The following is a 72,089-nucleotide window of genomic DNA, read 5'->3' on the forward strand; positions in this document are numbered from 1 at the left end:
CCAATTCCAAAACCATAAACCATAATCCAATCACATCACACATGCGATCACTCCATCCAACTTAGGTGAGGCATGACCAATCTTGCATAATCACTTTAGAACATAACATGGCTGCAAAAATTTTGGCAGCATAACCAAATCCAAAAAAAAACCAAGAGCCACACAGCTTACACCATAGAATATCAACCATAATCCGTAAGGGAATCTCATCCCTTGAACATGAATCATAATCACATTGAACCAACTCCCACACTTGGAGTTTGACACATCCCTTGCAATCAATTTGAGTCTATACAAATGTGACCCTTAAGAAGTAATTATTTCATGCATAAAAAGAGTCCGACAAGCAAATAATCATGATATAAAATCCAATTTTTACCACATCCAATCATGCAAAGTTGATGCATCACATCTATACTTCACCTCCCTAGCACATAGAGCTAGTTTTGACCTAGGAAGGTGGAAAGCAATCACAGCCATGCATATGAGGCATCCACATCAATCCATCAGTTCCCATACATCATATGATAACATTCCATCACCATAAACATGATGCAAAACAGCTCCAACCTCTAGGTCAACCATAAACCATAACTTCACATATATGAAAAAACAAGAATTGGCATTTTTGGGAGTATGTAAAACATGCAATTGAAAGTTCAAAATAATGCATCAAGTTCAGCTCCATAATATAGACTATTACTCTATCACATCACTTCCCCCATATGGTACTCACACAACAAACGGTAACCCCAAAAGAAACCCCTTTATTCATATCTGCCTATGCGGTTTGGAATGTTTAACCATATATACCCTTGTAACTATGGTCCTTAAGATTTATTCTCGTCATGGTTCCATGTTTCTAAGGTAAATATGGTCATAACCCCAATCTTGAACCATTTTCAATTGCCTCATAAATGGTCTTCCTAGAATGATTTCATAGTTGTTCTTTTTTCCAAAGTCAAAAATAACAAAGCTATGCTCATACTCAATGCCGCAAGAAGTAACAACTACTTTTTCTAGCGGTCGTATGGGCTTTTCCATGTCTCCATCTGCAAGCACACACACATATAGACATTCAACATTATTGATTGACACTAAATATAATCGACTCTTTCTCTTCCTCTCTCTCTCACACACACACATGTATAAGCTTTTGGAATCGACTCTCTCTCTCTCTCTCTCTCTCTCTCTCTCTCTCTCTCTCTCTCTCTCTCTCTCTCTCACACACACACACACACACACATGCACGCATAAACATACACACGATCGACTCTTTCAGGCACACCATTCAAACCAATATGCACACTAAGGTGAATGCAACCTTTTTTGTCTGCATTGTTGTAGTGTACTAGGTACCATGGCTGCAAGTAGCGAGCCAAAATTGTTTGATGACATCGTGCTTAAGGATGGGCAAAAATCATGTATGTGTATTGTTGATGATGCATGTTTTACGTCAGCACGTACGTTACTTGCGACGAGGGGACACGATGGATCACCAACTCGAAGTCCATAGGAGAATGTGATATTCTGAAGTGTAAGGGAGGTCATCCCCTTGGTTGTGGTATTGCAAAGTCCCGAAGACCTGCATACGAGAAGCAATGTCGTGCACGATATGAAGATGATGAATATAAGTTTAAACGTAATGTGAAGGCATAGGAAGCACGCGAGGTAAAGAAAGCAAAAAAAAAGCTTGGGATGCGCACGAGGAAGAGGCAAAAATAGACATATGTTCAGAAGAGAATTTTCTCAACCTCAAGGTATCACATGCCATGGAATCTTACCTTCATGATAGTGATAAACAATTGGCCAATATTTGTAGAACATTTGTAGATGGATTTGATAAGCATGTCCATGGTTAATTTGCATCCGTTTTATTATGTTAAAAATTCAAACTTTCTTTTCTACTTAGACGTTAGTCGTACTCAATAGAGATGTCCATGTGGGAAGGACTCCCAAAAATGTGAGGAGACGCACGATTCTAGTAACGAGGGCTCCGCAAGATTAACGTCATCAGTACGGGCATAGGGTTGTATCAGATTGTCAAGTCTACTGTCATTTGGAAAATGTACAAAGCCTCTTGAACGTTCATGTGTTGTAGAAGAGACCTAAAACCACTAATGAACAAAGTCCTTTGTTGGCGCCAACAAAAATTTATAGCAAAAAGGCTTTTCTTGAAGGGTCTCCCATATCCTCTTCTATGAGTCCGCTTCCCAAGGTGATTGCAAAATATGCATTGGGAAATTTGTCTCTACATGCATTGTGCATTTTTATGGCTATTTGCCTAATATTTCCTTGAGAATTGTTTGTGCATTTCTTTTTGTTAGTTTCATTTTTGTGTGTAACGTCCCTCTCCACACTTGGTTAGTGATTCACCACTGCCAAGCTCTTCTCTTCCCCTCACGTTGTTGGTGACAAATCAATCTATTCACATGGATGTCAAGACATCCAAAAGTATAGGAGGAGAGCTCCAATTGAAGAAAAGGTTAGTGGTTTGTGTTCAATCACACATCAATGTCCACAATGTAGGATGTCAAACTGCCAAACATTTAATGTGGTTTTAAAGGCTTGTATTCTCATTTTAGATTTGAATCTGGAGGAAGTATTCAGTTTATTTTAGGGAAACAAAAATTGATCGTGGATGTAGACCTTCTACTAGTGGACGCCATAAGCAAGGAAAAGGCTTCCACTCGGACAATGACATTATTTTGCATGTATGCATTTGTTTCTCTTTCCTCGACATTGTCTACATACTTTCTCAGTAAAACAACTTGCAATTTTATCTTGACAGGTGGTTGTAAAACACTCTCTCATAAGACGTGCTTGTGATAGCATGTGCTTGATTGATAGTTTGTGTTTTGACTTTTTGAAATCGGAGGCGTCCCAAAGTGCTAAGAAGCTGCAAACCTATTTCAGTGGTGTGGATGCTAGCAAACATCTTTTGTGTTCTTCCCAATTGTGGACAGGTACTTGTGTCACCCAGGAATTCGTAATGCAACTTGTGCATGTTCATCAACAATGTTATTGCTGTACGGATCATTGGTGTCTTTTTGTATTGTACAATAACACAATCAAGAAGATAAAAAAGCTTCCTTGAGAGAACCATGGACTGATGTACCTTAATTCCTTGACATCAGGTGACTCGGAAGAATATTTACCTTTCTTGTATCGATAATCCCTGATTTTGTATGGAAAGAACATCAAGTAAGTATGTATTTATGGAATGATAGTCTTTAAAGTGTGTGTTTTTGCAGAACATTGGAATTGATGGCTTCAAATTGCATGTCTTTGTCCTTAAAGGAGTTCATGATTACACCTAGAGTTGAATTGGAGCATGGCAAGCGTCCTCGGGTATGACTAGTAATAAGCCTCCTAGTCGTGTCTCTTTGCCTTACTCGTAGGTTCTTTTGGAATCCAGGTCCCTCTACAACCTAATGTAGTTGAATGTGGCTTTTATGTCATGACATACATAAAGTGTCTTACTGAAGATGCTTATGGGAAACGGTCCAAGTCATTTGTGAGTTCAATATTTGCAGATTTCATTGTGATTTTAGTGTTTCTCCATGTGTACTAATTTTGTTAATCATTTTTTTTTATGTCCAATTCTTATCTACGGTACTTTTTGTGCAGTTGACAAAGACATGGTTCAAGCAAGACCGAGTGCAAGCATTAAAGGAAGGCTTGAAGGCTTGGACTAAGAAGTGCATCAGTGGGACTATGGCATAACTAGTTCAATTGAGAAATATAGCTCTACTAATTTGTAACCTGACATTTGCCATCATACAAAAATATAATATTGTTGATGATGCAAGCCGCCTCAATGAAACACTGTAGACCACTTAATAGAGTGTTTTTTTACTCAAAGATTATGGTTTAATGCATCTCCTTATGACTTCATTGTTCACTAATGAAAACTTGTTGTTGATGTCAACATAGACATGATATGTGTGTAAACTATGTTGGAAGCTCTGTGAAACTTTTGAGAGAGCAAAATGTGTAGAACCCTTGGTCTCATAAACCTGAGAGATTTCTAAACTATGTGTGAACTTGGGGTGAACTATTTGTGAACTTAGGTGTGATACTTGTGTGAACTATGTTGGTAGCTCTGAGAAACTTTCTAGAGACAAAAATTTGTGAAACCCTTGGTCTCATAAACCTTAGAAGCTTTGTGAACTTAGTGTGATCTTGGAGTGAACTTCGTGTGATCCTTACAACATAACATGGCTGCAAAAATTTTGGCAGCATAACCAAATCCAAAAAAAAACCATGAGCCACACCAGCTTACAACATAGAATATCAACCATAATCCGTAAGGGAATCTCATCCCTTGAACATGAATCATAATCACATTGAACCAACTCCCACACTTCGAGTTTGACACATCCCCTACAATCAGTTGAAGTCTATACACATGTGACCCTTAAGAAGTAATTTTTTCATGCATAAAAAGAGTCCGACCAGCAACTAATCATGATATAAAATCCAATTTTTACCACATCCAATCATGCAAAGTTGATGCATCACATCTGCACTTGACCCCCCTAGCACATAGAGCTAGTTTTGACCTAAGAAGGTGGAAAGCAATCACAGCCATGCATATGAGGCATCCACATCAATCCATGAGTTCCCATACATCATATGATAACATTCCATCACCATATACATGAAGCAAAACAGCTCCGACCTCTAGGTCAACCATAAACCATAACTTCACATATATGAAAAAACAAGAATTGGCATTTTTGGGAGTATGTAAAACATGCAACTGAAAGTTCAAACTAATGTATCAAGTTCAGATCCATAATATAGACTATCACTCTATCACATCACTTCCCCCATATGGTACTCACACAACAAACGGCAACCCCAAAAGAAACCCCTTTATTCATATCTGCCTATGCGGTTCGGGATGTTTAACCATATATACCCTTGTAACTATGGTCCTTAAGATTTATTCTCGTCATGGTTCCATGTTTCTAAGGTAAATATGGTCATAACCCCAATCTTGAACCATTTTCAATTGCCTCATAAATGGTCTTCCTAGAATGATTTCATAGTTGTTCTTTTTTCCAAAGTCAAAAATAACAAAGCTATGCTCATACTCAATGCCGCAAGAAGTAACAACTACTTTTTCTAGCGGTCGTATGGGCTTTTCCATGTCTCCATCTACAAGCACACACACACATATAGACATTCAACATTATTGATTGACACTAAATATAATCAACTCTTTCTCTTCCTCTCTCTCTCTCTCACACACACACACATGTATAAGCTTTTGGAATCGGCTCTCTCTCTCTCTCTCTCTCTCTCTCTCACACACACACACACACACACACACATACACACACACACACACACACAATTGCACGCATAAACATACACACGATCGACTCTTTTAAGCACACCATTCAAACCAATATGCACACTAAGGTGAATGCAACCTTTTCTGTCTGCATTCTTGTAGTGTACTAGGTACCATGGTTGCAAGTAGCGAGCCAAAGTTGTTTGATGACAGCGTGCTTGAGGATGGGCAAAAATCGTGTATGTGTATTGTTGATGATGCATGTTGTACGTCAGCACGTACGCTACTTGCGACGAGGGGACATGATGGATCACCTAATCGAAGTCCATAGGAGAATGTAATATTATAAAGCGCAAGGGAGGCCATCCCCTTGGTTGTGTCGTTGCAAAGTCCCGAAGACCTGCATACAAGAAGCAATGCCGTGCACGATTTGAAGATAATGAATATAAGTTCAAACATAATGTGAAGGCATAGGAAGCACGCGAGGTAAAGAAAGCAAAAAAAAGCTTGGGATGCGCTCGAGGAAGAGGCAAAAATAGATGTAGGTTCAAAAGAGAATTTTCTCAACCTCAAGGTATCACATGCCATGGAATCTTACCTTCGTGATAGTTATGCACAAATGGCCAATATTTGTAGAACAATTGTAGATGGATTTGATAAGCACATAAGTCCATGGTTATTTTGCATCTGTTTTATTATGTTAAAAATTCAAACTTTCTTTTCTACTTAGACGTTAGTCGTACTCAATAGAGACGTCCATGTGGGAAGGACTCCCAAAAATGTGAGGAGACACACGATTCTAGTAACGAGGGCTCCGCAAGATCAATGTCATCGGTACGGGCATAGGGTTGTATCAAATTGTCAAGTCTATTGTCATTTGGAAAATGTACAAAGCCTCTTGAACGTTCATGTTGTAGAAGAGACTTCAAACCACTGATGAACAAGGTCCTTTGTTGGCGCCAACAAAAATTTATAGCAAAAAGGCTTTTCTTGAAGGGTCTCCCATATCCTCTTCTATGAGTCCGCTTCCCAAGGTAATTGCAAGATGCATCGTGCATTTTTATGGCAATTCACTACAAGAGGCTATTCATATTAGCGACGCTCACACAGCGACGCTCAAAAAAAAAATCCCGGCGTCGCCATGAGCGTCGCTATGAGCGTCGCAAATTTCTTTGTAAATTTGCGACGCTCATAGCGACACTCATAGCGACGCCGGCTGGGCTAAAAAAATAACAGAGCGCGCCCAAAAACTCAGATCTTAGATCTGAGTTTTTTGGCACCCTCAAGCAAGGAGCAGGTAACGCTCTCCCTCTCTCTCTCTCTCTCTCTCTCTCTCTCTCTCTCTCTCTCTCTCTCTCTCTCTTTCTTCTCCACACACACACACACACACGAGGAGAGGAAGGAGAGCCAGGTATGCTCCTTCCCTCTCCTCATTCTCATGTTCCCTTCCCCTCTTTCTCTCTCCCTCTCTCTCTCTCTCACACACACACATACACACACACACACACATAGTGTTTTTGAGAGAGAGAGAGAGAGAGAGAGAGAGAGAGAGAGAGAGAGTACAAACATAAACAAAAACGCACACACACATACATAAACAAAGAATGCACACACACATTGAGAGAGGAAAAGAGAGAGAGAGCATGCATAAACAAAAAACGCACGCATTGAGAGAGGAAAAGAGAGAGAGAGAACATGCATAAACAAAAAACGCACACATTGAGAGAGGAAAAGAGAGAGAAAACATGCATACGATCCAAAAAAACGGACACACATTGAGAGAGAAAGAGAGAGAAACTAATTTAACGTCGTAGGAAACTAATTAAAATTAAAAGACCTAAAGATCTAGCCGACGAGGAGTTGAACTCAAGACCTATTATTCAAGAGGAAAATGGCATAATCAATCTATCATACTTGGCATGGGTGATAGAAAGGTTATACCATTTATCTCTTTTTATTGGCACACACATCCACACACATGCACACACACAAGAAGAAGAGAGTTATAACGTCGTAGGAAACTATCCTAAAAGACGTTAAAGATTAGGTTAGATGTAGACTTACGTTAAATTAGATTTAGGTTTATTTAAGTTAAATTAGATTAGATTTAAGTTTATTTTTAATTAGATTTACGTTTATTTACACTAGATTTAGATTTACGTTATATTAGATTACATTTAGGTCTCCATAGACTGCGATGCCTGCATGAAGCGGTTGAAGAAAGCCCTCAATGGAATATAGGGTATTGCTGCCTTCACTCATGGTGGGCTCCGTCGATCCAAAAGTACTGGTGAAATGTCTTCAGAAGATAGGGAAGAAGGTGGATCTTCAGGGCGGCAAGAGTCACTACATCCCCGACACAATGACCATCTAGACAACCTCTAGTCATTCAACAGCAACTTCAAAGTTAGTAACAAGATCAAGAACGGTCTAAAGGGCCAATTGCTGTCGTCAGATGTGGATGGAGATGAGGCAGCGTCACCGCCGGAAGTTAACTCTCACATCTTTAGTGATGAGAATGCCAACTCTTGCCGAGTTATGTGAAAAATTATGTGTTAAATCAGTTTTAAGGTTCTTATAATCCCTGTTAGTTTAGTTCTTTGTTTTTAATATAACATAATTTACATTAGATTTAGATTTATGTTATATTAGATTAGACTTAGGTTTATTTAGGTTTACCCACACACACACACACACACACAAGAAGAAGAGAGTTTTAACGTCGTAGGAAACTATCCCAAAAGACGTTAAAGATTAGGTTAGATGTAGACTTACGTTAAATTAGATTTAGGTTTATTTTTAGTTAGATTTACGTTTATTTAGATTTACGCTTATTTACGTTAGATCGAGTCCATGCAAGAATTACTTACGGTTTAGGGTTTAGAGTTAGACGAACAGTGAAAAGATCTACTATGAAAAGATGTTAAGATGCTGTGAAGTGCTACAGCTAGAGAAGAGGCAAAGGGGTTTTGTCCACTACATGCAGTATCATGTAGACGTGGGTCTGTAGATTTCTTGTACCCACAAATATAGGTATTGACCAATAAAGACGAGATTATAACCCGGTGGTTCTGATCTCCGTGCACCTCTAGACTGAGGTGTGCGGGGATTGGACATGACTAGAGAATGTGAGGTAAAGAGAGAGAGAGAGAGAGAGAGAGAGAGAGAGAGAGAGAGAGAGAGAGAGAGAGATAAGACAAAGAATGCCAATAGAATATTAACTTTGTTGTCCAGGTTATAAGATTTTTATCCTCATTATGAGTAGTGACGAGGATGTGGGACCGTCCAACCGAAACACCTATCTCTCAACGAGGGTCTTATGTCCTTGTAATCAATGCAAGCATGCTGTGCGACGGACAAGACGTGTTTCTTTGCAACACGTTCGCGAATTTGGCGAGTTCGATCCATCTATTATAGATCGAGTTGTTGCCAATTATAACTCGTCGGACTCTGACGCTGGCCAACAAGCAGCAATCTTGCAACCCAATAGACGTGTTCGCAGGCGCTTTGGTCAAGCAGCATATGTGAGGCCACAAGATGTAGCCTCTGATAGCTCGGGGGATGATCATGCAGAGCACATTCCCAACGAGGCAATGTTTGAGCCCGAGATTGATGAAATGATCGAGACGATCATGGATTCAGAAAGGCTTATCTATGATGATATGAAAAGTGAAGCCGATACGCCATTGTATAATGGAGCACGTATGTCTAGATTGAAAGCACTCCTGGTTCTTCTCAACATGCAGGCAAAGTTTGGATGGAGTGACACTAGCGTCACAGTGCTTTTCAGGTGATCTATTACAATTAGTTTACTTTAATAAAACTCTAAATGTATAATGATCTGATAGATTTTTACACGACTGTATCGTATTTTTATGTTGTGTAGATTGCTTAAAGAGCACATACTACCAGCTGACAATGTGATGCCAGATTCCCGAGATGAAGCAAGAAAGATTTTGCGAAACTTGGGGATGTATTACAATTCTATCCACGCTTGTCCTAATGACTGCATTCTTTTTAGAGGGGAATACATAGACATGGAGAAGTGTCCGAAATGTGATTCCGAAAGATATCGAGTAGATCTCCACGGGACAAAAATTCCACAAAAGGTTTTGCGACATTTTGTTGTGCTTCCTCGCATCAAGCATTTCTTCGAATGTAATTCCATGGCCGCCCTAGCATCATGGCATGAGGAGAATAAATCTTCGGATGGTGTGCTACGAATTCCTGCAGATTGCGCAGCCTGGAAACATATAGATGGAACATGGTCGGATTTTGCCAGGGAAGCTCGAAATTTGCGCTTAGGCTTGGCTATGGATGGCGTAAATCCATTTGGTCAAAGATCAACATCTTACAATGTATGGCCCATTGTCATCGTCAACTACAACATTCCCCCGTGGTTGACTATGAAGAAGGGGCACCTATGGCTAAGCTTGATTGTGCCAGGGCGATATAAAGTGGGGAATATGGATGTGTATCTTCGTCCACTATTGGAAGAGCTACAACAATTGTGGATTGGCATAGAGGTGGTGGATATGAGCCGACACACAGGACGACGGAATGCTTTGATCAGAGGCATTCTAATGTGGACCATGCATGACTATCCCGGGCTAACAGACGGCTCAGGTGATCTATTGACACTCCTCACTCAGACACTGTAAATCTTGTTTTTTCCCATAGTTGATCTATTATCATGTGTATACATGCAGGGCTTCAAACAAGCGGATACAGAGCATGTGTCACATGTGGACCTAGACTGAATGCACGTAGGGCGCCCTCACTGAAGAAGCAAATCTACGAAGGTCATCAAGCGTATCTTCCAGAGAATCATGTGTTACGCGACGGCTTTTTGGGAAGAGAGCCACCAAGGATGTCTGCACAAGCATGGTTAGAGCAGAAGGAGATGTGCGATGACAGATTGCCTCCAGGGATGAAGAGACTATCTCTATGGTACGAGTTACCATACTGGCCCCGACTCATGATCAATCACTTGCTTGATCCAATGCACATATTCAAGAATGTGGGTAATCTACTATGGGACCCTCTGACCGGCAAGAAAGATACTTTGGGAGCCAGAGTTGACCTTAGAAATGTGGATTGTATGGAGCAATATTGGCCGCAAACAGCGTCTGATGGATCGATAAAACTCCCTAAAGCACCATGGATTTTCACAGGAGCCCAAGAACGCAAAGTAAAAGAGACCATTCGATCTTTACGGACCCCCACTGGCGTAATGCACTCGCTCCGAACGTGTTTTACTAAAGAAGGAAAGCTTACCGGTTTGAAGTCACACGATTGGCATAAAATGTGTCAGGTACGTTCATAGTGGACTTTAATATCATTGCATAAAATGTGGACTTTAATATCATTGCTGCACATACTTTACAGTTTATTTTACCGGTTGCCATTGAGGGATGTTTGTCTCTCGACATCCGTAACACAATCTACAAACTTGCAAAGCTGGTGCAATGGATCTCACAAAAGGAGATCAACGTAGACTCCATACCATTCGCCAAACTAAATGCTGCGGAGCTTGTGTGCATGTTTGAGAAACATTTTCCTACTACCATGCTAACCATTCAGGCGCATCTTCTTGTTCACATAGTTGATGAGGTGGAAATAGCTGGCACCGTTCATTCCAGATGGATGTTCTTCTTAGAACGTTTCATGAAAACGCTTAAGGGATATGTGCGTCAAAAGGCACGTCCGAAGGGTAGCATGGCAAAAGGTTGGTTGGTATCAGAGTCCCTAGTGTACATTGGAGAGTGGCTAGACGGATTTGATAAAGCCCAGGACACGCTATGGCGTACCATAGATGATGAGCGCATGTACGACTAGCAAGTGACTTTATTTATAAACGTTTGAACGGCCACTCATAATCTTTGTTCGTTGTAGTATAAGTCATACACAGCAGCATGGTGTAAAGGTCGACATTTTAGGGTGGAACGAATCGACAAAAAGCGTTTTACTCAAGATTGTGGAATCATGGAAAAATTTGAACAGTCTAGTCGACGACGTTCCTCTGATGCAGATCCTGTGGTGGCGGAACTCACTTACTTCGGCACGCTGCAAGAGATTTTGAGGATCGATTACAAAGGATTTTTTGTCGACTTGTTCGACGTGCAATGGTTCAAGATAATCATGGAGGGTCGCAACGCTACTGTGCGTAGAGGAGAGTCTGGTTTTCTTGTGGTCGATTCTACTAAGAAATGGACTGACCTAAGAGACACTTTCGTACTACCCGAGCATTGTGAACAAGTAAGTATGTAAATAGTTAACATCCCCCTTTTACAAGTTATGTGCTTGAAAGCTCTCATGTAAGTTATGTGGCTGTGGCACGTAATATTTCATCCTACAAAGTCTACATCAAACTGGTGGTACGTCATAGCCCTCGTAGTGCAAGGACGTATGAAGGCTACCATGTGCCAATCACAACGGTATCAATGGAGGAGATCAGAGAAGATGCTCAATCAGAAGCCGCTGCGGTGGTGCCAGATGAGCATCAAGATGCTACTACTCTATATGGGGTGCATGCAGAGGAGCTACAAAATGAAACAGAGGATATGTGTTTAAACGGAGAGCTCTATATAGATATAGGAAGTTATGCTGAGTTATGCGAGGATGAGAGAGAGATCTCTTAAAGCCACAAATATTGTATTTGAACAATTTTGCTCTTTGTTGTAAAAGCTCTGGCTCTCTAAGTACCTTCCATGGTGTATAACGCTCTTTTCTACTCCCGCTCACATCTTTTGATTGAAAATTCTGAGTTTTCGACTTGCCTCTTCTATCACTCAATTCATTGCGTCATTGTATTTATATGCGTCATTACGTCATTGTATTTAATGGTCTTTGCGTCATTGTCTACTCTATTCATTCAATATTAAGTTTAAATATTCGTGTGTTTAATGCAGGTATGGATGATGAGGAGTTTCTTTCTTCTTTGTCACCGCAGCAGAGACAGTGGTACGTGGAGCGTCATCGCTCTGGCGCATCATCGCGCGTTCCTACTCCATCCGCATCTCCCTCTCTTTCGGAGCATTCGGCGCGCTCCGAAGCTTCGGCGTCGACGAGACGAGCTTCACACTCGTCTAGACACCGGCGCTCTAGTGGTGGCGGTGGCGGTTGTTGTGGGGATTCCGCCACCGATGCCTCCACACCGCCTCGTGTTCGACGAGGCTCTTTACCCTCCCCTTCTTTGCCCGCCCCCACACCAGCCACAGCATCGCCATCTACGCCAGGTTTTGCACGGTTGACTGTTCCTAGCAGCTACACACCTCTACCTACTCCGCCAGGAGCCATCCCACTCGACACTCCTCGCTTCGGGGCCCAGACGCCGGTGGAGACACCTGACGTCCGTACCCCCATCGACACGCCGCTAGAGACCCCTGCCGGGACACCCAGGTTCACGCGTCACCGGCCAGAGGGCTTGTCTTACTCCGTCGACTTCAGCGGCAGCATCATCATGGATGATGACGGCAAGAAGGTGATCTCGCGCATGCGTGGTCTTTGCTCTCATGCTGTTTAGACACTACATACTAAACAAATGGAGTGAAGTACCAAGTGATTTAAAAAACAGAGTCATCAACATACTTCATGATGAGTTTCCCGTTCCAACACGGGATCAGCGCTTCAATGAAGACCTGATGAAGATTCGAATGCGCGAATACTGCAAACACAAGCGTTCCGAAGTGCAAAACGCAATCAAGAATGGGTGGAACAGGCCAGATTGGCTGGCCAAAGAAGATTGGAAGAATGCGAAGAAAGCAGCGTGCGAGAATCCCGACAAGTGGAAGCAACAAAAGGATGCAGCCAGAGCGCGAGTAGAGGCAGGGAGCTCGCACCACTTGGGGAACGGTGGAAGGGCATCATTTGAGGCCGATTTTGTAAGTGTTTTCGCATTGCTCTTTATGTTCGATAGTTTAGGGTTTATGAGTTTTTTAATTCTAACATAATGAAATCTTTGTATGTTTTGACAGTGGTCGATGACAGGACGTGATCCCACACCGTACGAGCGCGAGTACGCAGGCAGGAAGGGCTTAAACGCCCTGATGGACATTCTCAGTTCTCGCGGCGGCATGGTTAGTATTAGGGTTTACTCTTTTCTATTTTTTGTATTGTTTTATAAATGTCGTTATATGTTTATACTTACTGAAAGCTGTCTTATTGTCTTTTTTTGCAGAATCCGACAGATACGCCGCTTGGACGCGATGAGACGTCTGACTAGACGACGTCAGTTTAGCCGTAGCTAGATAGCATTAGTTTAGGGTTTCTCATAGCTTATGTATCATGAGACGGATTTTATACGTCTTTTTGAACCATGTATATTATTACATTTGTCACCGCAGTTCCTTTTGCCAATCAATTCTTTATGCCTATGATGTTGTACAATTGTCATTATTACATTTTCCAATCAATTCATTTTGCCTATGATGTGTACAATTGTCAATTTTGCAAACAATGCGTCTTTTGGGTGACTATTTTGGGTCTATTATCTACCCTTGCACTTTTTTTAAAAAGTGAATCAAGTACAATATGGTTGATGGGTGGCAGGGCATTCAATGCCCTGTCACCAAAAAAAAATTCTCTTGGGCGTCGCTATTTATGGCTCTGTAGCGTCGCTATGAGCGTCGCTATAGTCTTCTGTGTAAACGTCGCTATAACCATCGCTATGAGCGTCGCTATATGGAGACGCTCATAGCGACGGTTATAGCGACGCTTATAGCGATGCTCGTAGCGACGGTTGTAGCGACGTCGGGGGTTATAAAAACCCAGTGTATTTCCGTCGCTAACAGCGTCACAAGAGCACACAACCTCTTGTAGTGATTTGCCTAATAATTGTTTGTGCATTTGTTTTTGTTAGTTTCATTTTTGTGTGTAACATCCCTCTCCACACTTGGTTAGTGATTCACCACTGCCAAGCTCTTCTCTTCCCCTCACATTGTTGGTGACAAATCAATCTATTCACATGGATGTCAAGACATCCAAAAGTATAGGAGGAGAGCTCCAATTGAAGAAAAGGTTAGTGGTTTGCGTTCAATCACACATCAATGTCCACAATGTAGGATGTCATACTGCCAAACATTTAATGTGGTTTTAAAGGCTTGTATTCTCATTTTAGATTTGAATCTGGAGGAAGTATTCAGTTTATTTTAGGGCAACAAAAATTGATCGTGGATGTAGACCTTCTGCTAGTGGACGCCATAAGCAAGGAAAAGGCTTTCACTCGGATGATGACATTATTTTGCATGTATGCATTTGTTTCTCTTTCCTCAACATTGTCTACATACTTTCTCAGTAAAACAGCTTGCACTTTTATCTTGGTAGGTGGTTGGAAAACGCTCTCTCACAAGACGTGCTTGTGATAGTGTGTGCTTCATTGACAGTTTGTGGTTTGATGTTTTGAAATCGGAGACGTCCCAAAGTGCTAAGAAGCTGCAAACCTATTTCAGTGGTGTGGATGCCAGCAAACATCTTTTTGTGTTCTTCCCAATTGTGGACAGGTACTTGTGTCAACCAGGAATTTGTAATGCAACTTGTGCATGTTCATCAAATATGTTATTGTGTACATGTCTTTTATGCATTGTGAGTGTCATATGAATCTTGCAATGAGCCAAAACCAGCAAGATTATCCATTAGGTCACAAGGCATCAAAAACTCATTCTAGAAATTCAAAATATTGTGGGACTAAACAAAATGTATCGGGACACCTAGCAGACATAAAAGAAGGTATCAGGGGTCAGAAAACTACCAAGTATGCATAGAGGAACTCTATCGCGATAGAGTTCCTAGAGACGACAAAGGGGTAAGAAATCTTCCAAACTTCTTAGGATGAATATTCAGACTATCATAACATCATCTAGAAGGCTACACACAAGTTGGACGACAATATCATCCTCCCCTGAACTAAACTAATGGAGTACAGAATGACCAGCTGAATGGTTCTCAATCTACGAGCCTTCTTACGCAGTGCTAGTGCGCTGGTGCTGACGCTGACGCTGGCGTTGCTGGCTGCTGCGCTACTGATGGCGCAGGCCGAGCTTCAGCGTGAGTATGAATATGAAAATAGTATGAAGCCAGCTGCCAGCTTCGATTTACCAGCAGGCCATGAGGCGCAGGCCAAGGCCAATATCGGCAGAAAGGGGACGCCCACGTTCGAGTATGCGGTATGCAAGGCAAGCGCAGCTGGTGGCAAGTGCGGGGACGCACACTTGCGCTGCCCCAAGGCCTCATGTGTGCAGGGTTTCTACGGAAGCGGATTCGGATCCGGCTATGGCTCCGCCAATGCCCCAATGCCCCGAGAGAGTATGGGTATGCGTACGGGCTTGCATATGGATACGGGTACGGCAAGGGGAGGCGGAGGAGGAGGATTTGTCACCTCAAAGGCCTTTGCTTGCTCCTACGATTGTTTCAATGGTTGCAAGGTTGCATGCCAACAGGGTTAAAGTATCACTACTCTCTCTCTCTCTCTCTCTCTCTCTCTCTCTCTCTCTCTCTCTCTCTCTCTCTCTCTCTCTCTCTCTCTCTCTCTCTCTCTCTCTCTCTCTCTCTCTCTCTCTCTCTCTCTCGTGGTTGTGTGTGTTGTGAGAGAATAAAAAGGGGAAACTACAATACCCTTTCTATCACCTATGTGGTGGACTGGTTCCTTCTTGAGGAACTGGTATTGAGTTCAAACCCTGTCGGATCTTTGAGGTCTCTTGAGATTGTTCTGAGGACCCATAGATTAGATCATTGAGATTGTTCCTACAACGTTAAAACACTTTCCCCCCCTCCTCTATGTCATCATCCATTAAGGCTTCTTAATCTCAGGAAAAAAAAAATTTAAAACATCTCAAAAAATTATTTAAAAGCCTACGTGAAAGGTGAGGTAAAGATTGGTAAATGGAAAGCTCTCTCTCTCTCTCTCTCTCTCTCTCTCTCTCTCTCTCTCTCTCTCTCTCTCTCTCTCTCTCTAAAATTCTCTTCTTTTTTCTTCTTCTCGCAACGCTGTAAGCCGCAATCCGCGTACTCGACGTGGGCGTTGAGGGAGATGTGGCAGTCGAAGCAGGAGGGGGACCAGGAGGAGGATTGGCAGTGGGCCTCATCGAAGGCAGGGGCCTTGCAGCCGCCGAATTAGCGCATCTTAAATGAGGTGTAAGGGGTGTTGTCCACCACCAACGATAGCAATGAGCCCACGCACTCAATACTAACCCACCACTGCTATTGCCTGTTGTTGTATAGATGCATGGCTGCATGCAACATAATATTAAGACGACAAGAAGTAGCGGCACTAAGGGTGGCGCCGCTCTTCATTTTTGTTGGGGTTGCTACTGCAAGTAAAAAAGGCACAAGCCTCTCAAGCTACGCGGAATTATTCCTTATCACTGCACTACGTCCACTATATATGTTGCCGTCAAACTAAATTCCTCAAATGATGCCTTGCCAAGGTCTTCTTATATCTTTCAAAAGTTGTAGAAACAGCATGAGGTGGTGCCAGGTGGTAAAAGACGAAGAAACACTCCATTGCATTTCAATATTGCCTATGTTTGTCTCAAATTAACCTTACACTAAGTTTATCAAATTATGTTCAAAGGAGCTAGCTTGGTTGGTTGAGGCATTCTCCTCCATGACTCGGGTCATGGGTTTGATGTTGGCCAGGTGACCCTATGCACTCATAAGGACGTCTCTTGTACACCATAGACCGGGAATGGTCTGTTCTGCTAAAAAAAAAGTTTATCAAATTATGCACTCCTATGCCAAAGGAAAATTCAAGTTCTATCTCTTTGAGCCTCGAAAACAAAAAGTTGTATAAAGTACCCTTGTTTAGAAATTAATTTCGAAAGCCATAAAGATCACTTTGAGCTTTTTTCCAAGGAATCTTTGAGGATTTTTTGGCCTTTCAATTTTTTAATGTCATCATCTATATATCCTCATGTTGCACCCAAATTATAGCATAATATGCATGTTGCCCTCTTCTTTTTTGAATAATTTATACATGTCCTCTAAAATAATCTTTTATAGACTAACTCGATCAATGCAGGTTTGAATATTTTTGGTCAAAATTTGTGAGCACACCTTCGATGAACCCAACTTTAAATAGTGTGTAAGTGTAATGCAAATGATACTACAACACTCAATAAGGACATTTTGTGAAATGGACAATTAAAGTCATTATCAATGTGGGTGTGTGTATGGAGTTGCATATTGTTCTGTATCACTATATGGCCATGCATATGCAAGTGGTGTGGCCATGGGTTTCGGATAACATTTTATGGGGACTACATGTATACTAGCTCCAATATTTTTTGTCACTACTTGTAAGCACACCCCATATTCATCCAAAGTATGCAAGTTACAAGTTTATGTTCATGATAATGACCATACACACACCTCCAAAGAACTAGCTAGCTTTTCATCTATGGATGCAGCGGGATCTTGACAAATTCTATGACTATACCATATGGTAGCATTGGCCAAATTGTGTACAAAACTTCTCTACACCAAAAATCCACAAATTACAATGCCATGTTGACATTATCTCTAATGGCCATGCGAAATGTTGACAAATACTATGAATATATTATATATCCTTCAACGTGAAATTGTGGAGGATAATTATGCTACACAGCCATAACCTAGGTTCATAGCTCAAAAAACGTTGCATGAGTTCTTGTTTTCTATGGAAAAGGGCTTACATATTTTGATGAACAAAGCTAAGGTAAAAGTTGAGTGACCTCTTGGCTCTCTATGGAAAATGTCTTAGGATATAGACACTAATAGGGTAGAGTGGATGGGTGCTCCTAATGCCATAGAAAACCATTATCAGTGGCTAACACATACACCAAGCATAGGAGGACATGCTACCATTTTTTCTATTAGTATTGTATAGTTTTAGGCTCACATTTGTATATCTCGTGGAGGTGAGACTAATTTAGTTGTAATATATGCTACAATTTTTCTTATTAGTATTGTATAGCTTTAGGATTACATTTGTATATCCTATGGAGGTGAGACTAATTTAGTTGTAATACATAACGTTTTCAAGTCCATGCCTTTATAAGAAGCCCTTATTTGAAAAGAGGTTTTATTCTTGAGAGCTCATTCTTGAGTATCACTCATTAGGGAATTTGGGAGGTCATTTGGAGGGCCTTCTAAGAAAATACAATTTTTTGCCTTCTCTCTCAGGAAAATTGGTGTGATAAAAGAAAAGGTGTCCTCGTCATTCTTTTGACAGAGTCATAACGGCCGTAATGATTGATGGAATGTTCCTTTTTAGTTATATTGAATGCACCTCGTCATATAGGAGGGAGTTTCTTTTCCATACGATCTATGCAGTAGGTAGTTTAGGGTGTAATGATGCTATACTCTTTCGTTTCTTGATTTTCTTGACTATGTATTCATGACTTCTTCATCCACCACCTCAAACCTTCTCAATAAACGTCATAAATATCATCTACACGTTGATTTGAGTCCTGAATATGAGCCTTTATGCAGGTGAAGTAAAACAAACACAACAGTAACACACACGGAGAAAGCAAGACTCAGAGTAGAAGGAGCAAAACACATAGATTTATGGATAAATGTCTCCCTCTATCCTTTGAATCCTATGATCAATGCCTCCCCTGCATTTGTAAATCCGACTACTTTATTTGACCTCTGTAGGTGACGGACAGAATGGTTTACTTGGCTACTGCATTAAAGCTCTAACTGGGAAATTAGAAATTCAAAAAAGCATGGTTCACGAGCGAGAAAATGAGATTAAACAACTTTCTACTTTGCATTGTGAGGTCCAAAAAACCCTTTTGTAGGGCACACAAGAAATATAGGTATTGCAAGAAAAAGTGTATAACTTACAAAGGAAAGATACAAGCTTAGGTGCACGTGTGCGAAAGAAGAGACTACCTTGAAGGTTGACTCTGGAGGTCTCAAGAAAAGAATCCAAGCATTGAGGTCAGGATTGTGAACCTTTTATTTTATTTCAACTATACATTGTTTTTTCTTATGTCTACTATATTTTCTACGTAGACATGCTATATATCCAGACAAAGAAAACATTGATCCAAAGGTGAATGTAGGAAAGCAGTTGAAGCCTTTGGTAACAAGTGGTCTCGCAAAGGATATAATGTATGACAAAAAGTATAAGGTTTTGTAACGGGATGTTGTTGACCATTTCATTACAAAGAGTGCAATACAGGGGTGCACACTTGACTCCCTTGGTGTGAGTAAGAGAGGGTACTCAGCTATTCAGTAGTCTATCTCCTCCATTTTTGTGAAGAATGAACTAAAGTCTAAACTCCTACCAACAACAGCAAGTATTAAGAGAGACTTCAACTCAACGATGCACAGACAGATTTCATTGGATGTCCATTTCATATTGATGGTATTTATAGATCTCAAGGAACAACTATAACCTACGATGAGTACAACAATATCTTCATGGACCTCACTTTGTTGCAAACTAGAATGGTTGAGTTCTACAATGTAACATTTGAAGAGAGGTGGCATTCTACAATTTTTTTTTGAAGCTAAATGAGTGTGAGATCCTCAAAGAGAAGAAGCTAGAATGAGTCACAATACCATTGATGAATAGGGCTCCTTCATACTTCAGTGTTCACTCAGGAACAAACATATGGTGGCTTGGTGCTTTTCAGGTATTCCATTTCCACCTTCTCTTCAGCTTTGGTGAGCCCTCTTGAGATTAAATTTAAATCTACTTTAACGTCTCATGCGGATTTAATCTTGAAGTTAAAGAAAGAAGACCACGAAATTTTATATTAAGTGTTCCATCAAACCCCTATCCCTCATATCATTGACAAACAAATGAATCAAGGAAAGGTGCTGGTTGTCAATGGGAGGGGAGACTTTCAGGTCCAATGGCATCTTGCAGGTGACCTTAAAACACTGAAGTGTATGTATAATTGTGGAATGGGTCCTATGGTAAAGGCTCCATGCTTGTATTGTATGGAGCCTGCAAAGACGATAAACCCAAAATGGTGGAGAAAGACACCTACTCGTCACAATGAGGATCCTAATTTCCACCCAGTTCTTGATATTCCACTTGTCAATGTCCACATTTGTACAATGCATGCTCTTTATAGAATTGTGGAGAAGTTGGTGTATCTGTACATTGGGTTTGCTTGGAAAATCAAGACCTCAAAAGAACAAAAGGTTGCGGTAGAGGTGCTTGAACTAGTTTTGTCAGAGATGGGTCTCCATGGGGACAATGTGAAAATACAGTGGGATGAGAAAAGGTCAACCAATGATAAAGATGTACCTTGCAAACCATCTATTGGTGGGATCAAGGCACGTCGTTTTTTTATCAAAGCCAACACGCGTCAAAGATAAGAAGCTAACCAAGAGTGGAAGGATATATCAGTCCACTTATGTCAGCAAAATTGAGTTTTAGCAATGGAAAAATCTCCATATGGCAATGAAGGACCAGGAACCCACAACTCACAATTCCAAGGGTGAAGTGTGGCATTCCATCGATGTGCTCTTTCAGATGTGTGACAAAGATGAGTGGACACAAAATGATCTAAACAAGTTTAAGGAGAACCTTCAGCTACTGAAGAAAGCATTTAGATCAACATGGACTGAAACTCAGATTACTCATTACATGGTATTGTTAACGCACCCTTTTAAATGATAAGGGCTAAAAGGTTGTTTAGAATTTCTGACAACTTGTTTTATTTGCAGCACATCATTTTCAGTCACTTACCATACTTCACTCAAAAGTATGGAAATCCAGGCATATGGAACACCCAAGGCTTGGAAAAGTCTCATTACATGGCCAAGAATGCATATTTTAGACACACACATCATGGTGGCTCTCGAGATAAGGCAAACAGTTTGAAAGAGTTGCTCTAGTGGTTTTAACGCAAAATCCTTCATCGGCTGCAGCAAAAACATGTATTAGACTGTTTGGCAACAGTACAATCAATTAGGCATTTACAACAAAGGAAACAGAAACGAGTAGAGGCATTCAACAACTCCAGTGCTCGTGAAGGCCAAAGAAAGTGGAGAGAGACAATGCAATATGGTAACCATAGGTGGATCAAGAGATTTTTATTTTAGGTAACAACATGTACAAAAGATACCTAATGAGATAATAGATACACGGTATAAGTCAAAAGTCTCTCAACTTGATGACAGATAGTGGATATCTTTTGGCACATTACCCTTGTATCAGATCATTAAATGTTTTACATAATCTAATATTTCATTTGGGTTTTGTTTCCCCAAAGTGAGTGCCATTGTTGTGTATGTGTAAATAAGCTTCACGACCACCAGTGTACTCCGGACAATATCTAAAACATTCTGTAGCAAAAACTTTGTCGACGAGGATAACTTTGTCGGCATTTTGTGGTAGCATTGATCCACCTAGGAAGCGTGAGAGTGTCTTGAGGGCGAATGTCGCAGTACATCCCTCTTGGAACATTCGAATGTGAAATACTAGTATGGGTGCCTCATAGAGTCTAGCAAGGTATTGTCCTAGTGCTGCATCCCTTCCATGATACTCTCTTATCAGACGGCGAAGAAAGTCATCCTTTTCAGCAATCCATGACTATACATAAAAGTATGAGTTAGAGAAACACAGTGACAGCTAGCTTTTTTTTTGGGGGGGGGGGGGGGGGGGGGGGGAGGAGGGGGGTGAGGGTTGTTTTGGGGGGGCTTACCATGTAGCTCTCATCTTGCATATATAACTTTCTTCCTTCCATAGGTCCACTTACCTTGTGGACCGGTGTGCGGGACGCGTAAACCAGTCCTCTACTTCTTGAGTATTGGTTGATGGTATGAGGTTGTTGTTGATAGCTTGAAAGGTGGCCTCATTTGGGAGTGTCTTTGTATACTTTTGTGCCTTGTCAAAGTAGAGTTTGAGGCACCCCATCGGGTTACTAGAGGTTTCCATTGCCTCGTCGTCACTGTTGTCATCATATACAAATCCACTCCTCCCCTCTTGAAATTTGGAGAGTGTGGCAAGTGCAAAGTCCTCCCACTCGCAAAATTTGGAGAGTGCACAATTCAAATCCAATTTGAAATTTAAAAATATCACTATGCTTCTATGGACTAATGCTAGCTATGGCATGAATCTGAGCTCAATCTGTGATAGGGGGACATGGATAGCGATCCATGTACCCTTGTGTCAAATTGCATGAAACTTGATACACAAGTTTCTCTTAGTCCATTGATCCTTGCTATATGGTTTTTATGGGATTGGGATCACTTTGGGTCACCCAAAAGTCAAAACGTAAGCCTGTTTGGCTATTTTGGATTTGGAGTACTTTTGTCGTCTTTTGACCCACTTTTTGGAGTTTTTTGACTATCTTTCTTTTGGATTTTTTTTGTATAGATAATTGTTACAAGTCTATATGGTCTCTATCCAAAAAAATTAGAAAGGGAACAGGGATCACGATCCATGTTCCATCAGATATGGACCTCCAATTTGGCTTGATGATTATCTACAGTATGAGTAGTCCATTACACCACTTATTTTTGGATTTGGAAAACCTTTTGTTGGTCAAAAGAATATTTTTATGTCTGCCCTGCAGTTTTTGACTAACAACTGGTCCCGGGGACTCCACTATGTAAAAATTGCATATGTCACGTGCGAACAAGAGGTATTTAAATAATCCCTTACCTGTATATTTTCAAGTATTATATGTACCCCTTATGTATGCATTTTTGTTAAAAAAAAACAAGCCCTTATGTTTGAAAATTTCACTTTCTCAATTAAAAAACCCTTTATGTAAGTACATTTTTCTGTAAATGTAACTAATTATAAATACCTTATTTCCTAGTGGACATCCTTGGCAACTGGTCTTTTGACTAGCAACGGGTCTTTTGATGATTCGGTCAACTTTTTGGAGTTTTTTGCTATGGTGCCCTCTGCAAAAGTTGTCCCAAATGTTTTCATCTACTCACTGCTCACATCTCAGCTCTAAATGATCAAAGGGAACATGGATCACGATCTTTGTTTAACCACATCTGAAAATTAAATTTAGTCAGTTGTATGCTTGTACTCTATAGATATTAAATTTTTACTTATTTTTGGATTTGTATAAGAAAAAGCCAAAAAGGCCCAAATTTTGGTCAATTTTCAAGGTATTTGTGTCTTTTGCCCCAATTTCTTGATTTGAGTGAGTTTTTTGTGTCAATTTCTCACCAAAAGTGTATATTCAGTGACTTGGACCCAATGGTATCAATGTCTGGTCAAAAAATATCAAAGGGACATGGATCGCGATCCATGTTCCTCCACCAAATGGCATGAAACTTTCAAGATTGATTGTTTGTAATGTGTTATCCTCTTTTTGCACTTATTTTTGGGTTTAGATCAGATTTTGAGTTTTGACCATCAAATTTCTGAAATTTCAGAGTTTATGGTCTTTCCTACCAAAATATGGTTTTGATAGTTTTTCCCCTAAACTTTTCAACCCAATTTGATGGTTTTGGTTGCTACCTAATCTACTCAGGGAAGCGATTTGGACAGGGCACAGAGACTCTTTGAGGGTTTCAACCTCAAGAAGTGACCCTACGGAAAGAAGCCGTCTCTAGAACTAATAAATCTATCACTCTCAAATTTGGCAAGCTACCTATGTCCTATGTCACCGCTCTCGATTGTCACGCCATTTTGGCACTCAAACAAAGTCCAAATGCAATGAAACTTTAGGAAGAGGTCTAAGACACCTAGGGGCACTATACTACCAAGTCTCATCGCAATCCAACAAGGTACCAAAATCACGATTTATCATGATCAAGGTCCCAAGAAATGCAAGAACATACCAGAAAGGCTGTACTATGGTCTAGGAACACTCTCCTATGGTCGAAACGTCAAAAACCAACCATTAAAGCACTCAATTTAATAAATTTAGCTTGCTAACACGTAGTCACAAACCACATCGAGATTGACAATGATTACACTTAAATTAAAGAGCAGTAGACAAGAAACACAATGCAAATGTCAAAATTGAATTCGGATTACTATGGGCAAGAGAGTAGCCTCTCTCTACCGTACGCTCAAAAAATTCAAAAACCTTGATAATGATAATTGTGTCCTTTCAAAATTACAAAAATTAGGCTTTATATGTAGGGCATTTCTTGGCCAATGTCCGGCCTTCATAGCTTAGACTCACATTAGCAGACTTTACAACTCAGATTTTACACAGGGTAACTCAGAGATCAGTTGACTAAAAATTAAAGATCCTCGTGGCTACAAAGCTTTTCCAAAGAAATAATAGTGGGATTGCAAAATTGTATGGCTTGCCAACATCTATGGTTGGAAGTAGTCATGTGTTGCCTTCATGTTACAATCTTTGATGTGGCATGGATTAACACATGTTGCAAAAGACATATATAAAGTCTTTGACACGCTCAGGATTTAAGTGATTGTTGCACTTGGAGTGAATGAAATCATAGACATACCAATTGCGTTCAAAACTACAATTGATGACACTCAAGTGGCCACATGCTAGAGTTCCACTTTATCTTTCCCATATTCCTTCCCCCACATTGGAACAAACTGCTTCTCAATCTACCATGGATCTCCAAAGCTACCTTCTTTATTAGTAGAATCAACACGTTGGTAGAAAGCCTCTCTACCATCATCAGCTAAGAGCAACTATTCACATACCTTTTTGAAGTCTCACATGACTTGCCCGTTAGAGTCCTAACCATGTAGTTGGAATTTAGGGTCCAAGAAAAATCCATCCCATGAAAATGTGTGTGTATTTGGGCCCAATGTCTTTCTATAGACCTTGCTACTTGTGTCTTCTCGCTAGCAGTAAAATTACACCTTCCCAATTATAAATTTTCTAATGTCAACAATCCTTTGGATCTCCACATAAGTCTTGCTAATGCTGCATACCTGCTCTTTAAAGCAACAAAAAATAGATGATTGGACAAGAGACACACGCACTACAAGAGGTTATGTGCACTTGACGCTTTTAGCAATGGAAATACATTGGTTTTTTTACTCCGGGCGTCGCTAAAAGCGTCGCTACGAGAACGTTGCTATAGGCGTCGCTATATGCATCACTATATAGCGATGCATATAGTGACACCTATAGCAACGCCTATAGCGATGATTGTAGTTCTTTTGTACCGATGCTCATAGCGACGTTGCAGAACCTTATATAGAGATATGGTTCTCAAAGCATTGAAACTTGGGTAGCCATGGCTTTCTCTTATCCCTGTCAGAAGGTACTCGAAGAAGATCCTCAATGGGGGCACCAAAAGAATGTGAGCGGGATGAAAACACACACAGCGCCTCTATAACGACCCGACACACACTCTTGGAAAGATACACACACACACTATGGGGCACCACTCGGCTTACACAATACCCCTGGCCGAGACAGGGAACACACCTATGGAGTGAGAGGAGAGAGACTGTCCACTTACCCACTCCACACAGAGACACACACACACTATGGGGCACCACTTGGCTTACACAATACCCCTGGCCGAGACAGGGAACACACCTATGGAGTGAGAGGAGAGAGACTGTCCACTTACCCACTCCACACAGAGACACACACACACACACACACACCCAAAAAACTCAGCTCAAAAGAGGAGAACTTCTGATGTGTAGATACAAATGAGCTTGGGCCAACACCAATGGGGCAAACAGCTCACACAATATGGGTAAAAGATACCAGATACAATCACAAATTGGAGAAGAAGCTTCACTCACCGGAGAAGATTACACAGAAAAACAGCAGAAAAAGAGTGAGTAATTTGGCAAAATGGATAGCACCATCGCGTCCGGAACGACCCAAAACCCCAGTCTGCAATGTCAAAGTGCTCAAATCCGACCTCGGATGAGCAGTTTACGACCAAAACAGGCTCCAAAATGAGCAAAAACACACCTGCGGCTGTTCCTCCTCTCTTCTCCACGTTTCTTCTGGTCTTCTCTCTGTTTTTTAAGTTCCCACACTTAGCTTTATTATTTGGGCACCCGTGGCCTTTTAGATGACCTCAAACGGACCCCGAACAAGCCAAAAACTGACCTCGCAGTGCATAGTTGTCACCTTTTTGCATCCATACGCACACCTGTCACTCAGCTTTTTCCAATAATGTGTTTCGCCACCACATGAGGTTGCCCCAAAATATGGTCCTCATGATGACCTTTCTACATAATTATCACAAAAAGACACCCACATTGTGTCCGTACTCCTCCGCGTGCAAGTATTCACCCCATTCGCCCTCCTAACGCCACTAGATGCCATCTGACGCACCTGCTTACCTCATGTCGTCGGCCCGCGGATAGCTTCCTCGAGAAGTTTTACGCGCTATAAACCCCTCATTATTGTAAAAAAAACATACTGGTACTGGTGATAGTGAAAATCGTGCACTATGTACACCCTGTCCTACCTGTACACATGTGGGCCCCACGTAACCCCCTAGCTCTGGAAAATGGGCAATTCTTTATTTGATGCACCATGCATGTATATGTACATATGTGCAATCCCTTGCTCCAAAACCTCCTGACAACGCCAGTGGGTGTCTGCATAGATCGATGCCTTCTTGTCTCACCTCTTAATCCCCTATTTTTTGATAGGAGGTTCAATGTATGGCCACATACGGTACCCACATAAGCCAAAGGTCATTCTCTTGGATTGCTAGGCCTACACCCTTGTAGTTGGAGGCATTGTCAACCACAATTACTGTAACATTTTGGTCCACCCTAGGTGATTGATAGCATGCGCATACACCTCTATTAATAAGTTCATTGTGTTCTTTTTAAGAGAGGTGTATTGCAAGAAGAATGGCCATGACATTAAGAACTGCTAAAATTGTGGAAAGGACAAGGGTAAAAAGTGCAACAAGTTTAGGCATACAAAGAGAGCATGCTAGAAAGAATAAGGAAAAATCTCATCCACGACACCTTCAATAAACATGATTGATGGAAAGAAGAATTGTAATCTGCAAATTTCCCTTCTACATCTTTTGAACCAAAGAATGTGACTTTCTTTCTAAAAAATGTATTTGATGGTCATTTGGATTCAATAAACATGATTGATGAAAAGAAGAAATAAATGTCCCTATAACATCTTTTGAACCAAAGAATACGACGTCTTTTTCCAAAAATGTATCTGATGGTTATTTGTTTTAGTGTCTAAAGGGCACAATTTCAGCCTAGAAGACTAAATAAGTTGTAAACCTACACTCTCTACGATATTTTCTAAGCTAGAGGTTAGGCAAGCATTAAGGAGGAGTCAACCTACATACTTGATTGACACTATTCAAGCTAAGATATGAATAGGCATACAGAAAGGCTATTGACGTAAGTGATGTCTAAAGGGTGAGAACCTCTAGAGGAGGGGAGAAAAGCGGCATGAATCCTACATTCTTTGTATCCAAACTCTAGGAATTTATAATAGGTATTTTCTCAATGGAAATGAAGCAAGTTCTTTCAAGCAATCAAGTTGGTGTTGGAAAGTAAGATTCATTGTGTTCTTGTTCTTGTTCTTCTTCTTGTTCTTGTTCTTGTTCTTGTTCTTGTTCTATTTTATGTCACTTCATGTCTTGTATCACAGTAGGCCAGCCCATGGTGTTCTTCAAACATCACACCCACATAGTAGTCACCCATGTAAATTGACACCTCGTACACCACATCTCTACACTTTGTACATGCATGTCATATGTACATGTGAGGCGTTCAAAAACATAAACAAATCATCCAATAAATTCATTGGGGTGGACCATTTCATTTCTCTGAAACACGTCGCATAGTGTACATATTCTAGCTTCTTGTAGACATGTTCCAATTTTGCATCCCATAAAAGCATCACGATATAAAATGAGAGCTAAAAACAACATAGATTTCCAAGCTATCACATAACATATAAAGCTTTTCCTTTTGATTTAAAATCCCATGTGCTCATGACATGAAACAAGTACAACTTTCCTCTATCATACACATAGAATTGCAATATCCCTCTTGTTTTCAAAAGTCAAGATTTAATAGCCCCAAATTCAACAAGAAACATCGCAACATAGCCACCATGTACCACACTATAAAAGTGATTCCACATAATGCCTTGCTTGCCAAGCCCATGAGGATGTAGTTAAAATCTATTTAGCTCCCATAAAGAGCTAGTATCACAAGAAAAAGCAACTTGCAATCCCAAGGAGTTCGCCTCAAAATATTTAAGTATAGCACACAAGCTTAATGGTCTGCTATTAAGAACCCTCTTAGTGTTCATCCCGGCTTCTTTGCAAGCATGTTTCACTTCACCTTCACTGATCACATTTTCCAACTTATGTATCAACTCCTTGGTGACTGCATCATTAATGCCCCCCCCCCCGCCCCGCCCCGCCCCGATGAGCGCAAGATGAAAATCACATGTATTGAAACAACGAGTGAGAAGGTTGATTTGATCCAACACATGCCTCTTGAATAAAGTTTCTGGCTTGCAATAAATTAAATGTGAGTTGTGAGTGTGAAGTGGAGATGTGGTTGTAATTTTTTTTTTCAAAATGGATAACAAACCCCTCTTGTTAATGTATTTCTATTAAATTGCTTAAAATTGGAAAATTAGAAAACCCCTCCTGTTGAACTCACATGATATATTAACACATTATTCTATAGTGGACCTCTCATGCACATGAGCTCACTAGAAGGCCTTTTTCAAAAGGTACAAAATAACATATATAATAGGGGCAAAAAAAAGTGTTGAAGAAAAGTTACATGTTTATGAAAAGAGGAGTCTTCTTCATGTTGAAGTGTGTATGTAGAGGGGGTTTATAAATACCTATTGAAGCACATGCTATAGGTATTTTTGAAAGGTGAAACCCCTTGGGGTGGTAACTACACACCAAAGTATTGTTTGAAAGCATTCACAATTGTATTTTAACAAGCACCATAACATATTTCACTTAGAAACTTTTGTGTTATAACTGAACCCAAATTGTTTTCATTAAAGCCTTGTAGCTTATCACCATAAGCAACACTATCGATAAAGATAGATTTTTTTATTACTTGCATATCAAAATCATACACTTGAGGACTATAGCCAACCATCACATTGGAAGTTGTGAGGACTTCACTCTCTTTCTCTTCTTGCATAGGCTTATTGAAAACACTCTCTATCCCATGATGGAAGCTTGAAAAAATTGGTAATGTGTCAAACAAGAAATAAATAGGGACATCTTCATCAAACATCATAACGTTAGCATAACCATAGCATCCATGTCAACCTTAGAAGCATTAAAATCATCAACTTCAAGTTGGATATAAGATTCCATAGGAGCACTTTCAATACAACCATTTATGGCTTTATTGGTATCCACATGCATTTCATCACAAATAGCCCCCATAATTTGAAACAAAGTCTTCATCCATTGCAAAATTAATATCATGAGAGTCTTTTAAACCCATGAAAATACATCAAAACTAGAGTTCTCATAGTCAAGAGGAGAGTCTAAAAAGTTCACATTGTGAGATTTAAATGAAGCATATGCTTCCACACAAGCACCTTCTATGACGATGCCATCAAACAAGCATATGCTTCTACAAGGGTTCCACACTAGCACCTGCTATGACATTGTCATCAAACAAGCTACACATAGACACATAGTCTCCATATCAGATGGGATTTGATATTTACGTGATCACTCAAAAATATTACATGATCACAAAGCGTTAATTAACGTTAACAACCATATAAATTGGAGTTTTTCAAAGTTGGTTTCTTTCCCGTTCATCCAATAGTTTAAATGCATGACTTTGTCAATGTTAACAAAAGATTCACTTTACCAATTAGATGTTCACTCTAAGGTCATTTTGAGTGATTACACAAATTTGAATCCCTACCAGTGATGCTATCCAACATCACCCTTTGCCAACCTTAGAGCCTATTATAGAGGATAGTCTTTCGGACACCTCATCAAAGTTATACCTACATGGGCTGAGGGATTTAAGAGTATGACTTTCAAGAAGGAAACCAAAATGGGAATGGACCATCACAAACAGCACCAAACATGAAATTTTTTCACCTGCAGTGCCAATTTGAAAATGACCAGGGTGTTAAAATCTACAAAGATGGTATGGATCATTACTGCATGAAAATAGAAGAGAGACCTAGAGCTCAAGCCTATAGTTCTCGTAGATTATAGTGGAAATCGTTACTTTGATGAGAAAGGAAACGTGTATTTAGTTGTGCACAATCCCTTTATTATGGACAAATGGGGATTGATAGGCACTAAAGATAAGGTTAATGTCAAGCATGAGGAAAAGCTGTCGAAGCTGGACATTCCCAATGCAAAGCTTAGGGGAGTGAATGCGGCTACTTGTATCAACACCGACAACACACATGTGGGTTTGTACAAGTACAATAATGGAGAGCAAATGTTCTATTACACTGATGAACCCAATGTGAGAGAGCTAATGGAGCAGAAATGCTTGTATGTGTTCACGTATGAAGTGGATAGGAATACTCAAGTGATCATGCTAGATAAGTATGGTCAAAAGTACTTAGCATTGGATCGTAAAGAGCTCAATGGATATACGTACTTTGCAGGGCTATTCCACTAGTACTATTTTACCCCAACATTCATAGACCAACAGTCTTTGAAACAAGGCCAGAAACCACTAGAGCGAGTCCTGTGAGAACAAGAGTGGAATATTCCTTTAGTAGACCACATTTTTTTGAACCTAGATCAATGGGATCCTTGAGTTCAAGGATTCTAATGACCACGCATTGGGGTAGTGAGGCTCCAAACATGATTTACACTACAAGGGTTCCTGACACTAGAACTGAGGGTAGAGATGCAAGATTTGAAGAGAGAGTAACTGATCGAACTCCCTCTAGAGCACCTATCAGTGGGTATGAGGCAAGAGATGTTGTAGTAGGAGAGCCTAGAATGATGAGAATAGTAGAAATGCAAAGAATGCAACCCTCTCAAGTAGCGAACTGTGTGTCCAAAAAGTACAATGGATAGGGAGATCCCTATGCGCATGTTTCACTCTTTAAGCAAGTCTCAAGAGCAAAACAAGTAGCAGATTTCCATATGCAGTATAAAAGATTTGGTTTGATCTTGGAAAGAATGGTGTTGACTTGGTTCCAGCCATTGAATAGTCAACATTTCCTAAATATCGATCACCTCTTGAGAGAGTTTGCCAAAGAATTCTCCAAAAGAAGAATCAAGCACAACACAGTTTCCCAAATCTATGCTTTTAAGAACAAGGAGAACAAAAAGGTGAAGGAAGCTTCGCTATATTGAGAGATGTCCAGTGAGAGAGTTACCGCAAGATGATTGATTGTCAATTCTCTTCATAGAGGACCTGAGAAACAAAACTCTCAAAAAGGACATTGCACTTAAAAGCGTGCACCACATTCAAATAAGTCACTAGAGAAGCATTGTAGCTTGTTGGCAATTACAAGACATATGGAGTGGTAATGGAGGGCGTAGACACAAACACCAGTAGTGCCTTTTTCTATAGCCAACAAATTAGCTACCAAACGTAACACGCTTACTTCAATCACACAAAACGTGGATCAAGTGGTCAAAGAAATGATCAAGAACCAAACTTACAAACAGAATCCTAATTTGAGACCACAGCCGCCACAAGCAGTAAATTCTCTAAGAGTGTTGAAGTGGTGTGCCATTGAGAAAAAATACACTAACCACGATACGAATGAGTGCTTTTATAAGTGAAATTATGTGAGGAAAAGGCCATATGGACCTCCAATGGTGCAACAATTGCCACCACCTCCGAGGTACCAGATAGGACCCAACAATGCAACACAAGGAGGAGACAAACCGCAGCCTGTGTTGGGCCAACAACCTCCTTTACCTCAAGACAATCAAAATATTGTTCAATACACACAGCGGACAAAACCACTCATGAGTCAACCAATGATAGAACCAATAGTTTATTATGAGGAGCCTGTAGAGACTCACATAAGAGAGCCTGAGGTGTAGCATAGCTATCAAGGATAGCCCATTTTGGGTAAGCGTAGATGAAACCATGAAATTTTGGTATGTGGCTCAGACAATGAGAAACCAATTCACAATGGATGAAAATACGCTCATGTTCATAGCAAACCAAAATTACAAACCTAGAGACCGATATCCTCGTAGGATAGGACAGCCGATGGAGCATCACTAGCTGCCAGCCAGAAGGTCCATGCTATGAATGTGGAGGTGACCATTCGGCACGAGGTTGTCCAAACAAGTGCCAATGAACAAAAATATATGGATTCTGTTATAGATATGCAATAGATCACCTATACAAAATTGTGCTAAGATTCCATACAATATGGGAAAGGCAACAATGAATTTCATTGGAGTTTTATCTTGTTTGAGCGGATCGAAGTCGGAAAGGAAAATTTTTGATAACCCCGTAGTAATGAGATCTCAAACTTAGGAAGCAGCCAAAAACAAACCAGTTGCGGATGAGTTAAAACTTTCAAAGCAAACCGGGTTTGAAAGAGGGTTAGCAAGGACTACAAAAATCATGGAAAGAAAAGAAAAGATAGAATGAAAGGTAAGAGGCTGAAAGAGAAGACGGCCTTAGAGTCTGAACTAAACCGAACGAGGGAGCAACACAAATGTGAATGAGAGAATAAGGAAATTGCTAAAGGAGAAAAAGCATTGAAAAACAGTATCAGGAGGTTTGGTCTTGGTTGAGAAAGTGAACAAGCATTTAGATGCTATGCTGCAAGCCTACGAGGCTAATTTGAAGAGAAACCAAACATTGGTGGAGCAAAGACTAATGACCTATTCGCATCCTGAAATAGAAAAAAAGACAAATGGAAATGTGCAGAAGGATCATAGAGATAGCTCAAGCTCTAATGCAGCCAGAAACATTGAAAGTCCTTGAGCAAGTAGTGCATGTTCCAAAAAAAACAGAACTGTAAGTGCACTAAAAGAAAACCAAACTGGCAAACTAACCAAACCAAACTGGCAAACCAACCAAACCAAACAAGGAACGTTTGGATACGAGGGTTATTGTGAATACAACATACGAGGTCAAATATCACGAGATGCTGTCAATTCTTGAAGTGTACGAGCCATGGCCACAATCATTATGGGAAACAGTCAGAAAGAGAAAGGATGGTAGTGCCACGCTGCAGTCAACACCAATCCCTGAGGTCAATATGGATCATGAGATTTATCTTGGGGATATATAGTCATTGTACGGAGATGCAGGGATGAAAGTATCCATGGATAGTAAACTAGCAACCTTAAGGATGCTAATTTCCTTTGTAAGGGAACACAAGACAAAATCCAAAGTGAGAATTTTACCATCTCAGAGGAATCCAATTCCACAGATCACAGACACAAAAAGCTTGCACGATTTGATGTCGTGCCCTATAAGATGCACCATTACTCTCACTGAACTTTTGAATAGACAAAAAAAACCTAGAAAAAATAGGGTTGAAAATCCATCCACAAGATAAACTTGCAGATGAAATCATGGAAACAATGCAGCCAGAGAAACCAAAAGCAAAGCCTATGCCAGTGAATAAGGTTGGTGACTACTACAAAGAAGAAGAAGGGACCACAACCTTATCGCCAGAGTACAAGGAAGTAAAAATGATAGCAATACTTGGATAGTGGGGCAAGAGTAGCCATCTCTACGAAGGGAATCTGGGAGAAGTGGGAAAGACCAGCTCTTGAAAAGACGCAAATGAAGTTAATGCAACTAGTAGACGGATATGTGGAGAGACCCTTAGGGATGGTGGAACAAATTATTGTATCCTCTTGCAGAAAAGACAACAACTTTGAGGTTATTTTGGGGTGACCCTCATGCGTCAACTCATAATGGTTCAAGATTGGGGCTATGACCATCTCTACTTACTACATAAGGGTATCACAACCAGGGTCAGCACGAAGGACCATAGTTATAGAAACGTGAATCAAACCCTAGTAAAAGATTTTGGTGTAACTACGGATTCCGGAAAACAATTACTTGATTGGTTGATAAAGAGAGCGCATGTTTGGATGTGTGGAGCGTCAAAGTATGGAAGCCTAAAAAGGGAAGATTGTATACTAGAGCACTCGGTAGAAAACAAGTACTATATGAAAGAGCCATTTTTGGAGGAGTTCTTTGAGCCCTTTGGATAGGAACAGGTACTGGAAACTCTAAATATTTGCATAAACAAGCTAATCCCCACAATATTTTGCGACAAAAATGATCCTTCCATATGGTAAGTGCTATCATGGAACTAGAAGAGAAGATTGAAACAAGGAAAAGCAACGAGACAATCGCTTTCAAATGAGTAGTGGAAAAAGTTTCTATTCGAGATCTTAGTGACGATGATGGGGAAGACTTCCATGATTCATTGAGTGATGACTTAGGGAACGGTGTTGTTGAAGACGAGCTCTTCTATGGCTCAAAAAACAAAAATGCACCAAAACAAGATAAACCAATCTTCTACAAGTTTTCTCAGATGAGATGAGTGAGGAAGCAACAAAACCAGTTTGAGAAACCAATGCTTAGATTGATGACCAAAACGCTGTATCTCATGCTTATAGGAGCAGATGACTGTGTTCGGGACAAAATCACTAGAAAATGATTGAAATTAACGACTTTTTGGGCAAATCCAAAGAGGTAAGGCAAAAGAGATCTCAAATGAGATGAGTGAGAAAGCAACAAAACCAGTTTGAGAAACCAATGCTTAGATTGATGACCAAAACGCTGTATCTCATGCTTATAGGAGCAGATGACTGTGTTCGGGACAAAATCACTAGAAAATGATTGAAATTAACGACTTTTTGGGGAAAATCCAAAGAAGTAAGGCAAAAAGAAACCCAAGGACACATCCAAAACATCCACCACAATGTCCAAAAGAAAACAAAAAGGTGAATAGTAAAAGCTAAAATGGACACTGAAAGAGGTTTGGAGAACTAAGATGGAAAGTGGAGAGGAATCCAACACAGAAAAATTTGATGCACCCTCTCATTACAAGAAGTATATCATTTAGGACCAACATATTGTGATTGAACAATCAATAAGAGAACCTAAAGAATCGCGAACATCATATGATGGGCCTGAGAATGCAAAGATAATTGACCTCGTTAAAACCAAAGAAAGAACCAAGACCGTCTTACATAGCCACGAATCTCACAAAAGAGGAAGGGCAGCTTTTGATAGCTACTCTCAAGCAATATATAGATCGATGTGTTTACTTGGTTGTACAAAGATCTTAAGGGAGTGGTTTCGAGCATTTGTCAACATACAATACTCCTTAAGAATGATGCTAAGCCACACAAACAATGTTCCCATACATACGATAAAACATTTGCCAAGAAAATCAAAGAGGAGATAGATAAGCTTAAAGAGGTGGAGTTTATCCATGAGATAGAGCATACAGAGTGGGTATCACCAATTAAGGTAGTACCCAAAAAGAATGGTAAATTACGAGTGTGTGTAAATATCAAGCAGGTAAATGATGCCACGATCAAAGACAACTATCCCTTACCCATCACAGATCATGTAATTGAGAGACCCGTGCGCAAGGAATGTTACAGCTTTCTTGATGGCTTTTAGGGCTACAACTAGCTCACAACAAAACTAGAGGAACAACACAAAATGGCCTTTATCACAAAATGGGACGTATTTGCTTATTGGGTGATGTCATTTGGTTTAACCAGACTTGCACTTGCTACATTGCAGATGAGTCATGCATTCTAAGAAAATTCTACGGAGAGACAAAAATATCGAGCATTTGAAAAAAATCTTAGAGAAGTGTAGAACTTATAACATTTCCTAAACCTTGAAAAATGTGTCTTCATGGTAAGGCAAGGTAATATTTTGGAGCACATTGTGTCTAAAAGTGGCATTTCCTCAAATCTTGAGACGATACAAGTGATTGTTGATCTTTCAAGACCCACCAAAGGTAAGCCTTTATGGGCTACTGCGGCTGTTATTGAAGATTTTGTTAGGAAATAAGACGTAGCTAAATAGATAATTGAGTAGATTACTTAATGGAGAGAGACAAATTTATATACACGAGATTATAGTGTAGAGAGAGAGAGAGAGAGAGTACACACGATATACGTGGTTCACCCAATGTGGGCTACGTCCACGGGAAAGCAGCCACTCAATGGCTTTGGTACTTCAAAACAAGAAGTAGTTTACAAAGGGATTATACCCTTAATGGAGCTTCCGCCTTGCTTCACTCTCACCACCTCACACTCACCTTGTTGCATCAACTTCACACTATGAAATGTGTGTAGAAATGACCTCCTTTTATAGGCCAAAAGGGCTGCCCTCTCTTATGAGAGACAGCCATGTGTAGCCGCCCTTGTGGGAATAAGTCCAAATCGGACCCTCCAATCCGCCCATGTGTGGCCGCCCTTGAGAAGACAAGTCCGCTTTTGAATTCGGCCACCGGCCATTGAATTCGGCCACCGGCCACCGGCCATTGACTTCCGACCACCGACCACCGGCCACCGGCCATTGACTTCCGTCCACCGGCCATAGGCCATTGACTACCGGCCACCGGCCAACCGACCGGTTGTTTTCCGACCACTTTCCGACCGCCGGCCAGCCATAATATTCCGGCGAAAAAGAATATTCCGGCGAAAAAAAAAGTCTCGGGGGCCTCCGCCCCCGAGGCCTTTAAAGTTGCCCCTGATTCTTGTCCGTGAAAATTTTGGTTTCCGGTGAGTGATTTTCCTTCACGCACGATGGCTTCTCCTCATAATGGGGGCCTTACAAATGTGCGCTTTTACCACTGAAAATTACAAGGGTAAATCGGGCTCCATACTTAACAGATTTATCTACATGTATGCAGTTGTTGCAAAATCTCTCTATGCTCTTATTACGCAATTTGAGTGAAATGAAGACTGTGAGAAAGTGTTTCAACAATTAAAGCACATGTTAATTTTTTCTTTAATTTTGAAAGCTCCTAATTGGAACAAGGTCTTCCATGTCCACGTAGATGCATCGACATATGCTATTGGATGCATCTTAGCACAACTTGGAGAGAAAAATATAGATTTTCTAGTTTGTTACTCCATCAGACAACTCATTAGTGCGGAGCGGAATTACACAACCACGGAGAGAGAAGGATTGGGAATGATCTATGTCGTCAAAAAGATTAGACACTACCTTCTTGGAAACAAATTTGTATTCTTTGTGGATCATCAGGCATTATTGTACTTAGTGAACAAACCATGCAATGCTGGTTGTATAGTCCGAGGGTTCATTATATTTCTTGAGTTTGATTTCACCGTAGTGTTCAAGAAAGGGACTACTCATCAGAGGGCGGACCATTTATCTCGCCTTTGATTTTTTATGTAAGTTATTTACATAAACGCTTTCATAAGGACAACAATGCCATTGCCAGCAGATTGAGAGCAGATTTTGTTTGATTTCATTGAGCCTCCAACCCAATCGCATGAAGCTAAGCGCATTCTCAACTATCAGCATTTACTTACTTTTCATCATGTGCATTGACAAGCATTAGTCAAGTTGAAAGACACACCTAAGGAAGGTGCCAGTTGGGAAAATATTAGTGTTCTTAAGAACAAATTTCCCACTATTGTTTTTGAGGACAAAAACACTTCTCCAAGGAGGTGTTTAATGTTGGGCCAAGGGTCTAGAGGCCAAAGGACAATCTGAACCGAGCTCGGGGATCTGTCTGTATAAGGGCAAGAGGCTGGGAGGTGAGATAGGATTCACACTCCCTGGTCTCACATCCCACTTACAAGAAGCACCCTGATAATGGAAGCAAGGTTTGGGAGAGCAAGGGATGATGTTGTACTAGGTAAAGCAGAATAACTTACAAGAGGTAAGGCCACAATTGGGGTCTCAACGTTTGTAAATTACAAAATTCTAGGGTTGGAGGGACAATGGACAAACTATATGACAGCAATAACCCCAAGTGACCAAGAAGGTTGACCTTTGGGGGTTCCATCTTTCAAAATAACTAGAGCATGCTCATTCAACACGTTTTTATAAAACCGATCTACACACACTTCACCAGTAATTAAAAGACCCCTCTTATTTCATAAAGCTATATTTTTCTTAAAATTTTCGATTGTTCAATCCCTCTCGTATAATTTAATTTTGTAACTCTTTGAAATATTAAAACCTTTCTAACCCTCCGGGTGAACTCACATTCTACATTTACATATTTTGAAGTGGACCAGAGGGAAGAAGTTCGACTCTCTCTCTCTCTCTCTCTCTCTCTCTCTCTCTCTCTCTCTCTCTCTCTCTCTCTCTCTCTCTCTCTCTCTGATGATTACAGATTGGACAAGGTTAGGGTTGTTGATTGAAGTGGTACACCGGGGGTGGATTGGAGGGTGAGAGCATAGTGCAGGTGGTCAAGAGTTGGAATCAAAGGTTTTAAAGTAGGATCTGAAGTCCTTTCATGAAGGGTATTGTGAGGGCACGATTCGGAAGGTACTTATTATTTTCCTTCGATACAAAGTAGTTAATATTTTGGGAAGGACTAGGATGCTATTGATTTTTGTAAATGAATACAAAGAACTGCCTCTTAAAAACTATTTACTAGCATTTTTTATGGGGTGTTGTCTCTTGGATTGCATTCCTTGCAATCTACACTTTTTTTTTTAACAAGCATCCTACATGAAATGCAATCGTCTTCTAGATTGCATTAAATTAAGATATGGCATACATGGATAGGGCCAAGAAACTTGGGCTAATTTTAAAAAATGTAGAGAAAATGCTCAGATTCTCAAGATAAGGTGTTGACCTATGGTTAAATTTTGCACACGTCTTTCGTGCAATGACTTGATGCTTGACATGTGTCTTCTTCTAGCGAATGATTTATGTTAGGTATGCCAAAAAAGGAAAAGGTAGCTAGGAAATTCATGCCATTTTTACTAAATGTGGAGCAAACAATCCTCTCAAGAGGTGCTCAACTGTGGTTGCATTTTGAATGCATCTTTCATGGGTGTATGTATATTATTTTATGGAATGATTTATGTTGGTTGTCTTTTCACGTCTCTACTCTTGTTCAAGCTAGGAGGCGCATGCTGCCTCCATGCACCCAATCATGCACTTATCTTCTTTGGGATTTTAATACGATACATAGATGTATACTTCTATAACATTATTTATGCTAGTTGTTTTATAGATGTACTCTTTCTCAAGGAGTTATATGTCCTTTGCAGCACTTACAAAGATTTAAGGCTTTGTTGAGTATGCATCTACTTCTCAGGAGGTCCAAGATGATTATCAAAACTCACAAACAATGGTTTATATTTGATTGTACCATCTAGATGCAAAAACACATATGTTATCCTTTGTTCATTGGAATAGATCTTTTATGTTGCATCACTTCTGCTCTCAAGTTTAACCTTCCCTCACAAGACAATGCCCCATTTTTCTATCACAGGTGGCTCTCTACCCTCTCACCTCTTTCTTTCTAACACTCCATCTCTTCCAATGGGCATGCAACTCTACTCCTATCACAATCAAACTCTATTGTATCTATTAAAAGAGAGAGTGTTCAGAAGGCTTGTAGAAAGCAAGGTTCCCTTAACCATTAAGTTGTGTGTCCTTTTAAAGGGATTTAGGCTAGAATCGTTTTTCATAATTCATGTTCAATCTCAAATATAATGTCTTTGATTGAGGGTAATCAGTGTATGTAGGCACTTAGGTCTAGTGGGTGGATGAGGGTCACATGTATCTTTATAACATGAGGAAAAGCTATAGCATTACACTTGCCTTGCATGGTTCATCTTAATGGATGTTTGCCTTTTTGGTTGATGATGGTTGATTCTTGTCCGATGTGTCATCTCTTTTCAAGTGTCCAAATTGTTGGACTTACCCAAGGCCGGAAAAGGAAGCTATGGATGCTTGATAGGTGCATGCTTTCAATGCATGTAGATACTCTTCTAGTGGATGCATGTTTGTTAAAGTAGTCATGCATCGTGTTTTGATCTATTGTGCTCATCGCATATAGACACTCATGTCTAGTGGATAAGGGTTGTTGGAAACTAATTATATCATGCATGAAATGCTTTGGTCTCTTGGGGGTCACTAAAAAATATGTAAAATAGCATGCAAGTTCAACATAAAAGTTGATTGTTTCTTGTAGAGTTACATAAAATTATATACATACATAAGGGAATTTTTATTTGAAATCACAAGAATTTTGATACATAAAGGGTTCTTTTATTATAAAAAGTATTACATAAGTAGGGTTCTAAAACCAAAAAAATTATAGCAAGGGGGTTTTTTAAATACCCCTTGAACGCACGTGATATAAAGGATTTACATAAACTGACACCAAGGGCAATCCAAAATCTCTAGGCTCTTCCCATTGGATGCAAAGGAGAAGCTTCTGTCCATATGTGTTTACCTATAATTACATCAGGAAGACATGCGAGAAGGCATGTAGCATTTTGATGACTTTTTTGTCCAAGATGCTATCATGGACAGCATATATGTATACAAAAACATACGAGGTCAAATGATGGTGAGGACAAGAGTGCCTACTCAAGCTTTTTGGCACAAGTGGAGGATGATCAATTGCAAGCATGGTAGCTCAAACCTAGAGTGCTAGCTGAAATAGGTACTTGTTATAGAGGACGGACCACTCAGCAGGCATATGTAAGCTTAAAGCTAGAGTGCTAGCTGAAATAGGTACTTGTTATAGAGGATGGACCACTCAACAGGCATATATTGTAAGCTTAAAGCTAGAGTGCTAGCTGAAATAGGTACTTGTTATAGAGGATGGACCACTCAACAGGCATATATTGTAAGCTTAAAGCTAGAGTGCTAGCTGAAATAGGTACTTGTTATAGAGGATGGACCACTCAACAGGCATATATTGTAAGGTTAAAGGTAATGACTTCTTCCCCATTTACCCATATTCAAAACAAAAATGGCCCACCAACACTAGAGTAAAAGAATATTATGGCCCGCCAACACTAAAGAAGCTTAAGGAGCATATCATTACCCTTCAACGTTAGAGGGGGTAACAAGTGTATAATAATTGGGTGAGAACGGTGCACCTCCATGCCATACACAAAATGCTTTTTTCTTTTTTTTCTAGGCACAGCATTTGAGCACACAATGCATTTCTCTTGATCTTTTTGAAAACCATGTCTGTAAAATTTTTAGTACTATTGACATTTATTAACTCCCGATTTCTCCAATCTTGCGAGGTTTCATAAACTCTAACCAAATGCTTGGGACGAATCTACACTGCAAAGGTCAAGTATTGTTACTTTTCATTGAAACATAGCATATTCAATGGTAGTTAAAATCGTGGAATGCTACAATTCAAAAACATAGTTTGAAATCGTGGGGTCACATGGCTCTACTAAGATTGTTTTAAGCAAATGCTCCATGAGGGCATTTCTGCAAATGACGTAACGTCCTTACACTATTTTCAAAGGACAGGCAAATTCAGAGTGGGACGTTTGTTGATTCAAGGCTTCTTAGAGCATAGTGTACTCTTTGGTGGTGCTCTTGTGGACATGTTATACAATTATAAGCTTACTTGCACTCCTCATGAAAGTTTATTTCCACTAATCAAATTGAAAGATTTCCTACTATGTAATCACAGCAACCTAACCATATTGATCATGTGAAAATCTCTCTCTCTCTCTCTCTCTCTCTCTCTCTCTCTCTCTCTCTCTCTCTCTCTCTGTCTCTCTGCGCACTGAATTTGGGAGTAGTGCTAGGCACGACCCGTAGGTCGTCCTTCTGTAACAGCTCACAAAACTCAAAAGCGGGTTACCTATCGTCAACGCACAAGGACAGCCAGCTAGGTGTGAGCAGGCCGTGCTACGTTGCGCCTCATCCACTGTTCAACTTTGAAGTGTTGTCCAAAGTGTCCTGCAACTTGCTTTAGGCTGCTGCCTTGCTTCGTCTCCGAGGGCGCTCTCACACACACATGCGTTCGCACACAGAGCGGAGATCAAGGATACCGAAGGCAATTGCATGCCTCTCTAGGGGTGTCTCTCTCTCCCCCCCCCATGTCCAAATTAGAGCTGCAGGTGGCCCGAATGAGCTCTCTACGAGAAGAGAGCACAAGCGGTGACATTTATAATGAGTGGGAGGAACTATGCCCAGAGCTATTTGCACTTATACTAAAGGCGGTGCAGCAGAACGCAGGGCGGGAAGCGGGGGAGGCAAGGAGGGTGGTGGCGTTAGCAGGAGTATGCAGGAGATGGCGGCATCTGATACAGCAGTCCTACTCATCGCCGCTAGCCGAGATGGGGCTGATGCAGTTCCCTTTCGCTTTGCGGCAGCCCGGCCCTTGCCACCAGCCAGTACATTGCCTCCTCAAGCGCAGGGGCGGCAGCTTCGTTCTCTTTCAGCAGAACATCGGCGATGGCGGAACAGAAAAGCTCGACTTCCTTATGGCGGCCCGCAGGGAATGGAGGGCCTGCGGCTCCTGCTTCGCCATTAGCGCAAGCCACACCAACTTCTCCAAGACGGGGCACGCCTATATGGGCAAGCTGCGCTCGGACTTCTGGAGCGCCGACTTCAGCCTCTGGGAGGCAACGGGAAATCAGCAGAAAAGCAAGAGGCTGGTGCTGCGGATCTCCTTCTCGGACTGCATGCGGGAGGGAATGCGACAGCGGGCGATGGTGTGCGAGCTCTATGACTGCAAGCGACCCACATCGAGCTCGGGGCAATGGAGTCACGTACCGCAAGCCCCTGCAGGCACCTGCATCAGCCGGCGGCAGCAACCATCGCCATCTTCCGCAAGCTCGACAGCGGCGGCGGCCGAGGCTTATACTCAGATGATTACGGTTCGCTATTCTGCTGCTCCTATTTCTCTGCTCAGCTGCCTTCCAGCTATGACGGCGCCAGTGCTTTCCCGTTCGCGGCTGGCCGCCGCACCCAAAAAGCAGAAAGCAGCGGTGACATTTCTGCGCTCGTACAGCAGTATGAGGAGGGCGAATTTGAGCTTTTCGGAGAAAAGCAACGTAAAAGCAGGGGGAAGGGCAGAGGTAGGAGGCGAGCACGCCATGTTTGTAATGGAAAGCAAGGCGCCGCATTGGGATGACCAGAGCCAATGCTGGTCCCTCGACTTCCATGGCCGGTCATCTCTGCCTTCTCACTACAACTTCCAGCTTGTCCGGCCGCCCACATGTGAAAACCCCTCTGATACCATCCTGCTTCAGCTTGGGAAAGTCGGCAGGGGGCTCTACTCTCTTGATTACTGCCACCCCTTGTCTGCATTCCAAGCCTTCTCCATCTGCCTCAGCAGCTTTGCCACTAAGGTTGGTGTGGATCCTTAATCCTTATATTTTTAAGCCGATTAGTGAGCAATTTGGACTCCTCAAATCTTTCCTTTTCTAGTGGGTCTAGATGCCTCTCCCCGGCATTGAACATGAGTCCTTTACTCACCCACACAAGTACTCAAACCATGTCCAACGTACCCCTTTTGGCAATTTAGTCTATTCTATGAACCAATTATTGTGTAGTGCTTGTAAAGTTGCAACACATGAGATACGGTTATTTTGTGTATGCTTTCTCCCAAAAGTAAGGGCGCATTCGCACACATGGTTGGAGGGGGTAAAGATGCTGTCACACTTTTTGGAATTTATTGTCAGCGAAGAAGCCTGTTGCACTTGCGCCTGTGTTGTGTAGCTCCAAAACGAAGCTTGCCATGGCTAACTCTGCCATTTTTGGCAGAGTTGGACTAGCCAAGGCAACGTTGAGGTAATAGCGACAAAGCAGCTGACGCTAGATTAACCCCGTCCCATGCTGCGTACGGATCCGCCCTAAATGTGAATGAATGTTGCAACATGGGCGGTTATGATTCCTAATCCCTAGATTTTTGGCATGTTAAAACATGCCATACAAGACAAGGGAGGTATGTACGAACGATTTTGCAAGCAGGTCTCATTAGAAAGAATCTACTAAGATGCTCAAGTAGGTTGGAGGGAAAAAATGCACAGTTGTCACGTGGAGGAGAGAGATAGGCAGAGAGAGAGAGAGGGGGGGGTGGTTGTCGTGCGTCAGGAGTGAAGACGCGCGGTTGTTTGCATCCAAGGCAGCATGTCAAAGAGAGAGAGAGAGAGAGAGAGAGAGAGAGAGAGAGAGAGAGAGACGGGTTGGCGAATATCCGACTGGCAGAGAGGTATGCGCAAGCTTAGAGAGGGAGAGCATGGAGTGCGAGGCAGAACAGGGGCGAGGGAGGAAAGGCCGGGGCTACAGAGGAGAGGCAACCAGAGCCAAAAGCGAAAGGGACAATAAAGTTATACACAGGGCTGGCGATGGCAATTTGGTGTGATGAATGCACGCGACGAGCTGCAGAGCCAAGATGCTCGCAGGCTTATGGAACAAGCGAGGGGGCGTCCAGTGTAGCCTCGTGATGCAGGCGACTGTCGATGGCGATCGTTGAGCAAGTGTGGAAGGGGACGAGGGGGAGGGTGCGTGACGTGGACACCCACTTTTGCTTTTCAATTCATGATTCCAAAGACGGAAATTAATTAATGGTGTGCAAAAAGGACCCAATATGACCAATTCAACTATGAAGACAAGGGAGTACAGGTGGTCAATTTTGGAAAAAGGAGAATTAGATGGAATTTGAGCAAGATTCTATCAATCAATCACTTCCTGAGACAGGGGATGCATTTTTTTGGGGCTCGAGAGTCTCTCTCTCTCTCTCTCTCTCTCTCCCCCCAAAAAACGTGTGTAGAAAATATTCTCCCTCGCGTGAATTCCCCAAACCGCCCAGTGAAGTGCGTTTCTATCTCGAAGCCTCTTTGAGAGGCGGTGGGCGACGCAGGCGTTTAAGCCATGACGGGAACTCTCTCTCTCTCTCTCTCTCTCTCTCTCTCTCTCTCTATGTAGAGGACCATGCGATGTTCGCAACCGAGACGGCAGCAAGTTGGGGAGGGGCTTGCAGGCACGAGAGGATGACTACGTTGAAGGGCTCTCTCTCTCTCTCTCTCTCTCTCTCTCTCTCTCTCTCTCTCTCTCTCATAGAATGGCGAGGTGCTCTCTAGCAAACACGAAACGCGTGGCCCAGGCGAGGACTGAGGGAGCGAGTGAAGAGTTGGAGGAGAGAGCCCGGCGCAAGGGGGGGCAAAGGGCGGAGGAGCACGCAGGTGCTCTCTCTCTCTCTCTCTCTCTCTCTCTCTCTCTCTCTCTCTCTCTCTCGTAATCCGGTTGTCCGCAGAGCAAGTAGGGGTAGGGAGCAGAGGGAGGGAGGGAGGGAGGGAGGGAGGGAGGGGCAACAGTGATGCGTGAGGAAGCAAGCACGTGGGGAGGTTGTGCTCGAGGGAGGGCAACAGAGACATGTGTTCTCCCTATGCATGTGTCGTGCTAGCATGAGGGCAGCGGCGATGGCAATAGGAGTCTACTTGGATTTTCCATTTGGGAGGGGGGGGTGGAGAGGGAATATCCATCAGCATCCGATAAAGAAACGTAAAGGGAGAAAGGCACACAAATCTTCCTTGTGCCTTTATTTAGTCGATGAATGGATCCCTTCATTAAAGGGCCACATCTTTGTTTTTTAATGCCTAGGTGACGCTTCACATTGTTAAGTTTGTATTTGGTCCCTACATATAAGATTTTCTAACTTCGTGTACAAAGGAGCTAGCTTGAGCACTTGGCCGTCTTGATTTGAGTCATGGGTTCGAGTGCAACCAAGCGACCCTCGTAATGCTCGCAAGCATTTGTATCGCTTCGTAGGGGATATGTGCGATTTGCTTCAAAAGAAAGATTTTCCACCTTCTTTTCAATATTTTGTTTTTAAATGCCAAAGTGAATCTTCACCTTGTAACTTTCAAGTCATTAAGAATGAGCACTTCGCATGCCCTCCTTTTTTTGGTAATTTTAAAGATCCAAGTGGCCACCCCCGCAAAGATGTACCTACCATGACCCTACTGGCAATGAACATTATAATATCAACTACTTATTTTACAACGCTTCTAAAGTTGCAACATATGCGTAAATTTCCACACTGTTTTTTTACCAAAAGAGCACGCAATTTTGTATCAATTAAAGTTAGAAAGCCCTATCTTATTGGGAGGATTGATGGAGAGTCCTCTACATAGATATACATAATTCAATAAGGCATAAAGAGTATTGTGATTGAGGTTAACTCGTCATTAGAAAGGGGATCACAATCATCATCTTCCACCTTCCTTGCCGAGATCTTAACCTTGGAGTATAATCTAGTAGTATTAAAGATCGACACCATTAGGGCCAAAAACGGCTAAAAAGGGGTTGTTTGCACCTTATAAGCTGTCACTTGATTAAAGAATATGCATATACAATATTGATGCATGTACAAAAATATGATAGTCTTGTCTTCTCTAACTCGCATGCAGAGTAAATCCCAAAACTAATACTATTCTTTGTAAAAGAAGAAGGGCCTTCTATGGAGTAGCTATGCTTAACGTAGCAGAATTCCTAAACTTCTTAGCTCCACAATCTGATGGATGTTGCAGTGTCATGCCCAATCATGACTGCATTAGAATTGCACCTACCTCCCTCTGCTTAAAATTGTGTGCCCTTATAGTTACACATTGTTTCTAACTTGAGTTGCCAATGATGATCTTGGATATGATCAAGACGAACTTCATATATCTCACTCAGAGTGTCTTGATAGAGCTAAGTCGGATTTGAGCTTTTACATCTCCCAAGGCATTACAACATTTTTATCATATATTGCCTCTAATTTGAATTACAAAAGGTGATCTGATATGCAACTAAGCTATCATCAAACAACACACTCTTTGGGTTTTAAAATAGTAATGCTAACCAAAAAACTCAAAATTAGCAAGACAGTTTTTACCTGCGCATAGCCTATAAGCAGCATAATATTATAAAAGGTAATATTGATGCTAAAAATTGAACTGAAAATACATCTATTACACACTCTTAGTGACATCTACTACATACTCTTCATGTAAAATAGTGATCGTATATTGCTCTAAAGCGATACGTTTAATAAACACTACAACAAAAAAAGGTGCCTTCGACGCAGATTTCGACGCCATCCGTCGAAAAGTGCGTCGAAATACTGCTCCCTATGAAAACGTCGAAATACGCGTTGATATCTGTGTCGAAAGGTATTATTTTCGACGTGTATTTCGACATCCCTATCGACGCGTATTTCGACGACCATATCAAAAAAAAAAAATCTTGGGCAGAGGACAGGCAGCTTGGCTTGTGCCCAGTGAAAAGATGGACACAGCCACAGCCAAGACTACCTATCCTCTGCGCAAGAAAGCAAGCAACACCAAAATCAACCGTGCTCTCGTAGAAATTTCGGCAGAGTTCCCTTTGTTTTAACATAAACTTTTTGAAAAAACCATATGTATACGCCTCTTACATGATATCCATGTAGGATCTCACATGAGATTTAAGGCAATTAATGAAAAAAATGAAACGAACTTTGTGGAAACCATAACCAAATTAAAACCATAACCATAACGAACTTCATATATAACGAACTTTGTGCAAAACCATAACAAAATTAAAACCATAACCATAACCATACTGATCAAAACCATAACAAAATTAAAACCATAACCATAACCATACTGATCAAAACCATAATGATAACCATAATCATAAACAAAACAATAACCATAACCGTGTCTATACAAGAACAATAACCATAACCATAAAGAAAAAAATAACAATAACCATGTCTGAACAATAACCATAACCATGTCTATACAAAAAAGAGACACAGAAGTGTGTGTGTCTCACAAAATATATATAGAAATCCACTGATAACTACGTGTCACAACCTGCACATAAGACAAGTCACAAAATTAGTATTGATTTTACTTCACATTTACTTATTTAATTAAATCAACTCACACATATTAACGTCTCACCTCAATCGATCAGCGATACTCTAAGGCCTCCCAGTCTACAGGCTCTCGTGCGGGCAACAAGATCATTCCATACTTCATAAATGTCTCTCCGATATCCATCTGTCTCCTCCTGGCGTGTCGGGGCTCGATGCATTGCAAGATTCTGCGTTTATACAAAAACCAAAGTAATTAAGAATACATGATACATCGCGTTTAAAAAAAATACCATAGCTAGGATTGGATTGGAAACTCACAAACTCACAGCGAAGGTGTCGAAGCCTCCGCTGCCAAGATGAGATGTGTCCCTGGTCATCTGTCGTACCTCCGCGGCCTGACGCTGCTGTCTGAACTGCGTGTCCATTGTCCGCTCATCCTCCCTGATTTGCTACCATGTCTCGTGTGAGATGTCCGAAGGCTTCGGCGAGCCGGTCCTGAAAGCCCGACAAGCTGCATCTCCACGATTTTTCACAGTGTCCCGTGCAACACCCTTGATCCACCTCCTCAGAAGATCCTCTGAACCCGGAGCAGGTTGATACTCTCTTATGATGGTCTCCACTATATAATTGATTTTGTTGCGATCCTGCTTAGGCCAAGGCGTCAGAATGCTAGTCGAAAACTGCAGCTCTGCGAGTTGGCGAACCCTCTGTCTCATCTCAGTCCCGACTCTATCCATGTCAACAGAACCATCTACCCGTATAGTATAGACCTTGGAGGCACTAGGATCGTGTGCCCCCCAAGGTGTCCAAGGTGTGTTAAGAGGTGTGTCGAGAGGTGTGCCTGGGTAGGACGGGGTCCTTGAGCGAGGAGGGGTCAAAGCATCTGTGGACCCTCCTCCACAGCAACCACCACCTCCACTTGACGATCGTCGAGATCGGCGAGTGCACCTGTGCTGCGGAGATGAGGACGTACCCATCTCTGATGTACCCCTAGGTGTCGAAGCGGCCGTGATGGGAGACCTCGTAGGCGTCGTACCCATAGGCGTCCCCCCCCCCCCCCCCCCCCCCCCCCCATAGGTGTCCCCCCCATAGGCGTCGGACCCTCGGGTGTGAAGCCCGGAGACGTGGTACCCGTGCCTCTAGCTACACAATACTGAGACGCATCTACCATCTTACTGGGCGTTATCCGTGTGACGAAGCCCATAAATACATCTGCACTCATAGAAGCGGGATCTGGATACTGGTCTTCCATACTAAAGTCCTGTACAAAGAAAGTAAAAGAAAGCGTCAGAATACCTTTGTTTAAATTAACTTTAAGCTTAATTTTAAATCAACATCTTCACACAAACACTTACAGGCCTCGACTAGTGAGGCATCATCGATAAGATCTTGCACTGTATCATCGTCTATCTCTAATTGCAGACATAACTCTATCCCAACTCGTTCTGGCAGATTGTCTTCATCCATTGCATCTTCATCTACAAGTGTCATATCTGCCTCATCTGCGTCATCCCTTGTATATCTGTCAGCTTCCTCTACCATACCTTCGTCCATCTCATCTAATGTCACAGTAGTATCTGCGTCGTCTGGACGACTTTCCTCCAGGAGCTCTTACCCTTCAAATACTTGTTTATTTCTTGGAGCAACCTGAACCACAAACCACCATTGTCGCTCTCGAGGGTCCGGTACAAAGACCACTTGCTCGCAATGTTCAGGGAGATCAAACATGTCGCTCGTATCTGTCCAAACCTTTGTAGAATCTATCTGCACAAGCATGTTTCCATCTCTGCGTATCGTTGCATTGCGACCAGAAGTAATCACCTTGAACCACTTCACATCCAACAAAAACATCTCAAACCGCCTGAAGCTGACTTTCAAGATATCTGACACCAGACCAGAGTAATCAAGGTTGCTAGTGCTCTCATTCGTGTCTCTGGCACTGGCCCTGCTCTTTTGCATGAAACTAACCATTACCCCACTATCAAACATGTTTCTTCAGCTGTCAATTTGTTGTGTTCTAAAATGCTTTCCATGCGACCACAGTGCCATGTATGTATGATACTTCCAGTCACATCCAATAGCCAGCTCTTCCTCTTCTAGAGATATGGGTTCTCCGATCTGTCGAGCTGCTCTCATTGTCTTGTCCAACCATGCCATTGTAGGGAATTCAGGTAGAGGAGCGAGATAGTCTGGCAAGGGTAAGCCTCTAGTCGTTCAGCTTTGCCTGAAATCGTGTCGCTCCCTATTGCGTCTCTCTTTCTCTTCTTCGTACCTTTCAAGCCATTTTTGCATCGGCTCTGAATTTAGTATACAGAACTTCATGATCTTTTCTCACATGGCGTCGTTCATTTTCTTCGGCACCCCTTGCCCCTGCGACTCCTCTCCCACCAATCTTGCATCCTCCTCATTGCTCCATAGTCGAGGCATTTCTGGGTCAGAAACGGATATATATTCGGTCGTCAAGACACGAGACTCTTGCACCAGCCATCATTTTGCCATGCTCCCCTCTGGACGCGCTTTTTGGCAAACAAAACCCTTCAGTGTTTTCATGAACTGCTCTAGAAAGAACATCCAACAGTTGTGGACTGGACCTGCTCTACTGCAACCTCATCTACTACATGGACGAGCAAGTGCATTTGGATAGTTAGGCAGCTCATGGGTAGATACTTCTTAATCATGCAAACTGCCTCAATGGAGTTAGCCCTTGTGACTGCAATGGATTCCTCTCGTATCTCCTTGGAAGAGATCCACCGCACTAGCTCTGAAATCTTGTATATGCAGGACCGCACTTCCTCCGTTAAACACCCCTTGATCGCAATTGGAAGAATAAATTGCAATTCATTCCGAAAAAGAATGCAATCATTTGGATATGCATGAATCTTGTTGTAGTCCAAGCCAACCGAGGTCAATAGTCGCTTTGCGTCTGGCCTGGAGGGGGGCATTTCATTGCCAGCCGAGAGAAGTTGCTCCCACAACAACCTGTTTAAGCCACATTAAATTAAAAGCTCTCCAAGAACGTCACCGTTGTAATCGGAAAATCTCTTTTGTAAGTTACATACCTAAACAAAGCAGTGACGCTTGCATCTGACCACCCGTACACTGACTGCAGATTCAAAAACGTCAGACAAGTACGAAGCACAGATATTTTGGCGCCTTCATAGATTGGTTGACGTGCCAACTCTCTCAACATGTCTTCAGGAGATAGGCGCACGGCTTCTGGTTCTGCTTCGTTAGCGTTCTCCTCGCTTGTCTAGAAGAAGGCATCCAGCATCTCCTCCATGCCATCGTCTTCTGTCTGTAAGCCCTTTTCTGCTTCCATCCTTGGCTCTATATTGGTCGGATCTTCACACATAATCCTTTTTCTCTCTCTCTCAGATGTAGGTGTTATGTCGCGAAAATAAATGCCCGTTCCGTAGGAGTCGTATCATAGATCTGTACGATTTCTCTAGCAAACTCTCCGCACTTGTGCACATGCTCATTACATATCCCATACTTGTAGAGCGTTTACGAGCATGCAATCTTTTCCTCCATGTTAGTTGATGACATTGCCATCTACAATGATTATGAATGTTGTTTTAATATATATACTCCTCACAATGTAAACTACCTCCCATTCTCTAGCCTTGCCTGATCTTCGTACACCTCGGTCCAGAGGTGTACGGAGATCAGGACCATCGGGTCAAAATCTCGTCTTTATTGGTCAAATCCTATATGGGTAGACACATACGTGCTCTCCTAGGTGTACGTGATAATGCATGTAGCAGGCAAAACCCCTTTGCCTCTTTTAGTTCCATAGTTTCTTCTAGAGGGAGAGAGAGAGAGATAGAGAGAGTTTCTGTCCTTTTCACACAATTGGTCAGTCAAGCTAACTCTTTCACGCCGACTTTCTCTATCTACTACTCTCTCTCTCTCTCTCTCTCTCTCTCTCTCTCTCTCTCTCTCTCTCTCCCCATCTCCGTAGCTATCTCTAGTTAATTCTCTCTCTTTCTCTACCTCTATCTCTGGCTCTCTCTCTCTCTCTCTCTCTCTCTCTCTCTCTCTCTCTCTCTCTCTATATATATATATATATATATATATATATATATATATATATATATATATATATCACTCTCTATCTCTCTATTTCTCTCTCTCTATGTACCCTATCTCTCTTTCTTTCTCTCTCGATCTTGCTCTTACTATCTCTCTTTCTCTCTCTCTCTCGATCTCGCTCTCGCTATCTCTCTTTCTCTTTCTCTTTCTCTCTCTCACTCTCTCTCTCTCTCTCTCTCTCTCTCTCTCTCTCTCTCTCTCTCTCTCTCTCTCTCTCTCTCTCTACGTTCCCTATCTCTCTTTCTCTCTCTCTCGATCTCGCTCTCGCTATCTCTCTCTCTCTCTCTCTCTCTCTCTCTCTCTCTCTCTCTCTCTCTCTATATATATTTATTTATTTATTTATTTATTTATTTATTTATTTATTTATTTATTTATTTATTTATTTATTTATTTATTTATTTATTTATTTATTTATATATTATTATTATTATTATTTTTCCCCTCTCTCTCTCTCTATTTCCCTATCTCTTTCTCTCTCTATATATATCACTCTCTGTCTCTTTCTCTCTTTCTCTCTCTCTCTATTTCTTATCTCTCTCTCTCTCTCTCTCTCTCTCTCTCTCTCTCTCTCTCTATTTCCCTCGATCTCTCTCTCTCTCTCTTTAATTTCTACGCACATCTCTCGCTCTCTCTTTCTCTCTCTTTAATTTTAATTTCCTATGCATACATTTCTCTCTCTCTCTTTAATTTCCTACACACACACACACATCTCTCTCTCTCTCTCATTTCTTACACACACACACACACACATTTCTCTCTCTCTTTCTCTCTTTAATTTCCTACACACACACACACACACATCTCTCTCTCTCTCTCTCTCTCTCTCTCTCTCTCTCTCTCTCTCTCTCTCTCTCTGGTTTCTTACACAAACACACACACGTTTCTCTCCCTCTCTCTCTCTTTGATTTCTTACACACACACACACGTTTCTCTCTCTCTCTCTTTCCTACACACACACACTGCTCTCTCTCTCTCTCTCTCTCTCTCTCTCTCTCTCCTACACACACACACACGATGTAGCTTGAGAGAGAGAGAGAGGGGGGTTGGGGAGAGGGGGGAGGGGGGGGGGGGGGGGGGGGGGGGGGGGGGGGAGAGAGAGAGATCAATAATACCTGCGCTGCAGGTTTCCAAGAGCAAATCTATGCGTGCTCGCGCAGGCCAAAATGACCACCTTCGCACGGATTTCCTTTTTTAGTGTCCTATAAACACATGCACTTTGTCTAATTTTTACAACATGCGCTTTTGGACAAACTCCAATGCAAAGTTTTTAAACTACACCTCATGCCTTGAAAATACTCTTGGAATTTTTTCTAGTCAAAAAACTCGTATTAAATGAGGTGAAATTGATTAATTTTTACATGAAATTTAAGCTAGAAGCTTGACATGGCTATGGAAACAAGGCCATGGGTGGTGAAGAAATTGTGCATCGTTGGATGAAGATGTGGATCTACAACACATACTTGGGCAAAATTTCAAGTCGTTGGGCACATTTGGGTGTCCCAAAAATGATGCACAACTGGATTTCTTTACATACATGAGAGGAGAGCTTCTCTGTGCAGGAATTTTGCAGTGCAAGCTTGTCAGGATCTCCGATCTGCTTGCACCCAGACACGAAAATCTTGCATCTTCCTCACGATGGCCATAACATCTAGCCTCACCGGCCTACCATCAAATGCTTTTTGCTATGATTTGGAAGGTTGGGAGCTCATGTTTTCATCTACAAAATTTGGCCTTGATTGGCCTAAGCAAGCACATCCCCTTGATTGGGAAACAAAGCTTTATAGGGGCGAGACATTGTTGCATACAACAGACGCAAATAGCTTTGTTTGATGGGTATTCTACAGTGTATATGATCTCATGGGATTCCATACAAAGCTAGATCATTCCTGAAGAACACACGCTAGTTGATGCTAACACTGCAATCACTTTTGACGATGATGATGAGCTCTCTTTGGCTGATTTTTTGGCAAGTAAGAGGAGGCACTAGAGAGCACACATTTTCTCAAGTCTTGCCATTGGAAGAAAGATTGGATGCTACCTTTCAATTGCATTACAATTGTGGGAAGAATATAACTATGGATGAGAAAATAATACCTTCCAAATGTAAATTGAAAGGGATAAGGTATATAGTTCCAAGAAGCCACAAAAATTTGGCATAGAGTTATGGAATATATGTGACTCAGAGACTAGCTATAACTACTCATTTCATGTGTATGAAAAGTCACCATGCCAAGAGTTGTTTTGTCATGTTGTGTCCCTGCTTGTAAATGATTTGAAACAAAAAGTTCATTATGTATTCTTTGATAGATGGTTTACATCATCAAGCTCTTGATACATTTGACAAAATAAGGGCTACGGGGCCATAGCTACATACATGAAAAAAAGGAAGAATTTTCCGGATGCAGACATGTTGTATCTTGAGTGTTGTGAGCGCGGTTCATCTTGTTTTGCAGATGATGCAAAGAGACGTTTTATTGCATGAAGTTGGATGGACAAAATGGCAATTTTGTTTGCTTCAAATGTCTATGGTATGAGACAAGGGGAAGTTATGAGGCAAGTTGGAAGTGGCCGCAAAGTTTCATTTGCTTGTGTAGAGATAGCAATTCAATACAATAAGTGCAAAGCTGGGTGTGATGTCTTTGATAGTATGGTGTTGGGATTTGGGTATAGTCTAGAAACTACTATACATAGCTAGAAGTGGTGGTATGCACTATTTTGGGGGATTCTAGATTCGATATTGGCAAATGCATATATTATTTGGAAAGGTACGATATGCATGGAAAGAAAAATGTATGCCAATTTGAGTTTATGGTGTGACTACATGAACAATTTGTCAATAATCATTTTGCGGAGAATGTTGCACCTAGAAAAGCTATGTATGTGGGTGGTCCAATGGATGGACATAGATTAGTGAAGATGAGCAGCCACTATTGTTATGTATGTGCAATTGAAAGAAAGAGGCATATATGTCATGGGAAGGAAGTGTGGGCTCAAAGCCCTCAAGAATAGTTTATGGTTGTCCTAAATTAAGAAATTCTTATGCGTGGATCCATGCTTCTCATGAAAGTATCATGCAATGGTAGGATATGGTCGCATGGGTGTAAGTACAAAGCGAGTTGTGCGATCATGCAATTGCCCCGTGGAAGTTTGACATCCAACTTTATGCATATCTTTTGAACTTCTTTTTTGACTTACACTTATTTCCAATATTCTTTTTCTCCTCCAAAAAAATTTGTACCCTCATCCCCCCTGCCCCCTCCTCCCACCCTCTCCCTCTCTCCCACCCCTCCCCTCCCCGCCACCCTTCTTATCCCTATGCTTCTTTAGGATCAATTGCTATGGTGATCAATGACATCATAAACCTTGTTTCTCTACCACATACTCTGTAAGCACATGCTTCTACATATTTGCTTGTCCATGGAGTTTGCACCGAAGGCTGTACATGTGGGTGGACAAAGATCATCACAAGAATATCGTATCGTTGGTGACACTAATGACCTTTGGGTCAATCGCCATTTGTACTTGTACAATCCTACGAGTCACTTCCATCTTCAATATGTTGGGAGAGGAGAGGCAAGCCTACTAGGTTACTACAAGCAGTTGTTTATGGGTGCAAATTATTCTTTGAATTGATGGATGCATCAATGCCAAGCACTTTAGCACAAATAAATTGGCATTATAAGAAAAATTGCCTCTTCGGGGAAAGAGAGAGAGAGAGAGAGAGAGAGAGAGAGAGAGAGAGAGGTTGAAGAAGGATGCCAACATTTCAAATCTTGGCAACATCATCATGTACTTAAAAGAAACACCCCTTGGTGCAAGAGAATGCAAGCTTACATTTGCATCCATCAAAACTCTTGCACATATGGGTGGCACATGCAAATGACGAGTCCTGGCCACAAGGTGATCTTGTCTTATGCTTGTAACTACATCTTCACTTCACACTCACCACTCACATTCAGTTTTTTGCAAGCCAAGGACTTTATTCAAGAGGCATGAAGTGGATCGAGCCGAGAAGATTGTGTCAACCAAGAGGCAATCACCAAGGTGGAGAGGAGCTTCTCAAATCAATTGGTTGTCTCAGTGGAAATGTGTCAATTTTTGCTACAAAAAAGACAGGCGAGGCCCATGAGATCACCCAACAAGTGTCAATGAGTGGTCAATAAGAAATAGATTTTATGAAGAAAGCTAATTCGAGAAATTCATGCCAAGATGAAGCTCAAAATAGTTCCAACCACAACGCAACCAACCTTTGGGATCTCTAGAAGAAATTATCCAAAGCCACAATTGACAATGACTCAAATGGCGAGCTTGCAAACAACCGCAAGCAAGTTTGGGAAACTTTTGGCAAAATGGTCAAACTGATGGGTCTTACTAGCACAACAGAGAAGCAACACCGATCATTCCAAGTGGTGTTGGTAGACCTACTCACTCTTGCTTGGGGTGAGAACAACATCACACATTACATGGTAAGCGACATCACACATGACAACTATCCAAAGAGGTTTTCTACACTTTATAATTTGCATCCTTCTCTTGCGTGGGCAACCCTCATGAGATCCTTCTTGGATCAAAACACGTTGGCACTCAGGTTGAGATCTCTCTATGCCTTTCAATAATGTTTTAAAACATTTTCCTCTTACTTGTCTACATTTATTTCTATCTTGGAGTATTTGCATGCTTGGTTTTTTAGGAATTATATGAGCGTTTTTCATGCACAAATATGGCTCGCTTGAGATTTTCAGCACTCAGATCAGGGCACAAAGAAGTCCCATTATCGATCTAAGGGGTGTACTTTAAAAATACTCGCCATGATTATGGTGTGGTGCAGTCTAATTATTTGAAAGAGGTGTTCAACAGGACGTTCTTCCACATGACATTTGCTCGTAAGCTCACCATGGGGCATGCACAACAATCCAAGATTGCAAAGAAAGTGAAAAAATTACATAGTCAAGAATCAAGCAACAAGTGGAGAATGTCACATCCTTGTCAACCATGCAACATGGCACCAATGCAAAGTGCAGTAAGGGTCGAGGTGGACTCGACGCTAGTAACTCCTCCATGTTTATAAATTTACTTTTATTAAAATTTGGGTGTGGGAAGCATCCCTTTAAAAAATAAAAGCTTATTAAAAAAACTCTTAGTATGAAAGGGCCCTTTTAAAATTAAACCCTTATAAATATAGAGTCAACTTATCATTCACTTGTTTACTCTATCATGGCATGCACAAAGAAAACCATCAAATTGCATCCATCCGCCAACACGAAAACAACGTCCTCATTTGAGTAATCTACGTGCCCTTGTGGCTAGTGTTTCTTTGCCCCAAAAACATCTCCTCTACCTCTTAGGAATCCAAGAAAGCATGAAATTTGTGAAAATTAATGTGTTTGCACACCCTACCTCCCCCCACATGACACCAGTTTGAGCCAATTGATTTTGCTTATTAGAATCTGAACAATTTTACAAATAACAATTCATATTATCCCACATTTAGAATATTATGAGACCTAAATACACAATTCACAAGATAGAGAGGTAACTCAATGGATTTCATTAACACTTCAAAAGAGAAATTACATCATTCATGGGGTGTGTCCAAAATTCTTTTTGCCATGTGTTGGTGTCTTCTTGGACGTTGGGAAACTCGCCAAGCAGTACAAAGTGTGTTATTGTCTCAAGGTCTGTAAGCATGATAGAGGTATGGATCCCTATTTGGGCTAGAACCTTGCCACAAAAGCTAGTCCCAAATGCAGTAGATGGTAGACATCTAGGGCTTCGCCATTGCCATGAAGGCTAGCCCACCATTGACGAGCCAATTTTTGGAAGTGCATAGCTACATGGCATAGCTTGGAGGACTCCGTGAAGCCCTCGTCTCCAAAGGCCGCATCAAATTTTTGGATGAAGGACAATGCTTTGTCAGTAGCACCAAAGGTGCCATCATAGGTGAGAAAGGAGATACTCTTTCCTCCCTCTTTGAACTTCTTGAGCTTTTGGGACCTTCACCATGCAGAGTAAGCTTTGCAATGTCCTCCCTCTTGTATTCTCTAGGAGAATAGCCATAGCTTTCAATGGTAGAGGAGGAAGGTGAAGAACAAGGAGAAGGGTGACCTCTTTCTTGCCCTTTTCTTCCTTTGTTTCCTCTCTTCCTTTTCTTCCTTTGTTTCCTCTCTTCCTTTTTGAAGTGACGAGGAGAAGGACTATGGGTTAACCATTTCCTCTTGGGAGGAGTTGGCGATCGTTTAGTCCGCCGTCTTTGTGGAGCCACATCTTTGGAGGAACTTAGGGATTCATTACTTTCTTGATCTTTGGATTCCTCCTCTCGTATGGGAGAGAGTCTTCTTTTGGGGGTCTCATCAAGAGGCCTCCTAAGCTCTCTTTCCTCTTGGAGAGGAAAGAAAGCCCATAAGCACGAAGTTGTTGAGTAACTTCGTCTTGCAAAGCGGGGTTGCCCATAGCTTGTTGCAACCTAGTGACAAGATAATTAACAAATATGGGGGAATCATCATTAGCACCTTCATGTGCAAAACCAATGTTATCAGTGTTCATTCTACTCTCTTGGTTATTGTCAGCCATGTTAATTAAACTTACGTGTTTACTTAGTGTATTCTTTGGCAATTCAAAACCTTAGTTTCTACTTCTCTTAGCCTTTGAAAATAGGCACTTACGTATCTACACCCACGGCTCAAATTGGTTAATTATAAAGAGTAGTGGAATGAGTTTAACATAGTGAAGTTGCCGAGGGATAGCTCCTTTCGGACTTCTTATCGGCCGTAGGCAAGTCTAAAAAGACTCCATTGTTATGAACAAAGCTCCCAAGGTGTGCACCACATTCCACATAGTGGGCTCAACAAAACCAATAATACATCCCAGTCCCACTTACCCTCATATAATTAACAAAATCAACCATTAATAGGCTACTTCATTAGGAAAAATATGAACCCTCTAGGGGCCCTTTGGGATTCAGGTTAATTAGAGGCCAGCCAATGAGAAGAGGGTGGTGGACACACTCTATGCCCTCAAAAATGTAGGGGGACAAAGTAGTCTTACACTTTTTAAATGGGCTCTTACCTAGTGAGAAGGGGGGGGGGGGCATATGGAACCTCCAACTTCCCTCCTTTTTGATCCGGTTTTGAAAAAATCCCAAAAATTTGAAATTTTTCAAAAATTTCAAAACTCAAATTTCATCTTCTAAAAACCCCCCTAAAACTATTTTATGGTCAAAAAAGCATTTTTTGATCTCTAAAAGTCAAAACGTGCATCCAAAAACCCTAAAATTCAAAATTTTAAAAAAATCTTTTTTTGCTATCCAGAGCTCCCCCAAAATTAGTTATTAGGCAAAAAGGGATTTTCTCTCTCTAGAACCCCTTTTCCAACCCCTCCTTGGTTGCAACCATCACACTGATCCTCTACTCCAACACTCTCTCTCTTTACACCATCTCCATTGCTGCAGCAAGGAAGCTCCTCTCTCCTCCCCTACCACCTTCCATTGCCACACCAAGCAAGGCTTATCCACCTTCTCCTCCCACTGCCACACCAAGCAAGGGTTGTCCACCTTCTCCTCCCATTGCCACAAGGGTTGACCATTTTCTCATATCACTTTATCACACCTACATTGTAGCAACAAGCAAGGTTCTTCTCCTCCTTCTAGTTTGCTTTGCTCAACCATGGCCAACTCTACTTCGCAAAGGCGACCAAAGGATGAGGTCACAGCACTTGCATGCCACAACACTAGAGGTGTAGATGATGAGTGGGTGCCACAAGAGTTCACCAAAGGTGCTTGGGTATACATGCAACCATCTGCTGTTGGCCCTCATCGTGTGCGGAATCGTGCAAACTTGGATCTTCATTGGAAAGGAAAGCTCCTTGGCTTCAAGAACCGCAAAGACAAGGGGACCATAGCCATTGTGCAACATGTTTTCTCAATGTCAACCATGCACTTGCAACAACCACCTCGATTTCCAACACATTGTAAGTACATGTTTTGAGAATACAAAGCTAGGTGTGAAATCACAGTGTAATGTTATTATGGATTCATACTTAACATTTGTCATGCATTTATAGTCATATTTCCATCCACGTTCGTGGAGGAGCAGCCACTACATAGTCTCTCCAGCACATTCAATGCTATACATGCAGATATTGGAGCAATAATGTTCCCGCATCTTTGCCCAACCAAACTGGTTCAAAGAAGGATTTTCTTCTATTCTCACTCCTATATTGTCCCTACTTCTACACAAGCATTTGGAACGCTTGAACCCATCAAAGTAACTTCCTTATTAAGTATGGAGTGGCCGGTCCCAGATTTGTGGTCGGTAGCATCTTTCAAGCAAAAGATGATAATGGATGTCCAAAACTCTTTGAAATACTCTAAAGCTTCTAGGTCTGTGGGCTTGAGCTGGTGTTTGCCTATTCATTGTTTTGTGCACATTTTTAAAGAGTTTGGATTTGTAGAGACTACCACAATGCTTGTATGTAAAGATAAGCATTACGAGGAATAAGGAAGGCTTTTAGAAGAGGACTGGGGTTTTGTGGAGGGCATACACAACAGGGACCGGTACCATTGTAAGGTTGGAGCTTCAGGTATTGGAATGCGCTATTTGAAATCCCGCACCTCCTTGTACATACGATTTCACATTGATCGTTGGATGTGCAAGCTTGGAGTGTGGACTCCCTTACAGAGTGTAGACAGCGCTATTGCAAGCTTTGACATTGCAGTGACGATGCCCAACGATGCTTTGGAGGCAGTCCAAGTGAACAAGCATTGGACTCTCAGTAATGTTCGAGAACATTTGGTTATTATGGGTTTTGAGGCCCTTCAACAAGCACAATTTCGTTTACAAGGTCACAAGGTGAAAATCCTTCCACCACATTTTCAATACATCATGGTTTGTCGATCATTAGATGCTTATTGTAATGAATGTCCGCAGATTGGGAAGAGAATGGAAGACAAATTGAAGGTCAAGGAGGACTGGGGGATAGATGGAACTATGCTATCGATCTTATAACTTTGTAACTCTTGCAATTTTCATATTGATCCCCGCTGTAATCAACATGATTTGCTTCGGCAAATCATGCCTTTGAATATAATTTTTTTCATTGGGATGAGAAATCATTTTTTGGTGAAAGTGCCTTTTTTTTTAATGTCTTAAAAAAAGGGTACATTATAAAAGGGGGGCCACCTAACTCATTCACTATTTTCACTTTTGCAACTCCTGAGCTCCTCCACTCTCTATCCACACCCCAGGCTAAACATGGATGCTGCCATAGCCTCTGCATCTGTACCCACATCCACCCCTTTGTCACGCTTCATCCTCTTCCTCGAGGACACCAAATACAAAGGGAAGTTGGACCTCCACACCTTTTTTACTCGGCTCCCTGACCTTGACGCCACAGTTGCCCTTCACATGGATGCATTTGAGGAGATTTCTGCGTTCATGGAGGAGCACATCATAAAATATTCTGTATCTATCCCCCCACATGCAGGGATCTGGGTGCCTTGCGATCTTTTGCGCTATATACACAAAGGTGATCGCCCATTCGCCAAGCGGTTGCAATGATTCCAAGAAATTGCAACCAATGCAGGCCATTACTTGGACGAGCAAGCCCCTGGGGTGTCAGCGCTCAAGAAGCGCAAGTTGGGGGTGGAGTACCTTTCTCGGCTCGCAACATTTATCTTCTTGGTGAGTGAGGAACCTGATTTGGAGGAGCTCCGCTTACCACACCTTCAAGTTGGGTCCTTTATCAAGGACACCAAGGAGCAGCAGGTTATCCCCATGAACCCTGCAGCGAAAGGAAAAGCACACGAGCTCGAGTACCCTAGGGGTCTTGAGGAAGTGGTTGAGAAATCCATAGTTGCGGCTGGCCCTAGTGACACTCCAGTGCCACTACCACTGACGGATGTGGCTATCCCAGAGGTAGAAATTAGCCGCTTCTCCTCAGTGTTAGTGGATGGGGAGGAGTTTGTGTTCCTGCATGATTTGGAAAAATCATTTGGCCTGCGCATGGATGAATGCTTGAGCGTGCTATGCAACAGCAGCAAATGTCCCTTAGACAATACGCCAGATGCCCTAGAAAGCAAGCTCTTGCCAGATGGGGACTCTGTTGCTGACACTATTGTAGTTGTATGTGCGGAGGTCCTGGCAGCAGAGCAGTTGCACGTGGCTGATGAAGATTTCCAAGCCACGCAAGCCAAGGTTGAGGCTGCTAGGATGCCTATGCCATTATGCAACCTCCCATCTGATGATCCAAAGCTTGTATCTGTGGTGCATGGGACCATTGACTTGGATGCAAAGGGCAACAGGGAGGAGGATGACAAGGAGCAGGAGGTAAACTGTATCCTAATTTTCATGTTACTATTTTATCCTTCGTTGTCTTTTTTCTCAACCTTCATCGGTTTATGACAGGATGTTGTGGAGGTTGATGATTTTGCTGCAAGGACGGGTGGCAAGCGGACAGGCTTTGGACCTCAAGCTTCCCTTGCGCATTACCTCGGACAACTCCCCCCTGGCGATGTGGCCATTATCCATAATGAATTTACTCCCCAAGCCCATTTTATGACTTGGTCGTTAAAAGCTTTGAGCAAGATTTTGTGTTTGAGTACCATTGCTCAAACTGCGCATCAAGTGTTCCTAGTGCGTAGATCCCTTGTATGCACAGTGTTTGGCACTGGCTTTCGTGGTAAAGTGCTTGCCCAGATAGGGATACATGCTTCCATTGGCTCAACTGACCCAAATGCCATAGCGCAGTCCCTCTTGACTGGGGAGTTGCCTTACGCGCAAAATAGGTGCCAGGAAATGGTCAAAAAAATTCTGAACTCCTCAGATACATGATGTAAAATCACCGTGCTAGAAGGAATAAAAAATATTTGAAATTGTCTCTCTATATTGCAAATTCTTTTCAATCTGATTTGTCAATCTTGAAAATTGTTTCAATTGGTGATATGAATTGTTTTTTGACTTTGTTATTTCAAGGTATGTAATTGCAGTCAATTTGAGTATAATTGTGATTTTTAAGTACCCTAGGGGGTTAGATTAGCCTATAAGGGGCAAAAAATGCCTGGCCACAAGGGCGCGCAAATGGCCCATCTATCAGTTTTGGATGGGCCATTTGCGCGCCCTTGTGGCCAGGCATTTTTTTGCCCCTTATAGGCCAATCTACCCCCTAGGGTACTTAAAAAGCACAAATTTATTGCAATGGATTGGTTTTGCATCATTCATTTAAATGCAACCTTTTTATGGAAATTCTAGTATCTGTTCACACTCAAGGACACTAGAAAAGCTCAAATCAATTATGAAATGAAGTTTCCAGCAAACTATCACTTGCTTTAGTTCTACCTACTACACCCTTGCACCAAAAAGTCAAATTACATTGGACACTTGGTTTCCCAATATGTTATTTGTTTTGATATCCTATAAGGAATTCAAATCTTGAAATGACCAAAAAAAGGTGTCCATAAGGATCCATATAAAATATTGATGCAAAACCAATAGGTTTTAGTAAATTTGGTTGTTTTAAGTACCCTTGGGGGTAGATAAGCCTACAAGGGGCAGAAAAAGGCTTGGCCACAAGGGCGCGCAAATGGCCCATCCATCAGTTTTGGATGGGCCATTTGCGCGCCCTTGTGGCCAGGTATTTTTTTGCCCCTTATAGGCCAATCTACCCCCTACCCTAGGGTACTTAAAAAGCACAAATTTATTGCAATGGATTGGTTTTGAATCATTCATTTAAATGCAACCTTTTTATGGCAATTCCATTATATGTTCACACTCAAGGACACTAGAAAAGCTCAAATCAATTATGAAATGAAGTTTCCAGCAAACTATCACTTGCTTTAGCTCTACCTACTACACCCTTGCACCAAAAAGTCAAATTACATTGGACACTTGGTTTCACAATATGTTATTTGTTTTGATATCCTATAAGGAATTCAAAGCTTGAAATGACCAAAAAAAGGTGTCCATAAGAATCCATATAAAATATTGATGCAAAACCAATAGGTTTTAGTAAATTTGGTTATTTTAAGTACCCTTGGGGGTAGATAAGCCTACAAGGGGCAAAAAAAGGCCTGGCCACAAGGGCACGCAAATGGCCCATCCATCAGTTTTGGATGGGCCATTTGCGTAGCCTTGGCCAGGCCTTTTTCTGCCCCTTGTAGGCTTATCTATCCCTAAGGTTACTTAAAATGCACAAATTTACTGAAATTGACTACAATTACATACAGAACTTGAAATTACAAAGATAACAGACAGAGTAGACACAACTGTTGATCATATTGTCATTGGAAAGTCATATCATTACAAAGATAAGGGTGTGCAATACAAAAAGAGGGGTAACTTCGGCTAATGCTCGAAGTCTCGTCGCAATCGTCGTGCAAGCTGCATATCTTTTGGCTGTATTGTCACTCGCTTTGCATGAATGGCACATAGGTTGGTATCTTCCAACACTGAAATGATGTGGGCCTCTGCAGCTTCTTGAATAGCCTCTAGCGCTATTGCTTGCATTCTATACTGATTTCCATAGCTTTGAAGCACTTCCTTCACAGTGCGAGCAAAGGGGGCGCGTCGAATCAAGAGCTCTGTCGTCTTCTGGTAGTGGCGGATTTCTGCAAATGCCCTTGCTATTTTTCGGCGCCGCTGTGGTTGTCTTGGGGGCACTTGCACATTTGCTGGCGGGCGGCGTGAAGGCTTCTTGAAAAACTTAGACTTGCGTCTGTTTACATGCTTAGGGGCTGGTTCTACAGCATGTTCTGATTCTTTCTCTTCCCTTGGTTGCCGATCTTGTCGTGTGGGGAGAGCTCCCTTGCCTTGAGGCAATGTCTTCCCCCCAACGGCCACCCGGTGTGTGCGCGGTATGTTTTCTCGCAGCCATGGTGGCTCACTCTCTGATTCGGTGTCTGTATTGACCACCCGAGTCCTGGATGGTCCTGCTTGTGATTAGGGGCGCGACGGCTGCTCCCTATCGGACTCTGATGTTTGCTAGCCCTCTGCTTCTCTCCAGCGCTGGGCACGTTGCTTCATTCTCTTTCTAGGTGTTATATCTTGAGGAGGTGGAGATTCAACAGTCCTTGATGACTCTCGTGCCCTACCACCATGCCCACTACCAGAAGAGTTCCTGCAACGGCCAGGTGTTCGTGGCCGTTTTCTTGTGCCTTTAAGCCATGACGGCTTCTCACATCCTTGGAGGGTGCTTTTGTTGGCAGGCGGATGCTCTTTCGCGGTTTGTTTGGTGCGCGCCATTTCGTTGGTAAGAGCTCACCTGTTCTTAAGAAATGAGTGATTTATGAGAGCATGCAATATTTATAAGGGCCCATTTAAAAAGGGCCCTGTTCACACTAATTTTTTTAAAAGAAGTATTATTTTTTAAATAAACATGTCGCTAAGAGTTGGACCCTGCGTTCACGTTTAGTGACTCGCGCAGTATCCACTTTGATCCTTGTCGCACTCTGCATCGTCGCCATGCAGCATGCTTGGTGGGACCTTGCGACATTTGCCACTTGTTGCTATGCTCTTGACGACTCCATTTGCACACTTCAATAGCAATCTTGGATTGTCGGGCACGCTCCATCGTGAGCTTACGAGCAAATGTTGTGCGAAAAAACCAATTGAACATCTCCTCCAAATAATTGGATTGCACCATTCCACCACCATGTCGAGTATTTTTGAAGTACACTCCCCTTGCTCGATAATGGGACTTCTCCATGCCTTGAGTGCTAAAAATTTCAAGCGATCCATACTTGTGCATAAAAAATGCACCATGCGCAAACAAGATATGCTGTTCACATGAGCAAACAATCCACATTAGTAAATAAAAACAATCCCTTGTAATGAATACACCATGAATGACTTACCATGTACTGTGTGATGTTATTTTCACCCCAAGAAAGGGTGAAGACCTTGGTAAAATCCGCCAAAGCTTCTTGAAATGATTGCCGTTGTTCTTCTGTTGTGCTGTTAAGGCTCATAAGCTTGACCATTTTATCAAAATGGGCCCAAACTTGCTTGCGCTTGTTTGCAAGCTCGCCATTTGAATCATTGTCAGTAGTAGCTTTGCATAACTCCTTCCAAAGCTCCCAAAGGTTACCTGCCTGCTAGTTGGAGCTGCTTTGAGCATCATATCGACTTGGCTTTCCTTGGGAAACTTTCTTCAAAAAGTGTCTAGCTTTTTGTCCACTCATTGACACTTGTTGAGCAATTTCATGGGCCTCCCCTGTGTTCTTTGCAGCAACTATAGACACATTTCCACCATGACAGCCAATGGAATTCAAGAGTACCTCCACTCTTTCGATCGCTTCCTGGGACTTTTCCAACGGTTTCATTGTGAAAGCATAGTCAATGTGGAGCTTCAATAGCCTATCAAAAATACGCATGAATACGTGTAATGTACAAAAATGTACATTCGATAGAGGAAATCGAAAGATTGGATTACAAGTGTGGTCCTTTTGATCACGGTCTGGGGCATTGAGCATGGGACATTTCAGAATAGACGCTTCCCATTCTCTACCTTCATCTCCGACATCATGACAATCTAACCCTTGTTCTCCATGCCATTGCCATGGAAGCATGTAACTGGCCTTTGCAGTGCTCTTATGTGATTTTTGTCCATTAGGTTTGTACCCTCGAGTGCAAAATAGACAAGGCATGAGAGAAGAAGCCCCTTGTTTGCAGCCAAGCAAACACTTTATGGTCTTCAAATCCCCACCTAAGTGCCACTCCACATCATAACTACCAAAGCCCTCAATCTCCAACTTCTGACCTGCAATTTGGGAGTGTATTACTTCTGTGATCCATGGAGTTCTCTCAAAAATCCACGAAAGTACTCCATTGGTCTCTTTGGGCACCTCAATAGCACCCAACCACCAAATGTCTTTCTCTGATTGCACGCTAAAAGATAGAGTGGGATATGGCTCGACTGAATCCCTTCGCTTGGTTTGCAGAAGGGCCTCGTTCATTAGAGTGACACTTAGCCTCTCTAACCTTCGGCCTTTCACTATTTGACACTCATCGAGTTTTAGCACAAAAGCGACTTTTGTGCCAAGCACTACAAAATAAATAGTGCTAAGACCTTAAACTTCAGCTTCTATGAAAAGAATAATACCAAAGAAAAAAGTAAAGTGTGTCACCTTCTTCAGGTAACTCGTAAAATTTAAGCATGGCTTCTTGAAGCCTTCTAAGATCCACGAAAATATTGTTCCACATTGTGTAAGGAAAGCCCTTATTCGAAGGTCTTATGGATTGTTTCTTACCTTTTCCCCTTGTCTTTGTTGCACACGAAGCATAAAGGAAAGTTGGCATTGTGTCCTCAATGTGTAGGTATGTCCCAATGCGGGAGAACACATCTTCGTTTGTGGCCTTCTTTGCGATCTTGACCTTGTGAGGAACAGGAAATAGGTTTTCCACAATGCCATGTTCTTTGAGGGCATCCTTTAGGAGTTGAAAAATAGCCTGATAGGCTTTGGTGCTGATTCCAGCCTCATCACAAGCTTGTTGAACGTCATCATCATTAACCACATTTCTTAATTTACGCATAAGGTCCTTGGTGATTGCATCCTTAATGTGCTTACCTCCAGGTGATTGTAAGATAGAAATAACGTCCTCGGTATTGAGACAACTAGTGAGAAGGTTGACTCGATTATCTTGGCTTGTTCCACCGCATGCCTCCTGGATGAAGTTTCTAGCAACAAATAAACATAAATGTTAGAAAATAGTGTGAAGTAAGAATGCACCATGCAAGTAAAGACCAAATCACCTTGTGGCTGTAACTCGTCGTTTGCGTGCTCCTCCGGAATGTGCAAGAGTTTCAATGGATGAATACGGGTGTTTGCGTTCCCTTGCACCAAGGGGTGTTTCTTTCAAGTATGTGATGGCGTTGGTAAGCTTCTGGATGTGGGACTCCTTTTCTTGCATTTGTTGTTGAAGACTTTTAACTACCCTCTCCAAAGAGGCAACACTCTCTTGTAATGCCGTCGTCTTGAGGTGAAGAGCTTGACATTCGTGCATCCACATATGCAAAGAAGTACATGCACCTATACACAGCCGCTTGCAATAGCCTAACAAGTCTGCTTCTCCCCTCCCAAGAAATTGAAGAAATGTGGAAAGGCTATTAAACGGTGGATGGAAGCGCCTTATAGGATCGTAAGGGTACAAATGGCCATCCACCCAAATGTCAACATTGGTCTCACAAGTGGTGCGACGTTCCTGTGATAACCTTTGATCACCTTCACTAGTGGTCTTCGGTGCAAATGCCGTGGGTAAGCGAATATGTATGCTTTTGGTATGCGGAGTACGTGGTGGTGGAAGCAAACCATTTGTGATTTCCGTGAGCACCATGGAAGCTGTTGCGTGAGGAAGCAAATGATGAAAAGATAGAGGGGGAAGGGTAGAGAGGCCGAGCAGGATGGGAGGAGAGAAGGAGGGAGGGAGGGGAGGGTGAGATTGGGGAGGAGGAGGAAGGTAGGGGCAGAGAGGGAGAAGAGAGGGAGAGGGAGAGAGGAGGGAGGAGGGAGGAGGATGAGAGAACAAAATGTTTATTACTTTTTGGGGGAAAAGATTTTTGAAAAAATGGACTTTCTAAGCTTGTGGGTTAAAAAATGGGTCAAAAAATGATTTTTGGATATGTATATATGTTGGGAGGGAGTTTTAAGTAAGAAACAAATAAAAATGAAATTTTTTAAAAAAAGTCAAATTTTGACTCTTTTTGACCCACGGAATTGCTGATGTGGACACACCCCTATGCTTCCTTCACTTTAAAAAAAGCTAGAGAGAGAAAGCAACCTTTTAGGTCCACATCCTACATTTGTCTTAAAAAAAGGCTAGAAAATCCTACTCAAAACTACCTTCTTCAATGCCCTTGCCCCCTAAACCCCACACAACGTTAGCCTTAATCCCTAAAAATTAGGATTCCTTACAAGGCCCATGCAAGGTTCATATTTCTCCTAATGTAAGGACCTCTCTTCTTAAGCAAGAAAAGAGAAACCAAATGCTCTGATACCAATGTAATGGAAATGGCCTATGAACTTTGAGAGTAGCGGAATTAGGAAATTAGGTGAAGCACTTTTGTGAGATTACTTTGTGAGCATAGCGGGTGAACTTAATTGATGGTAGCAACATAAACATGGTACTTAGTTAACTTGGCATGAACAATACTTTTGCAAGAGAGAGAGTTTAGAGAACATGACAATAGTTGAGGACCGGATTAGCCGGTCCCCCCTCCAATAGGCATTTGTATTATAGTTTCTTCCACCAAGAGAGATTTGGTACAATACAATCTTTGTGTTCCTTGTGACCTAGGTGATGCAATGAAGATGGAAAGCTTCATGCATCACAAGCATAACATAAACTTTGTAGAAAGCATTAACTATCCCAAGCCTCAGTCCCAAGGCCTCAAACACCTTCGAAGGTGGAGAGGGCTAGCGGGGAATGAGGGTAGGGAAGAGGAAGAAGAAACATTCCATAGGAGAAAGAAATAGTTCCTCACTTATCATCACTCTTCTTGCTAGCATACATAATAGCATAGTAATGAATATGGAGAAGATGGCAAGCTTAAGCATTGAAGCATGGCTCTTTCTTGGATTTGCATTCCATAGCCAAGAGTGTTGGTGTAGGCTCTCACTTCTCACAAGCTTAGAGAAGGAGGTGGAGTTCCTCAACTTTCACCAAGTGAGAATCAATCCAAAAAATGTGTGTGTGTGTGTGTGTGTGGTGTATATCCCCCCAGCACCCTGTTGCTTGCTTGGGGTGAGTTGTAGCTTTTACACATGTTTCAAGCTCATTGGACCCCTCTCCTCCCTAGCCAATCACATGTAGCATGCATTCAAGTACATGGGTAGTCTTTGGACAAGTGTCCTCCTTACCCCTAAGAGAGAGAGAGCTTGAAAATTTCTAGATATTTGTTTGATGGAGCTAGAAGCTCATTGGACCCCTGTTTAGACAAACCAATAGCATTCAAGCACACCATGTGGTTAAGCATAGGGAGAGTCTTACAGGTGTTCCCTGTGCCCTTTGAGAAAAGGGGTGCCCTTTGGGTGAGTGGAAGGTTAAGTCAAAGATTCCCCTAACTTTGGGACTTTCATGCATAGGAAGCTTCTCAAGCACCTTCCTCATTAAGTTTGTAGGGTCTCTTTTTGACTCAAGCACCTTACCCCCCCATGCATGGAAAGCTTCTCAAGCACCTTTCTCATTAAGTTTGTAGGGTCTCTTGTTTACTCAAGCATCTTACCCCCCATGCATGGAAAGTTTCTCAAGCACCTTCCTCATTAAGTATGACAAGTACCTCAAGTACCTTAGTCATCAAGCATGACAAGCACCTTAGTCATCAAGCACAACAAGCACCTCAAGCACCTTAGTCATCAAGCACACACCTTAGTCATCAAGCACGACAAGCACCAACAATCTTAGGTTAAGTTTCCACCTCAAGCTCAGCCCTAGCTTACCTATGGTCAAAGGACTTTTAACACTAACGATTGGAGGTCTTTAATGAAGCTAACCCTAAGGTCTTTTAAGCTCCATTAGATGCACATTGTTCTTTGATAGACTACCTCCTTTTGGACCCGTATTGAGATGCAACCATCTCTCCTTTTGGTCCCCTACTGAGATAAGTCTAGAAGCACTGATTGCACATTGCTCTTTGATAGACCATCTCCTTTTAGACCCCTATTGAGATGCAACCATCTCTCTTTTTGGTCCCGTGTTGAGATAGGTCTATAAGCACATGTCTCTATTCTAACTCTTGTTCTTGTTTATTCTCCCACATTAAATAATCGGTTTAATATGAGAAAATCATTTGGTAAAGTTAGTTATTATATTTTATGACATATCACCTACTCCAAGCTTGTGAGAAGGGAGGCCTACACCAACAACTCTTGGCTTTGTGATGCAAATCCAACCAAGAGCCAAGCTTCAGTGCATGCTCATCTCCTCTACCATGCTAATTACTAAGCTATGCTATGCTAATATGAGTGATTATGTGAGGAGATGTACATCTTTCTCGTAAGACTACTCCTTCTTCCTCTCAATCTACTCTCATATCCCGCTAGCTCTCACCATCTTCAAAGGTGTGTGAGGTCTTGGGTCTGAGACCGTGAGGGAATTGATGTTGTGTTTTATAAGTGTTTTTCTTAGTGCTTGTAGCTTCCATCTTCATTGCACTAGCTAGTATTGAAGGAACACAAAGAATTGTATTGTAAAATGTCTCTCTTGATGGAAGAAACCATAATACAAAGCCTTTTGGAGGAGGGACCGCCGGCTCCATGAAAATCTGGTCCTCAACTATTGTCAATAGTTTAATCTCTCTCTCTTTTGAAGTATTGTTCATGCTATCTAACTAGGTGTTATTATTTTTGTTGCTCTCTCCATCCAAGCACTCTTGTTATGCTCATTAGGAATCTGTTCCACTAAAATGCTCACTATGGTCACGCTAATTTCCGCTACATACAAGTTACTAGACCATTAAATGTTACATTGGTATCAGAGCACAAGTTTTTTTTTCTTGCTCAAGAAGGGAGGTCCTCAAGCTAGCTATAAATGGTTGTTATTATTAATTGCAAATGAGTAAGTAGAACAGGGATTTTTCAGCCTTGCAATGCGCCTGTCTTCGTGCAGATAACAGGGCATTACCATCAAGAGCTATGGTCTTAATAGTGGAGTCCTGCGGGGTTTGCCTACGGCTTAACCACTATTGAGCTATTAGAAGCTTGACAGGAGCCGGTGTTGTTTTGATGTTGAACGACCCTCTCTTATATTCCTTGCAATTAATGGTATTCGAGCCACGGGTATAGTAGCTTGAGTGCTTTTTCTAAAGGGGTAAAGAGGAGTAGCAACTAGGGCTTGAAGTGCCAAAGTACACCTACAAAGTTTACACCTAAAAGTTGTTAGAATGGCTAACAATAGTAAAGAGAGTGAAATTAATGTTGATAGCTTTGATTTTGCTAATGAGCAGGCTACTAATGATGCCCCTATGCTTGTTAATCACCTTGTTTCTAGGCTTCAACAAGCCATGGGCAATCCATCCCTCCAAAGCAGGGATTTAATATTTATGTAATTACGTCAAATTTT

The 72,089-nt window shown here is 41.8% G+C and overlaps 1 protein-coding gene and 2 pseudogenes across 1 annotated transcript; all 3 read left to right on the top strand.

The window, feature by feature from the left end:
* The first annotated feature begins 1,360 nt into the window (after positions 1–1,360).
* LOC147442505 (uncharacterized) lies at positions 1,361–3,726 on the top strand (annotated as a pseudogene).
* A 1,754-nt stretch (positions 3,727–5,480) lies between these two features.
* Positions 5,481–30,818, top strand: LOC147442506 (uncharacterized; annotated as a pseudogene).
* Positions 30,819–42,036: 11,218 nt separating this feature from the next.
* LOC147442507 (tubby-like F-box protein 10) lies at positions 42,037–43,711 on the top strand. Its single transcript, XM_086529673.1, has one exon. The coding sequence runs from the start codon at positions 42,197–42,199 to the stop codon at positions 43,469–43,471; it is 1,275 nt and encodes a 424-aa protein (XP_086385799.1). The 5' UTR covers positions 42,037–42,196; the 3' UTR covers positions 43,472–43,711.
* The last annotated feature ends 28,378 nt before the right edge of the window (positions 43,712–72,089 follow it).

This window comes from Adiantum capillus-veneris, chromosome 14 (assembly GCF_014529385.1).
Source record: "Adiantum capillus-veneris isolate H3 chromosome 14, ASM1452938v2, whole genome shotgun sequence".
NCBI lineage: Eukaryota > Viridiplantae > Streptophyta > Polypodiopsida > Polypodiales > Pteridaceae > Adiantum > Adiantum capillus-veneris.

Coding starts and splice junctions, on each gene's coding strand:
- LOC147442507 (XM_086529673.1), top strand. CDS start 42,197: ATGTCCAAATTAGAGCTGCAGGTGGCCCGAATGAGCTCTCTACGAGAA.